This window comes from Asterias amurensis, chromosome 18, assembly GCF_032118995.1.
Source record: "Asterias amurensis chromosome 18, ASM3211899v1".
In the NCBI taxonomy this organism is placed as follows: domain Eukaryota; kingdom Metazoa; phylum Echinodermata; class Asteroidea; order Forcipulatida; family Asteriidae; genus Asterias; species Asterias amurensis.
In genome coordinates this window covers 789,281-848,321 of record NC_092665.1, presented here as the reverse complement: position 1 = coordinate 848,321, position 59,041 = coordinate 789,281, and the positions used below count along the sequence as shown (strand labels likewise).

Sequence of the window (59,041 nt, the reverse complement as noted above, 5' to 3'; positions counted from 1 at the left end):
CAGTGGACACTATTGGTTATTACTAGCATAAATCCCCAGTTGGTGACGAGTAATGGGGAGAGGTTGATGGTTTAAAACATTGTGAGAAACGGCTCCCTCTGAAGTGACATGGTTTTCGAGAAAGAAGTAATATTATATCCACGCACTTGATTTCGAGACCCGAGATTTATAATTTGAGATCTCGAAATCAACCATCTAAACGCACACAGGGTGTTTTTTCTTTCATTATTATCTCGCAACTTCGACGACCAATGAGCTCAAATTTTCACATGTTAGTTGAGAAGAAACGTTTTTCAGATTCTGTGTACCAACTACGGCTTTTTCTTCTGACTTATTCAATCCGGATTTTCGGCGATATCACGGGCCTATATCTGCGCCATATCGCATTGTTGTATAATTAATAACAATAAAATCACACACAAATACAGTTCCTCGACCAATCGATTTTTGTGCATTTATTGAGTCTAACTTTGGGTACAGTTACAAATGACATTCATATTTCATTGTATTTTACAGCATATATATGGACAGTTTTAATAATTTAATATTTTCATAATCACACATAAAAATGTTGACTGAAATGACAAGATGGATACAGTTTACGTGTAGTACCCATGGACACATTGGTTAACAAAAGCGGTTGCCGAACGGTCAAGTGCACGGACTCGTGTGAGTTCGGTCCCAGTTTGGCAGTTGTGAACTTATTTAATCAACTAAGTAAGCAAGTTGCCCCTAAATATTATCGCAAAAAACTCGGTACGTGCGCTGTAGGCATTGAATAAGGTGCATGCTGTTCTAGCTAGCGCTCAAGTTTGAACCCGGGCGCTAAACCAGCATGCACCTCATTTTAACAGTTAGCTCTTGCGCAATGGGTATTTCTTTCGATGTGGAAAAGCGTGTAAAAGAACCCAGTTTGTATCCTATGAGGTGGTTGTTGCCCTGGCATTTCTGGCATAGCTGGCAGCAAGTTGTGCCCAAATGGGCAGGTAGGGTGAAATACATGTACAATTCTGCAAAGTTCCGATTAAAACCAAGTAGCATCTTTACAATTTTATTAATACGATGTTACAGACAATTATAGTGTACAAATAACTTCATGAAAAAGGTCACATGGTAGCACGATTTTCCAATGAGGGAGAGCGTACGTTTACACAAACAAGATCAATGGATGTCCATGGAAAGTCTGCTGCCACCTAGAGCTTCCCATTGGAGTCAACATACTGCTCCAAAATAACCTATCTAGTACAATCCCCGCAACAGACGACTATAAATAGTTACAGCACTTGGTACACAAAACACAGAGCACATTTTATATTACAAGATTAAATAATAGAAAAACTAGACGTGTCTTTTAAATAGTGCTGACATTATAATTAGACCATAGAAACCTTAGATATATTTAACGTTTTCTTTATTTTTACAAGAATACATAGTTTTAGTACACATAATTGGTAATGCTAGGTCTCATCATGAAGTATTTACAATGAACATGATTTTCTTTATACAGAATAAACTTTGAATGAAAGCGAACAGCATGGGATCTGATCCAAATGAAAACAATGAAACTTCACAGAAATCATTCACATAAAAGTTATGCAAACTACACTTATTAACTGATGCCATTATAGTAATTTTGATCAGAATTACTTAATCATTTCAAAAAGTTTGCAGCAACTTAGTACATCAGATAAAGAGAAAGAAGTGTCTAATTACAACATTCTTACAAATTTGAACAGCAAAAAAAGACAGAAGAAAAAGAAACAAGGCAAAAGATGAATGTTGTTAAACTTTTCAATGGAGTCTTGTCATGTCCAAGACAGAGGCTACGGCTGCAACTTATGCTAACATTCTATATTTCAAGGCATGTTAAACCTGGTGATTCAGTTGCAGTTGTATTGTTATATTAGGAAACAGCATATGTCAAGTTTTATTTTTGTTAAAGTTCAATATTCTTTCCTTTCATTTAAATTCTTGGTGGTTTATATTGTTTCTTCCAATGAGCAAATTTCAATTATCAAAACTAGGGCTACTGCGGAGGAATTTGGCGAATGATTTGTACTTATTTAAAAACAACCAACGTAAAAATAATAGCACCTCTGGCAAAACAAACTTTTAAAAAAGTAAAAAGAGAGTGAGAGAGATAGTAGTACAAATGAAATAAAATCAAAATTAGAAAAATTAAGCCAGTTGGTAATTTTGAGATGTCCAGCAATCTGTATAATGACTTTCAAATGACTTTCTTCCTGATAAAATGTTCAGGCCTAAAAAACTTTTAACTTAATTGATCATAACTAATAACCCGTACTGTTTTGTTGATGAAAATTTTGTCAACTTTTTTTAATGGCAAGTCTTTGAGATTCTTAATAATTTATTTAATTATAATACTGTCTGATTGAACAATTTGGGTAAAATTTGAGCAAATCCTGTACATTTCAGCACACCTAGTAGGGTGTCGTCGCTGAGCAGTTCAGAACATCGACTTCAAGTTCTGGTGGTTTAGTCAATGGGGTTAGGGTTAGAATCCTGTTCATGACATTGTGTCCTTGAGCAAGGAGCAAGAAACTTTGGATGAATCCATTTAGCACTGATTAATGCATACAAATACAACTCTTTCGAAAGGTTATGTGGACCCATTTCATTTGGCATCGATTAGTCCACAATTGAGGTAATTTATTTGCCCTGAAGTACTGCTTATGAAACCATAAACAAAGCCAAACTGACATAATACTAACTTATATCACAGCTAGCAAATAGTTACACTTATTATTAATATTCATATTAACCAATGAATATTCATATTTACTGATGAATATTCATATCTACTGATGAATATTCATATTTACCCATGGATTTTCATGTTTACCAATGAATATTCATAATTCCCGATGAATGAGTACTGAAGTAAATTGTACTGAAACAAGGTCATAAACTTTAAATGTAATCAAGCAATGGCAAGAGACACCCAACACCAAATTAAAAATAATATGAGGTAATTAAAAAGATAAAATTAAGTTATTTAAAATCTGTTAACAGCCAATGAAAATATCCATACATCAGCTGCAAAGAAATCCACAATTAAATAACCAATCACGACTCAGTTACTGTACCTGGATTTCTTGTTGAACACAAACAGTTAGTGACTGGCACTGTAATACTTATTGAGGTTCAAATGTTTGGAAATCTGTTAACAGTGCAAAGATTGTGTAGTTACCAAACAGATTTTACTTGTTACTTCATATTGGCAAACTCTCCAAATAGATGAACAAAATCCCTAATGTTCTAAAAAATATCATTTTTAAAAACCAGCTGTATACCACTGTTGAAAGCACTACATCCTTTACCACTGTTTTACAGTCGGTGCTGTTTTTACGCCGTCAGAATGACAAGTCCCATCTCTCAGGAACATTTCTGAATAGTTTAAACTAAAAAACAATCACACTTGAAAAAAATTCATGACAAAAACATACAATACAGTAAAGTTTGCGGTAACACCATGTAATGAGTTGGGTTGGTAGTTAGAGATTATCATTACATTCTGTTGTGTGTTACCACAAACCTTACTATATCCTTTTTCCACCATGCAAAGTTTCAAATCCTACTTAAAAACATACAAGAAAAACAAAATAGACTATTAACTGTGAATAAATACAAATAATTTAAAAAGTAAAAATATTTCTCTGCTAATCTCGGATCATCTGCAGAGAAACGCCACCAGAATGTCATATACTTGTGGCAGAGATTAGGCTTTTCATCTCTAAATCCCCTCTGATCCCCTCACCATACTTCACACTTGTCCTTTGGGTTCATCAGGCTGCCAACTGGGCAGTTGAACTCCCTCGCAAAGTCCTCTGAATTGGACAGCGTTCCTATAACCCTGTTTATAAATAGAAAGCAACTGTTAAACTCCTGTGCCCAATTTCATAGAGCTGCTTTAAAAAGTAACTAACCACAACAACATAGTCACCTCAGTCGTCATAGTTTTAACATTTGCACTCGAAGCAGTCAAATTTTGTACTACAACGCTCTTGACTAGTGTCTGGGAACCAGACTTTTGACCAAAATTTAGCTCTGTACAGTGAATACACCTCTTTAGTCAGACAGTTTGAAGACCAGAGAATACTAATAATAAAATGAGACTTTGAAAACCTGTACTTGCCTGTATTTTGCAGGGCTGTGATTATCAGTAATCAAGTCAATCTGTGCCTCCTTTGGCGTCTTGGAGGAACACCAAACCTAAAAGATGAATAAGACAATACATAATAATAATAATAAGTAGTTTTTATTATTAAAGTGTATTTCACAATAATGTCTCAGTGCGCTTTACATTTGTGCCGTGCTCAATAAAATTCCTTCAATCTCTCTCAGCTTCAGCTCTAAGCTGCTGTGGCGTTCAGAAGGCTTTTCAAACACATTATCAACCTCTACCCTTGCAGGTACTCATTTATACCTATTGGTGTAAACAACAGATAAAAATGCCTTCGGTATAAAGTAGGATTGGAAAGTTGTTATGGTGAGAGTATAATTAGGTGAGGTTTGCAGTTCACCATGTGTAAATCTCTTTTGAGTGGTGTCAGTTCTGAAGAGCAGTTGACAACTCAACATTTCGATCAGTATGCTATGATCGTCATCAAGAGCCAAGCATCCTCCCGAAGACGATTAAAACAAAGAAGTAAACAAATAAATCAAACGTACCTGAGCAAACCCAACAAAGAAGAGTTGTTTATGGGAGAGGCCTAGGGCTGGGAGAGGCTTCTCAGGCCCATGTTCCTTGATCCAATCCTCGTACGCCTGCCAAATAAGTCAATGGTAGACCGTTACACAGGGCAGATTGAATTTGTGTACTGATCACGCCCACGGTTTGCGAAAGATTGACTGACACTGGTAGAAAAACGGCATCACGATCTTTGCCTTTTTTTATATGGTACATGTAGAAGCCAAAGCCAAACTGATTGAATTCCACCTGCATGATGCACTGGACACGTTTGGTAATTGTAAAAATCCGTAGACCAGTATTCTCACTTGGTGTATCGCAACATATGCATAAATTATCAAACCTGTGAACAGTTTGCCTCAGTTGGTCATTCGGTAGGATTTGAACCCACCACCTTACTACCATTTACATTTAAGAGTAGTTGTCTAACTACTTTTACAGCTACCAATTCTGTAAAAATGTTTTTGCGACATAGTCCATGCACGTTAATACAGCAATCTAGCCGCAGCTACAACGGATATATCTGAAAGAGGATATCTCTTCATTACACCGATGATTAAAATTTCCCCGGTAACTTCCAAAAGGCACTAATTGTAAAATGGAATCAATCAATCTCTTACCCTGTATGCTGACTTCAGACCTCCATTATCCGCTATATTCTCACCAAGTGTCATCTTGCCATCAATCTAATTAAAAAACAATATTTTGGAAGTAAAATGTTCAGCACTTTAGAGGTAACTGGTAAAACAGTTTGAAGGTTCAACAGTTCGAAGGCAACTGATTCAACTCTGACATTTTAAAGGTAACTGGTTCAAAACTATGACAGTAACTGGTTCAACTGTTGAATGTAATTGGTTCAACAGTTTGACATACTTAAAGGTATTCAGGAGAGGTTTGTGGTAGCATCATAACATCTAGAGTAGTGTTGAAACAGGTGCAACTGTGACAGTTTGAAGGTAACTGGTTCATTCAACAGTTTGCATGTGAATGTACTGTTTTCCAGTAGGTTTTGTTATTGCTTCTTAGGGTGGATGTAACTCACTTTAATTGTGCAAGTACACTTTTCCTTATCATTCTTTACTGTATCTTCTTGCAAATAAAGAAACCAAAATTAAACTTCAGCAAAATACGAAAACGATATAAAATAACCCTGTTGTACTTACATATGCCCCATTGACCTCATACTCAGAGTACTGATCCACCATGCATTTAATTTGGTTTTCAAAGCGCTCTATGGTGTCATTGTTCCACCACTGTTTCAAGTTGCCATATTTGTCGTACTTGCGGCCGGAGTCATCAAATCCATGGGTGATTTCATGCCCCATGATGACCCCCATACCACCAAAGTTCAAGGACCTAAGGGTTAAAATAAATAAAAGGAACTCAATGAAATCATTTTTGAACATGGCTTTCAGTGATGTAGTTGAGACAAACTGAGACCACCCTATCGAAACCAGGACTAGAGGCCTCATACAAATCAAAACAATAAAACCAGGGAAAGATTGTCCCAGTTTTTTTTGTGCAAATAAAACTGCTACATGTATGAACATTTTTTCTATTGCAAACTCATACCGTATCAAATCAGTCAATAAATTTTGCTTATCACATGTTATAAAACATTCTTTTAAAAATTGTGAAACCGGTTTATTTGATTTTGTTTCCATGCGGAATTTAGAGGTTTAGAATGCTCATTTAAGGATGCAACTAGCTGAGTGGGTGAGTGTTCATGAAAACAAAAGCCACATAAACTTTGACCTTACACATGTTTGGAAGAAAAAGGGCAGAGTGCCATTTTGTCAGAACACATACCTGGGATAATCCTTGTCGTAGAATGGCGCCTGTAAAACACCAGCCGGGAAAACTGTCAACAAAATTGGGAAAAAGAAAAACAAAACTTTGAAACAAATGGTGTGGTGTAATGAAGTTAAAGCAATCCAGGGATTCATCTTAATACCAGCTGTAGAAAGGGGGGAGTGGCAGAGAACAAACAATGAATTCAAGAAGTTTCAACAATGTTTGCATGGACTGACCGATCTCGTTTTTAGGCGGTGAGTAGTAAGCGTTGACCTGTGGTGGGGTCATCTCCCATTCTCCCCTATTGACCTTCTGTCTTAACTCCTGGAGCTCTTGACGTGTATGGAATTGGCTGATACGGATGTTGTTGCCAAAGTAGTCAGTTGAGTTTATCTCTAACTGGATCGGAAACAAGAAAGTTAAAGGGTTTTGATACCTTTTGTAGATCAAGTTTTTGTCCATGATATGAATCCCTACTCACTGTGAATGAAGACGTTGGCAATATAATTTACCTGCAGAGGTTTCAGCTTCATTCATCTCACAAGTTGTTAAGTTTTTGAGAAAAGTGTTGAAATTACAGAACAACGTTTTAAGGAGAGTCACATCAATCCGTTGTAAATGCTAAAATAATTTTTGTCTCTATTTTCGTGAAATTGTTTTACTAATTTCTCAAATATATTTTAAGAGAAGCTTTCTATCATCATTATCTTTAAACTTTTTTAAGTTTAATTGTAATTTAAGTCCGTGGACATTGAAAGTTGAGAGTGTATTTCCTTAGCTTCAAATTTGACTTTACCTCTTCATATGAGGCATCCAGCTTCTTATGAGCAAGAATGAAGTCTGGGAAGCCAATCAGATCTAGGATGGCATTAGCCTGTAAGAAAACATCAAAATAAAAAAGTATTACAATATCACTTGGTTGCATGATCCGCAGTGGCTAAAAGTGATATAAACTAAAACTGGAAGTGACCCAAATCCAAACTCAATGAATTTAAACCTGCAAAAAATAGTTAATGGCCTGACGTTTCGACCCTAGCATAGTCTTTCTCGAAGGCTAAATGACCTGTTGGTAAGTTGTTTGCAACAGCTAATTCTATTTTCTCATCTGAATTTAAACCTAATGGAGCTCTATGACTGCTGCCACCTACATGTACAATCCCGACCATATCTTGTTGGGCCCCCTGCTCCCTTTTAATGTTGGTTCTCATTGCACGGTCTTCTGCGCTCGAGTCAGTCTCATTGCACAGTCTTCTACGTTACAGTCAACATTGAGCAGGGGGGATGGGGGACGGGGAGAGAATGTTATTGACAGGGTGAAGTGGACAGGGAATGGTTTTATGTATTGTTAGGAATGGGTGGCCCAAACATTTTGGCCGGGATAGTAGCGTTCAAGAGTCTCAGATTCCAAGCCTGTTAGATGATTTTAGGAATGCTTAAGCCCAAAACGAACGGAGGCTAAGTAACAGGGGTCTTAAAGCACCTAATTATTGTTTTGATTCAGGTATTCGGTTCAGGACTCACCTTGTCCCTCGCAGCGTGGCGTGTTTCTTCGTCCATCCATTCCAGATCTGGCAGGTTGTTCTTGAATGCGCTTCGGATCTCCTCTACCATAGCACTAGCCTACAATCCAAGGAAAGACCAGGCAAAGTGATTAATATAAAAAGAATCATCATAGCTTTTCGACTGACATCATCCGGTAATAGATTTAAAATCCTCCTGGCATGCCTGGGTTGGTTCATAAAACCAGTTATCCCCAAACATTTCATTTAAAATTTTCTCAAAAACACAACACATTTACAACTAAAACTGTTTACTTCTTATCTTAAAAAACAGTTCTCTAACAATAGTGGGTAATAACTTAAAATATGAGCTATCATAAAGTATATCCTATCCATTGATCTACATTAAAATTGAGAAGATATGCTGGGCTGCGTTGCCATGCGTCAATGCGCGCGTTTTCATTAGGTAATTTCAAAATACATAACACCAACTCCTGTTTAATTGGTCGTCACACCATTCTGTATGTGACGCTCAATTCCGGCAGGCAGACACCATAATCTAGCCATAGATACAGCAATCAATTTTGCTTGGTGTATACCTTTTGCAAAACTAAAAGTCTCTTTTAAAACACAACACCCCTACTACAAAAAAACCAAACACAAAGTTACTACAGCCATATGAGTAAAGGCCGAGTCACACTGTCGCGATAATGAAAACAGTAACTATAATAACGCAAAGGGAATGCATTCTATTGGTTGAATTGCTCCGTGCAGAAAATGCCTATCCTTAATCAACCAATCGAGAAGTGCATTTTTAATGTTATCGTTTTTGTTCTCGTTATCGAGGCCTGTGTGACCGGGTTTTAGAGCCACAAAGTAATACCTACCCTCTCTTTGCTCTTTCCCTTGAACGTCTCCTTCACGAAGAGTGCCCCCAACGCAAAGCCAAGGTTCTCATCGGTCGCGCTGATGCAAGCCCGCCACTTGGGCATGTCTGAGGTCTGACCGTAGAGTTCCTTGTCGAGGTCATCCTCAGCTCGACGGAAGTCCTCACTCAGGTAGTTGGTGTGCGACGTGATTAATGACCAGATCATGTAGTTGTGAAGGGCTCTGAGTTGACACAAAGGAAACAATGAATGATGTATAATTATTTGACCATTTTATTGGCAAAATCAAATATCTCGTTGACCAAATTCTACCAAAGATTTAACGAACCCACTCTACTGATTATCAAAAACACCAGAACTTTGAATCCAATGCACTTGACCATACAGCCATGACGCACCAATCCTTGAACTATCCGAGTGGTTGAGTGCACTGAAGTCAAGCTCTGGTGTTTCTGATCAGCTGGGTGTGGGTTCGAATCCCGGTCTTGTGTGCTTGTGTACTTTCAGATGCCTTGAATTCAAGACCTCAGCTGAGGTCTCTTATTCATATTCAAATAATTTAGTGAGAAATTACTTCTTTCTCAAAAACTATGTTACCTCAGAGGAAGCCGTTTCTCACAATGTTTTATACCATAAACAGCTCTCAATTGCTCATTACCAAGTAAGTTTTTATAAATATAAACAATTTCAATCAACCTTTTTAATAACCTTTAAATGACTTACACTTGGTCAGTATTGAGAATGAACTCTGAGACAGCTGCAAGGTATTTAGGAGTGAAGACGATAACCTGCTCATTTTCGTCAATCTTAACATGGGTTTCTTTGAAGAGGTAGTTCAGATAGTCCAACCAATCAAACTGGAGACAGGAAAAGACATCAAACCATGTTAAGGTTTATAAAAAGATTTAAAGGTATTATACGGGACTGGTTAGGATGAAAAAAAAATCATTGTTAACTTGTAGTCTGAAAGCTTACTGATGATTAAGTTCATCAGGCATGCAACTGTAACTTCACCAAAAAAGCGGACACTACAAAATTGCAATGATTTTGTATCGTATTTTTCAGTTTTCAATGGCAAAACTGATATAAAAAAAGAGAGGAAATCAGCCGATCCGAGGAAAAGTTGCATGCCCAGTTCATACTTTTATATTAACTGGAAGCGCATATTTTCACAGTTTTATCACATCACATATGGGAAATACATTATTTTCATATAAAATGTTGAAACAAATCCGACAGTGGAATCTAGAGCTATAAAATACAACATTTATTGTGATGATGAGGGGTACGAGTGCAGTGGACTGAGGTCACCTTAAAATTCCGCAAATAATTAAAGGTTCTTACTGCAGGAAACAGAGTCTGCATCTCTTTAACTGACATGTAGTTGAAGAAGTCCTCATAATCCATATTCTCAAAGTCGTCTAAGACCATTGACAACTAAAGACATAAATGACAACAATATGAAAAAGATTCATTATTTTAACACAAAAACAAAATAGGCATCTTGAGCAAATGACATTTATGAAACAACTTGCATTGGTTTTGGAACAGACCTGTTTTGGAACAAACTTGCATTTTATCACATTTGCAATAGACTTAACCATCAAATTTGTTCCCAAATGTTTCTTGACTGGCCTCTGGCAGATGGTTTCTTACGACTGAAACACCTTTGGAGTGGGAAACTTTAAGACGGTCCTTTTTCACAGTAATGCGCGTGCTCAGACCTTCGCGCACAATTCTAAGTACACCGGTTGCTCACCTGGCAGCCTGGTCTTAAGACACCAGGTGGGATACCAGGGGGCGTTTTCTTTTAACGCGGAAGAAAATATCTCACACCTAAGAGGTACTGTATGTTAAATTGACGCTATAATTTGGCATCTCTTACATTGGCTATGCTGACTCCAACTTCCCAGATATTTCTTAGTTGTCTCTCAACTTCTTCCCCTTCTGCGCCAATCAGTTCTGTGACTCTGCGCATGTATTTAAAGTATGCTGCCACCACCTGAAAGAAAACGGAAAAGAAAAAAAAAAATTCATACATTTGGCCTTCTGCAATGATATGTCTTGTCAAACCTATCCTAGATGGAACAACAGCCTCGATAATTCATGGAGGCAATGAAGACAGAGCTATATACCACATAAATTTTAAATAATACATTTTCTGATTAGACAATAAGTTGTACTTACCGGGTCGTCTTCAGTCTTGTTGACCATGTATACCTCATCAGGTAGCAAAATGCTCCCTTCAGCAATCTACAAACACAACGACAAAGAAAATAAACCCAGATAGCATTACAATAGTCAGAAGAAAATGAGCTGTTTTGTTTTGGGCAGAAAGATTTCCTTTCAAACCGTTTTCAAGAAACAAATCACAAAACTTTGATGAACAGAAGCAATGATACAATTTTTTTCATTTAAATAAATGTGCAAACTGAATTTTCAAAAAGGCTAAAAGCCACTCACAGTAACAGGCTATAAGAGGAACAGATGAAAAAGAAGGTAGGAATTAATATTCCTCTTTAAACTGTCTAGATTTTTGGATGGATAGAAACATGCTACAAGGAGATCCAAAGAGGTGCAATGACAGCAATTGCCTCCATGCTTCTTGCCATTGCCTTGGTGCCCTTTGAAATATTCTCATACAAACTTACAGTGTCTTAAAAACTAGACCACCGAGATTGCCTGGTAGCTTGAAATATATGGTTAGAACTACCTCCAGCTACCTAGCAATCTCGGTGGTCTAGTTGGTAAAACACTGCTCTAGATATGCAAAGGTCATGGGTTTGAATCCCAGCCGAGTTATATTCCTGTTAATTTTTTAAAAGAACTCGGGAAAGTACTGAGTATACAGTGGTAACACACATCGGTGTATATGGGTTAAACCAAAATTATTCTTTTTTAACCATGATACAAATTTAACATCTCTTATATGACATACTTGCAAAATGTTCCTGCTGGAGTTTTTTTCGTCACCTCCGATTAACAAGGTGAAGAAAGGCTTTTCATCATACAAGGCTTCCATCTTCTGGAATACTTTGTTGAAATTGTAGTTTGTCCCATTGAAGGTACCAGTCACATTCCAGCCACCGAGCTAAACGAGGAACAACCCAGATCGGTTAGGTTTGTTAACAAAGATTTCAAAGCGTTATTGTGATGTGAGGTGATCTCTCATAAAAATTTGTTTTTAGACACTGGACATGATTGGTTTGTCAAAGACCAGTATTCTCACCAAGTTGGTTTATCTCAAAATATGTACAAAATAACAAACCTGTGAAAATTTGAGCTCAATCATTGTCAATGTTGGTTGTCGAAGTTGCGAGAGAACTATGACAGAAAAAAACACCCTTGTTGCACAAATTGGTGTTTTATCAGATGCCTAAAAAGTGCTTCAGGCTTGAAGTCTTTTCATATTGAGTGAGAAATTACCTCTTTCTTATAAACTACGTTACTTCAGAGAGAGCCGTTTCTCAGAATGTTGTTACACTATCAACAGCTCTCCATTGCTTGTTACCAACTAAGTTTGTATGCTAACAATTATTTTGAGTCATTACAAATAGTGTCAAGTGCTTTAAAACAAAATAAGGTGTAACCATTACACTTCTGCACAGTATCTTACCGAGTTGATGATATCAATAAGAGGTTGGGCACCAAGGCGGTCGATGTCGTTGTTCTTGTCAATACAGGACTGGTAGAAACTCTGCGCTTTCTTCTCTGCTGTGCTTGATGTGTTGAGTTCATGTTCTAAATCAACCAATCAAACAGAACATTGGTTAGGTAACCCTTAATAGTAAATAATAAAGGCTTGTATTGTGCACATCTCAACCCTGCTCGGAATTCAATTCGCTGTAAGCCAAAAACATACCTAAGTAAAACAGACACAACTAAACTAGTCCTTGAAAACCTGTGACATATGATCAGTTTTGAGAAGAGAATTCAATTTTGTGATACAACATGTACAAAGACAAGATCTAAGATTAAGTAGTAGAGAGTTCAAGATGTGCAGCTGAAGAAACAGACCTTAAGTGCCTGGCAACCCACAACATTTTAAAGAAAAGGAAGGTCTAATTTTGGTTAAGTTGGCCTCATTTAACCATAAAAGACCAACGGTAACAAGTGATCTTTTCTGAAATTGATTTAACTGTTTAACTATACTGTTTAAGACCTAGGGTAACAAATGATCTTTGCTGAAATTGATTTAACTGTTAAACTAATTAACTGTTTAACTCTTTAGACCTACGGTAACAAGTGATCTTTTCTGAAATTGGTTCAACTGTTTAAGTGTACTGTATAAGACCTACGGTAACAAATGATCTTTACTGCAATTGATTTAGAATGTTTTCAACCAAGAAGGAAATTGAGTTCACATGAGATAAAAGGCAAAGTATAAGTTTGGTTTTTGGAACGGTTCGATTGTTTTAAATCCTTTACTTGTAGTTGTCAAGCATGTGAAAACTTCTTTTCAAAGAGTGGGTGTGTTTTTGAGATATCACCGGAAATCCGGAGCGAAAATACTACACAAAAATCACCGTTGCTAGTCAATATTGACATTCAGCATGTTCAGTGTGCACAAAGTAAGTTCAGTTTTTATTTTTTCTGCTTTGCAAAATTGCTGGAAGAAATCGCTCCCTGCAATCGGCAAAATCGTTCCCTACAATCTTACCAAGAACCTGCTTCAGCACCACCTGATTCTCTCTCCAGATCATGCCGAATGTTGTCCATCTCGACTGGCCGTCCGGGATGGGATGCTCATTAATCCAGCTACCACATGAATACTTGTGGAAATCTTCGCAGGGGTCAATGGACTTGTCCATCGAGCTCAGAACACTCCCAGCTATTGTCACACATGGCCCCGTTAAGCAAAACTCTGAAAAGAGGAAGGGAAAGAAAGACTTGATTTGCAAAAATACTTTGGTGAGACTCCAATGAGCCGAATATGTAAAAAGATTGGAGTACAAGAACCCCGAGCTGCTGTGGCGCTCCAAATGCTTAAATTTTATTCAGTGTACATAATATCCACCTTGCAGGTACCCATTTACATGTATACCCATGGACAATGAGAAGAAGATTTGGTTTAAGTATCTTGCTAAAGTACACAAGTGTCATGACCGGGACTCAAACCCGCATCCTGATGCACCCTGGGAAGCAGGAGCCGTGGGATCAACCTAAAGGGATGCAACTTTTTATTTCAAATATCAAGTAATAAACCACAGGGGAACAGATTGGTAAATTTGTAATGATTTTCTCAAAACATAATAATTATAAAAGTGGCTTCTAGCACCCATCCTTCACTCCGTGACGCTCAACTTAAACACTCAGTATTTTCCTGCAAGAGTATTGTGGGTCTACTTTTTTGAAGTGTGTGACTATATATTATGTACACATGTAGCACCACGCAATGGTAAGCAAGGCCCTGTGGGGACAACATGCAAGTTTTGCTGCAGGCCGAATTACCACTTCATGAAAATATTATTTGATGTGGTCAAGCAAAATCTGATGAAACTTGAAGCAACACACTTAATGCATGCAGTTCATGTTTGAAAATATGTACTTTTTCCACTTTCTAAGAATGTTAACGTATTTTTTCAGGCAGCTCAACTCTGTTATATTCCCAGCCTACATGTCCAATGCACTTAAGATGTACATGTAGTGTTCCCCAACTGCCATGTAATTGGACAATTATTTCTTGGCGGGGGATTTTGCGAAACCTCTGGACACCCATGGCTCCCTGTCCATTGACACTACCAATGATTCAATCACCTCCCGCTTCATTCACAATCTGCTCTGTAAACTCGCTAATTCCAAGAAGTGCTTCATGTCAAGAAATGCCTAAATTCTCCTCCTGAGCTCCCTACTTCCAGCTAGTTTGTAATTGGCCAATTATCTCCCCAATAGAGTTTTAAATCTTCCATCCTCATCATATTCCTTCAGTCTATAAAACTCTCAAAGAAGACCGCCTCCCCTCCTCCCTTACCTCATCTTTAAAGACACTGTGGACACTGTGGGTAATTACTCAAAATAATTGTTAGCATAAAAACTTACTTGCTAACGAGAAATAGAGAACAGATGATAGTACTAAAAAACATTGTGAGAAATGGCTCCCTCTGAAGAACATAACATAGTCTTTAAGGAGGAGGTACAGTACATTGTACTCTCACGTACACGTGAAAAGACTTCGGGTCTGAAACCTTTTCATCATGCATCTGAAAGGAACAAGGGTGCTTTTTTTCTTTCATTCTTCTCTTGCAACTTCAATGACCAATCAAGCCCAACGGACTAGTTATTTTTACGCATTGTTGGGATACACCAAGTGAGAACACTGGGACAAAATTTCAATCATCTGAAAGTACACAACTTCGTGCGACAAGGTTGATTTGTTTCTTTCACTAATATATCGCAACTTTGAGACCGATTGAGCTCAAACTTTCACAGGTTTGTTATCTTATTCATATGTTGAGATACACCAAGTGGGAAGACTTGTCTTTGACAACTACCAAACATGTCCAGTGAATTTAACAATTTCCTGCTAAGCAGAAATGATCAGCCACTGGTAAGCATAATGTTGCTGTGCTTAAAGCTGTTTTTTTGTGGTAAGCAGTTCTATGAAATTGGGCCCTGGTTCTTGACAATTACTAAAATGTGTCCAGTGCCTTACCCCATGAACTTCCAGACGGTATTTATTAACTGTCAACCTCAATATCCAGTGACTAATGTCAACACAGCCAAACAGGTGTAGTGAAATCTTAACTCAAGATTGAGGAAGTCATCAGTTTCTTCATTTATTACCAGCAACTTCTTAATCAAGACTACATTCTGCGATTACAGTCGCGCTTCTTCAATAAAAAATTGTATGCACGTTATAGAGTAAACAATTCATGACATGTATTTGGACGAAATTTCCAAAGCAGAGAGATTTTCAAATTTGTTCATATAAGAACATGGACAAATTGGTCCATTTTAGCTCTAGGGGCTCTCACTGAAGGAGTACTGCATGTAATACATTGTAAGGACATCAAGACCATGACCACGGGCATGGAGGCAAGTCTCTGTTTCCTCCATCAAGTATCATACCTGCCTTTGGTCAGGGGTCCATATTTTGAAAATTGGCTTTTCCATTTCACTCGGCAGTATCACCTCATGAAATGGAATAATCCAGTTTTCACCTCCTGATAATATTCTGCGAAAATGCACTGACCAAGTCCAATAACTGTATATTGTAGCCAATCGAATTGAAACTGAATGGTTGATCCTCTCCTATTAAGGAGCTACATGTATCATACCTACAATGTATTCAGACAAAAGAGGAAGTCCTGATTATTCCAACCTATCATCTAGAAAGCGCCATATCAAACTTGAGCCAGCCCCAAGCTCACTTCTGAAAAGGACAACTTCCGCATTTTCTTTTGAGATGATTCCACATACATGGAACTGTAACGGGATATATGTTAGCAAACATGAAACCCAGGGTGTAAAAATAGTCCTCACTGAGGTTTGTTAAGAGTTTGTTTGCCTGCAGCGCATTGTAATATAAGATTTGTAGGGTGGGAAACAGTGTTGTGTAGATGTTGGCTACCTTCAAAAACTGGAGTGAACAACCTCAGGCAGAAAAAGAGGTTATTGAAAGCAATAATCATGTACAATGCATACATGTATATACAGTCTGACATAGTGTGAAATTCCTTCCAATGATAAACTACGCAGCGCAATGACTGGAGCAGTATTTACGGACATGTGTACAATGCAGGGTTGAGAGTCTCTCCTGACAAATAAGTCTCAAACTTGGATCCAACCCCCCTCTCACAAATTTCCAGTTTGGCCTACCCCCCCCCCCCCCCCCCCAAAAAAAAAAAAAAAATAAAATAAAATAAAATAAAATAAATAAAATAAAATAAAAAATAAATAAATAAAAAAAAAAGTAAAAAATAGTTTGTGAAAGTGCTTAAAAAAATTGAGAAAAAATAAAGAGAAAAGGGAGAAAAATGCATGTATGTGAAATCTCATGTCGTGAAGAATCAGAAGCTGAATCTCTACCAAGAACATGACAGCCCCTACAACATCCCCTTCAAAAATAAAAGCACGACCCCCAACCACTGACAAACTCATGCCCCAAACAAAAACAGGCGGTAGGCCTAATATGATTCTAAAAAAACAGTAATCATAAAAACACAGTATCGAAAAAAAGAAAAAAACTGAAGATTGATGTTGCACATTAACAATCAAGAGAAGGCAGGGGGTCGAGTCGTTAAATGATGTATGACATTTGAAATGACAGATCTAATGCTACTGAATAGTAACTATACTCTAGAGAAATCATCCGTATCCTTCGTCCATTTCTACTCTTTCATTTCCTTCTCCCATTTTTTGATTGATTATCCACGGACGGACCCAACAGATGTTGAAGTCATTTTTTAAAATATTACTTCTCAAAAACAACAGAACATTTGTCTCAAGGGACCAGGAATGGTTTGCTGATGCAGAGTTGTGAGATGTGTTGGCATTGAGATCATTGTAAAGCCATTTTGGTGCAAGTACAAAATTGTATCTTTATTTTGTAAATTTTGTGTTATCCCGCACGAAAGACGCTTTATGAAGAAAAAAAACTGTACATCTCAGCTCCTACTGGCTTTACACAGGACAGCTCTTTGCTTTGAGAAAGATGTGTTGGTGCTAGGGCAAACGTACTGCCGTTTTAGTGCAACAACATTATATCTGAATTTTTGTAATAATTTCAGAAAAAAAACTTCTTGTAAAATCAGCTTATCTCTGGACATGTGCATAGGAAAAAACACCTTTAATTCACAGGGGTTGATGTTCAGAATACGTTCAAACTGTTCAAAAGCTAGGCGACACAGAAAACCACCAAGTAAACTCATTCCAGAATATTCACATAAAATTACATTGAATAATCGCAGCGCCTCAACTGCCCCTAAAAATAACTCAGGGTCTGTCCAAACGTTTCCGTTTGCTCCCGATAGACAAACACACTTTGCAGGGGTTCACTGTTTGAGTAAGCTCCTCTCATGGAATGGTAATGGGGCACTAAACCCTTATAATACTCCCCTAAATTTAATAAATAACCTGTAATTTCTCGCTCCGCTCCATTTCTGCCATGTTTGCCCAGACTGCTGAAATGTGCGCACTTATGGTTAAAGACACCCGACACTATTGGTAATTGTCAACGATTAGCCTTCACAGTTGGTGTATCTCAACATATGCATAAAATAACAAACCTGTGAAAATTTGAGCTCAATCGGTCATCGAACTTGCGAGATAATAATGAAAGAAAAAAACACCCTTGTCACACGTAGTTGTGTGCGTTTAGATGGTTGATTTCAAGACCTCAAGTTCTAAATCTGAGGTCTCGAAATCAAATTCGTGGAAAATTACTTCTTTCTCAAAAACTATGGCACTTCAGAGGGAGCCGTTTCTTACAATGTTTTATACCATCAACCTCTCCCCATTACTCGTCACCAAGAAAGGTTTTATGCTTATAATTATTTTGAGTAATTACTAATAGTGTCCAGTGCCTTTAATGATAATATAGGTTACTGCGACGGTGTTCTAGGTTGCAGAAATGGGGAATATTAATGCGATATGAAAGCTGTTGCATAGTGTTGGCACATTTCTATGGCTGCTGCATGTGTCATGAGTACATGTACGTGTATATTTTCTGGTGGTAAATGCACATGGGCGCATTCCCATGGTCGCTGTGTGGCTATCTAAAAAAACAGTGGTTGTGTTCTTTATATAGTCTTACTCTAAACAGCACTCCGTTACCAAGTAATTTGATATGCTTATACATTGTATATATGCTGAGTAATTACCAAACGTGTCAAGTGCCTTTAAAGCCATTATACACTTTCGGTAAACAGTATTGTCCAAGTCCCACACTTCGTGTATCACAACTTATATATAAAAAAACAATCCTGTAGAAATTTAGGCTCAATCGGACATCGGAGTCGGGAGAAAATAACGGGAAAAACCCACTCCTGTTTTCGTGCGTTTCGCCGTGTCATGACATGTGTTTATAACAAATCCGTAATTCTCGTTAACGAGAATTTATATTGTTTTACCGTTTTCTCAAAAAGTAAAGCATTTCATGGACTAATATTTCAAGAGAAGTCTCTCACCATTACCTTCTGTAAACCCTGTAAACTATTTGTAAATCTGTGAACTTTTTTTTTTTTCTGTACCGAAAGGGTCCAATGGCTTTAAACAAGACCAGCCCCCGATTTCACGAAACTCATCGCAAGTAGCGACGCATCGTAGGGTTTGCGATGTGTCGCAGACCTATATAAGACACGTCGCGGCTGCGACGAGTTCGCAACTTACGACGTGTAACCGGTCGCAACTTGCACTTGCGGCGCGTCGCAGCGCTTCGTGAAATCGGGGGCAGAATCAATAACACAGAGACACGAAAGGCAAAATCAGTTTATCGATGCACGTTAACTCTTGCGACGATCGCGCTTCAGAACCGACATGTGCCCAAACCCTTCTGTTGACTTTCCTCCTGATGCATACGAACAAGAGCCAAGGATGAATTCTCATTGTTCTGAAGAAAATATTTGTTATAAGAATCGATCTTCATTTGCCCATTTCAAATTGATCTTGCCCACCTCAGACTGCGTGGTCAATGCACTTCCCGAGGACACGTTTTGCTATTAAGCCATCAACAAGAATTACATTCAACCCCAGAGCAGGTACATTTACACCTGTTACCTGATTGGTGGCAACGACCCTGTGAACAGTGTTGGCACACTCTCATTCTTGTTTTTCCAGGGGAATAACAATGAAGGTTTCATTTTGTAGTTTTTCAAAGATTACTTTGTTCAAGTGTGTTGTTTACCATGTTCAGGTTACATTGCCATGGTTTAGGGAGAGTGTAACTTTTTTTTTTCTTTTTTTTTTTTTTTGGGGGGGGGGGGGGGGCTACATCAAGAGATTAAAACAAACATAAACAGTTCTCAATGAAACTAGTGGAACAAGTGAGGGATACCGGTCCAGGCCATATAGTTTTAGGCAACGAAGGCAAATGCATGCACTGCACCCTGGTCACTGGTTAATGCTCCATCCATTGCCTTTACAACTAAACGAAGCCAGTCTTTGCTATCTCAGCACAGAATTCTGAGCTGACACTGCTCTCTAGAAAGCGTGTACTCTATGGGATCTGAGCGCAGAACTAAACAGTAAGAAGTGCCTTGAAGAGGCTAACAATGAAATGGCTTGCCCGGTGTTTACTGATTTCTCTGGGCTAATCATTACACTGATATCGGAGAGGTGTAACAATGCCAGGGCAAGTCAGTATCTGGTTCAGATATCGAGTTCGCACCATCTGGAAATAATCATCTTGAAAACAACTACATGAACATGTACAGTACATATATAATATGTATCAATTTTCATCCATGTCATGTTCCAGAGAAGTACAAAGGGTGTTAGCGGAGTGATTTAGAGCATGGAATTCAAGTTCTGGTGGTTAAGTCATCAAAATGTGGGTTCGAATCCCTGTCATTACACAAGGTGTCGGGGAAGTGATTTAGAGCATGGAATTCAAGTTCTGGTGGTTAAGTCATCAAATTGTGGGTTCGAATCCCTGTCATTACACAAGGTGTCGGGGAAGTGATTTAGAGCATGGAATTCAAGTTCTGGTGGTTAAGTCATCGCTATGTGGGTTCGAATCCCTGTCATTACACTTGTGTCCTTGAGTTAAATGCTTTACTATAATTGCTTCTCTTCACCCAGCGAGGGTAGTTTGATATTGCAGCAGAGGGGCTGTTTACTCCCCAGGGAGCTGAGAAAGATTACAGGAATGTAATTGGCCCAATAGCAAAGAGCATTGATACTTGTTGTAATGCGCTTAAAAGAAATAGTGTTATTCTTGTAAGAAAGGCAAAAGGGAATAATTATTTGAGGCAGATACCAGTGAAAAATGGTTGATCCAATTTATGAAATTGTTGGTTTTGTTTTAGTGTAGGTTTAGAACATTTCAAATAAGATTTTTAAAGTGTTTAGTGCACATACATGTATTGTATCTATAGGTAGATGAATTACTTTAAATTATAAACACAAGCTACACATTGCAGTATATTTTTGTGACCTCCAAGTATGAAAAACATTGAAATTTTGAAGCCTATTTTGGAACCAATGCATCAGTCCAAGTGTAGCATATAAAATATTATGTGGAAATGCTCCTGTGTATTTCAGTTTGTGTGCTGTGTCAAAGTTGGTTCAATATTGAATTTGTTCACCTCCTTCCAACGTTCTAATGGATGGAAAATATTCACACAAACATAATGTATTTAATGTAGGTCTAGGGGTGGATTTTAAAAAGAGTTAAGATCTTGAGTTTAGGATGAGTTACTTGCCCAACTTAGGACTAACTTAAACTTTTAATATATCCTAGGACCAGGAGATATTAAAAACTTAAAATTTAGGTTAACCTTCTCTCTGTGAAAGCGTCACACATGCCAACAAAGGCGATTGCATTCATGCCCCCTGGTGCATTGCCTTGGTGCCCTTGAAATGCTCAGGTAGAAATGTACAATTTCCTCATAGGGTGCCCTTTACCAAGGAGGAAATGCCTGGGTGCCCTTGGCCTTTCAATTTACAATTTCCTCATAGGGTGCCCTTTACTAAGGAGAAAATGCCTTGGTGCCCTATCCATTTGGAAAACAAAGCATCTGTAAGCATGTAGGTCAACATTTGAGACACCACAGTGGCCAGCATTTGCATCTTCGATCGGGGAGATTTTTATACAACAGTCTCAGGGATATCTTTAGATTTATAATAATTTAAAAAAGACAATAGCAGGGCTCAAATTCGTGGTAAAATTCCACAAGACTTGTAGGGCTTGTAGCTCACTACATTTACCAAAACAAACTTTATTTCAAGGTCTTTCTCATTTGTATTAATGATTAGAATTTGGTTCTCAAAAGAACTGTCGGGGGGGGGGGGACAACACAAACAAAGATTTCAAAAAAATTGAGAAACTGCATCCCTGCAAGTACAAAATCCAGTATGATCAAATCATTCTCCCCATTGGCAATGCAGCATTCACATGGCATTATAGAACCAATTCCTCAAATTGACTGTGCAGCTACTTTTATCAAATTATCAAACAATGAGTTGGAGTGGCCTTGAAGAAATTTCCATCATGAGTCTTTATTCAACTTTTTTCAGCCACAGTTCTGTTCAAATTAGAAGAATTTATTCAGTTCATTACAATACCACTTTGGTTGCCGGATGCTCCCTGGTTCTTCAGTTACAATGAATTTCTGATGACTAATGTACTACAGTGAATAAAAAAAGAAAAAGTGCATTTCCATAATCACATTCTTCTTCTTCATCCTTTTGAGTGCAGCCTTCAAATGACTGATAATACACGCACTGCCAGACACATCAGGCAAACCTTTTCTCTAAGCAATGTAAGTGTATTGGGGTCTTTTATATTAAATACCTTAGTTTTTACAACAACACACAGGAAAATGTATGTACGGTTTTACATCTGATCCAAAGGAAAAACGCTTTAATAAATTTCCCTGAAGCTTTTCTCAGATTAAAATTTTAGGGTAAAAAACTACCTCTTTCTATAAACTATGCATACAACTACATTACTTTAAAGGGGGTCATTTCTAACATTGTTGTATTATATCATCACTAATCAGCTCTCCAGTGTTCTTTACCAAGTATTTTTTGGGGTCATTAATTTTTTGAGTAATTTACCAAAGGGATACCCTCCCTTTAAGTGAAGTTTTCATCGAAGGGGATTATTTTGTAAGCGGAGTTTGACAAAGGCGATTATTTTGTAAGCGCAGTTTTCCCAAGCAGTAGCTTAAAGGCACTGGACACTATTGGCAGTTACTCAAAATAGTTGTTAGAATATATAATATAAAAAAATTATGTGTGCATGTTGAGATACACTAAGTTAGAAGACTGGTCTTTGACAATTACCAAAGGTGTTCAGTGTCTTTAATGGTCCTTGTGTAAAGAAGAGAATTAATGGAATTCTTCACAGAATAATTTTAGTCTTAAGGACCGACACTAGACTAATTAAGCAGGTACTTAAGATTTAATAAAATCGTTTTGCTTGTGGCATTCTTACAATGAATTAAACAAGCATACACAAATGCCTGTCAAAAGCGTAAGTGTGTACACTGGCATATTCAAAAGAAATAAAACACGACAATGAATTGAGAGACTTCACACAAATCTGTGCATAATTTGTTAAGCGAGGACTTTGTTTTATAGCAATAATAATAATTGACAGGCCTGATACTTCACAGAAGCAACGAAAGCAATTGCCTCCATGTTCCACTGTCATTGCCTTGGTTATTTCAAAAGAGCTTGAGAAAGTACAGAGTATACAGTACTAACACGAATCGGTGTATGGGTGAAACCAAAACTAGTATTCTTTACCCCAATGCAAATTTCCATCTATTAAAGGTTATAATGGTTTTAGAGTCTTGCTGAAGGACGTAAGTGTCAGGCCTCCTTGCCAAATGATGCCTAAGTCTTTTAGGATGACCAATTGATGACTAAGTTTTCTAGGAGGGTAGAAACACCAGACCTTGGGTCCAGTGTGCTGACCGCTCAGCCACACCGTTTTGTCAAACATTTGCATTTTAAAGTGATATTCTTCATATTTATCAACCACTTAACAACTGAAATCATCACAACTTAGTCTGTTATTCAGAGCGTCTTCAGCGCTATACTAAAGTAATTCTGTGTTTGTTCAAAGGCGTCAGTGGAGAAAATCCAAGGCTACTTAATTCCTTATAAATCTATGTGCAATAAGCATGCTGAGAATAAATTTGTCTGCGTTGATAAGTTTGATTTGCTTTTTTTTCAGCTAAGCAAAAAGGAGCAGGATACCACTCCAAGTGTGACACAGAATTTTGGTTGGTAACCTTATTCTGGTGAATGTAAATGTTTTTTATAAGTGCTACTCTTTGTGATTAAAGGCACTGGGACACCTTTCATAATTTGTCAAAGACCAGCATCCTCCTTTAGTGTATCCCACTGTATGCATAACACATCCGTGCAAATTATTACTCAATTGGTCAGGCCTGAAGTCTTTAAATATTTTAGTGAGAATTTTTGGTGAGAACTTTTTTTTTTCAAAAACTACATTACTTAAGAGGGACCAATTGCTCACAATGTTTTATAATACCAACAGCTCTAAATTGCTTGTTACAAAGTAAGTTTTTATGCTAACAATTGTTTTGAGTAATGCCCAAAAGTGTCACAAAAGTGTTAATTAGGGGTTTCAATTAGGCGCTCGTATCAAACAGATTAAAGTACTCAAGAAAGAAGACAAAGATAAAACTTGTTCAACTCACCTTCCCTCCTCTCGATCCCGTACAAAATGGCAAGAATAAGAACAATGAGTAAGAGCACCACGCAAAAGACGATCAGTATCTTCTCCAGTAAGGTCCGCACTATCCCGTTCCTTTCCATTCTGCTACTCTCCCCTGGTACATACTTGATATCATTCGATGTGGAGTTGGAGGAGTTTTTAAACTTGACGTCTGGTACCTGAAATGTTTAGAATCAGTTTAAAAACCTTTCAGATTGCGACGGTCAGGTTCCAGGACTTGCTGAAAGACTATTGAATGCTGAATCGCATTTGGGTTTGAGCAAAGAAGAAATTGACTTCAGACTTTAACCAAAGACCTCTGGATTAACAAACCGATAATCTTTAATATTTTTCATCTTGTAGCCCTTACCAGGAGCGGCTTTTAGCCTTGTTTTGGGCAAACTTGCATTTAAAAAAAAACTAAAATAAATGGGGTGTCTGAACATACATGTGTATAGCAATCGCCCTACATCATAACTCACAAAGTGCCAACAGTTAAGAATTATACTATCCAAATTGAGTCACATTCAATTCTCACCATGTACCCAGCTAAAAGTCGCCAAAAATTACTCAAAGCAAGCATGCCATGAGCTCCCATGAGGAAAAATGCATATGACCAAATAATAATATTAATATCAAAATTAAAAAATCCCAAGAAATTCCTACAGTCTACATTCAAAAAATCACTTCTTACACACCTTTATTTGTATTATATATATATATATTTTGTTAGTTCAAAGAATACAAGAAAGCTGCAAATGCCATGAATGCAGGGGAAAAATCCTTTCAATTTTAATAAATAAATGTATTCCAAAGTGTTAAGAAATAAATATAACTTTATCTCACAATAAATAAAAAGCTGCAAATATGCCCTACATCATAACTCACAAAGTGCCCCCCCCCCCCCACCAAAGGAAACATTTTCAACACAACCAAAAATAATCTGCAAGTCATCAAAATACTCCTTTTCAGCCAAATTGGCAAGAATATTAATAAACAGATCATTGCAGCCTATACGTCCATGCTCAGTTCATAGCCATCACAACGTCACACTAAATGCACTGATTCTAAACACAGCCTACAGGGCTTTCCTCACTGCACTGCATCAGAAGTCACATCCAGGCATGTGTATAAAAAAAAGAGCCTATGCTTACCTTAACGCAGTTATTTTCCCCCATTTTGTCATAAGCTCCACTCGCTACCGAGTTGCCTGGCTGACTGTTGGACTGATGAGTACCGGTGAGGCCGCCGGTACCCTGGTCATGATCTGAGAGTTCATCTGCACCACTCAAGGAAGAACGCTGGTACTTCACCATCTGTAAGCATACAGGGGAGGGAGGAAAATGAGGGACCGGTTAAGAATAACATCAGGGGCTGATTTTGCAAATGAGACAGGAATAGTCGGTTTGGGATGGGGGGTGGGGGATGGGGGGCAAGCGAGGGATGCATTTAAACTGCTCATTACCTTAAAGGGTTTGGGTACTCTCCTACACTTAACAAAGTGTCCACATATTTACATTAAATTTACAAGACTTGAAAATAATGATGGTATTACTTGCTATTACTTGCTGAGGTGCTGCAGTTTTTGAGAAATGAGTGAAACAAAATGCCACGAAAATCAATTTCCGTCTCAGGTGAGACAAACATTTTTTTTTTAGAATGAAATAAAATGACATTTTACCACATCTGGTTAGCTATATTTGTAATTGTTGCCCCACTTTCTGTATTTCAAAATGAGTAGTACTCATCAGTGCATCACAAAACTGAATTTGACCTTGGAGCCCCTCTTTGAGATCAAAGGTCTTGTAACGTCAAAATATGAAGTTTATTTTGACAATAAGAACATGATCTTTATGATTCCTACCACTAAAAATTGTAATAACACACTCCTTCAGTTTATGCTCTCTGCCAATTTGTTGTTACAGTGGTGTATGGATTTATTGTTTTAGGGGTAGTCCGGATTTTACAGAACTAGTTCAGAATTAAACAGAAAAACATTGTTCTGCACTTTTTCGTGGGGTCATGATTAAAGATTCAACAAGGGGTAACTACATGTACATATGAAGGGTACATGAACCTGTTGAGTGTTGTTTTCAAAGCATGACAGAACGTGTTTAACCGGGTTAAACCATCAGGAACAAATGGCACATCCAGATCCAAACTTTCGAAGGAATTTTGTATTTATTTTGATACTTGATACTCAATCATCCTTAGAAGAAAAGCAAACTGTCAAACAGTGCCGTAAGGTCTAAGTGCAAGTAAAGAAAAACCAAAACAAAAATAATGTGGCACATTTAACTTTGAGCTTTGTTCCCTTTTACAGAAAGTTTAGTGAAAACTTTTTTATTAAAATTCTTGGTTGAGGTTGGCCCAGTGGTTTATTCCCTGTCTATCTGGAGTAATTAAAGACAGTGGACACTATTGGCAGATTGGTAGTTGTCTTCTCACTGGGTATGTCTCAACATATGCATACAATAACAAACCTGTGAAAACTTGAGCTCAATTGGTCATCGAAGTTGCGAGATAATAATGAAAGAAAAAGAACCTTGTCACACAAAGTGTGTGATTTCAGATGCTTGATTTTGAGATCTCAAATTCTAAATCTGAGGTCTCGAAATCAAATTCGCAGAAAAATTACTTCAGATGGAGCTGTTTCTCACAATGTTTTATACTATCAACCTCTCCCCATTGCTCTTAATCAAGGAAGGTTTTATGATAATAACTATTTTGAGTAACTACCAATAGTGTCCACTGCCTTTAAATCTAAACAGGGAAGAATTATCCCCAATAGAAATACACAATCTGAGAATCATCTGCTGGTTCAAATTTGGGGCATAAAATTCTTTTTACACAACCACATTATTTTGAAGTGAAATGATTCTCAAAATAGTTTGTACTATCAAAAGCTGGTGTAGGCTTCTAACCAACAATCAACGGACCCTTCCCATGAAATATGCTAATTACCTTTACGCATGCGTACAGACCCTGTTGGTTGGCAAACGCCGTAGAGTTGTGCACTAAGCAGACACGCAATCGCGCCTGCGTCACGCAGCCATTAGCTGTGTACAAAACAGCGCAAAATTCCCTCATTTTGCCAACCAAAATGTTAGTGCGCACGCGCCATGTGCAATTTACATATTTCATGGGAAGGGTCAATTGTGTACATCCCTTTAATTAAGAAAATTTAGTTTTCCTTTTCAACTTTCATAAGGACTGTATATTTTGTAAAATGAGTGCATCACAAAACTGAATTAAACCTGAATTGAATTGAATTGAATTGTACACACAGCAACTGACTTCCGCTTTTCTTTTTCAACTTTCATAGGACATGTAAGAACTGTACTTAGTGGAAAATGATCGCGTCACTAAACTGAATTCAACCTGAAAGCCCACCTTCAATGAGAATGAGGCCAATTTTATGGAGTGCAATGGTCCCTACTAGATAAGTCAGAAATGCGTTTAAATGGGCTTCCCGCATGAACAAACATCCCCAGGGCTTTTCAGACAGATTCATGTACAATAAAGGAACCGACTTCCGATGCACTATATTCTTTACACTACTGGTCTGTAAAATTGCTCAACGATGCTTTTAAGGAACAAAAAAACGAAGAAGAATACAAATGAACTTGATTTATAGGGCTCGATAAACATGCAAATGTATGATACATTATTGTACAATGTGTGTACAACTGTACCATGTACATGTATGTTTATCAACAACGATCTATCCTCAGGGGCCGATTTTTTTTCAAGATCTGGGGAGGGGGGGTCCATAGCATTTTTAAGCTCCCAAGAGTGCAATGCCTTTAGAATTGATCCCTGGCGTGCTTCAAATAAATGTTTGCCTTTGAAGTCAAAAACCATCGTGTGCATTCCCAGAAGCATTTAAAATGGTTCTTAGGACTGGTTTTGCTATTCATGTATACTGATGACATGTCAGTTGCTTAGGATTAACCATAATCGATTCTACTGGAGAGCAACTAAGCAGACTTTTAGACCAGTTTATGTAAGATTTACCGTGTCAGAGGCAAACCAGTTTCTTTTACATGTACATTGTACTTGGGATCAACAATACAAATTCTTTCACACCGTAGGTCAGATAGCTATCTTAGAATGATGTTTTTCATCTTAATGTTTTTCACTCAAAGTTTGAATATGAGAATGAAACCTTTCTCAGGCATCTGAAAGCATTCAATGCTATAAAACACAATTTAACAAAAAAAAATCTTCTTTTTTTCACCATTTTCTTTCATCTTCGATAACCAATTGAGCCCAATTTCATACAGCTGTTTATTAAGCAGAGGGTTTCCCTGTTTCGTCTCTAAGTTCCCCCTTCCTGACACCCGAATAATCCACCTCTTCGTTCTCCCTTCTCCTTTCTCAGCACCTTCCCCTCACTACGTATCACCTCCAATGTTTCCTCAAATCACTCTATTTCTTAATCAAACACAACCCTGGATGACGACATAACACTTTAAGGGACACGTTACCTTGGAACCGGCGAGTTGGTCTATTCTAAGCGTTTGTATAAAACGTTTGCTTTGAAGAGCATATGGTTAGAAAGATGTTTTAAAAGCAGAATATACATAATGATCCAAACAAAATATGCCTCAAAGTCGCATGGTTTTCCTACGGATGTAAATTGTCCACTGCCGACTTGTCGAGTCAAATTTTTGACTCCACAAAAATTTGCGACCATGTTAGTTCATGAAGTTAAAGGGAAACAATGCAATTTTGAGCCACATATGTGTGGATGCTTAAAGGCCTATTCCTACTTTAAAAAAATCTGTCTAACCATCAGTTTATTTAAAGCCACGTGTCCCTTTAACATCCAACATCAATATTCATTCAAAGTAGTAAAAAAAAAAAAAAAAATTATAACCCTCGCCCGAGGCCATCCGACAATGAAATTAAGATTTTGGATGAGGGCATCTCTCCCTCCCCGTCAGACAGTCTTAGATTCAGGTCTCCGACCGATACTTGCGAGGTGCTGGAATGACTTCAGTGGCGTCAAGTCAATGGTAATAGTGTTTGGGGTGCGACAGTTTAATAAAATTCACAATTCATTCTCCAGGTCTCTCAGGGTACTCATTGTTTTTTTCTCTTTCTGTTTAAATGCTCAGATTGTGGTACCCTGGGCACAATGATTATAGTAGAATAGAATACATTCATTATGAGAATGTTAAGGAGGGCGGGGTGGAAGGGACCTTACCAGCTCAAATGCTTTAAAAGCAGGTCATAGATTAGTAAATACTCAAACAAGTGATGACCACAAATTTGGTTAGAAGCACTGCAGTTGATGTACATGTATGAACTCAATTTAGAAAAGATTTTGAAGTAATATGGTTTGGATAATTTCTCTTTTCTCAGATTAAGGAAGGGGTGGTGTTCCTTAACAAAATGATGTGGCCAGAAATGCAGTTGCAGTTCAACACTAACCCAAATTACAAGTAGCTTTGTATAAAATATATGTGTGAATCTTTTATCAGTGTAATAAATCAGTCTCGATACTCCTGAATTATTCACAAGGTTAATTATCAACACACTTTTTATGCAAGCCTGTGACTACAACGCCAAGGTCCCATGGGCCTTAACCAACTGACCAGCCAAAATGTGTAATATGTTTGAAATTAGACAAGCTTGTCCCACAACATGTGAAAATGATGTCAAAAGTAGTCAGAATCCCCAAAGCGCAACGATCCTCCGCTACTTCATCCCTTGAATAAGTAATTAGTTATAAAGGCAAAGCCTTCTCTTGAGCGTTGGATGCATACAGACACAGACTCCGCTCACAAACAGGGACCAATTTCATTGAGCTGCTTAAAGGCACTGGGGTGGATTTCACAAAGAGTTAGGACTAGTCTTATCTCGAGTTAGGACCAGTTACTCTTCCTAACTTAGGACTATCCATGCAATTTGTATATCTCCTAGGACTAGTCCTAATAACTCTTTGTGAAATCAACCCCTGGACACGTTTTATAATTGTCAAAGACCAGTACTCTCACTAGTGTATCCCAACATTGTGGGTTATCACAAAGTTGATTTTTGTGCACCAATTTCTGCTGTAGGCCTATTTAATCACCGACTATCACAATTTTTTTCGCATGGTACATTTTGTACCTTGTAACAGTAAATCTGGATGTAACACAATTCTTCAAGCCTTCAGCGTGAATTTTACTATAATTGTGCCTGCAGCAAACATATGCAGTTTTAACATGAGGTACAATGTAAGATGAGCACTCTGGCACCCTGCCATCATCATGATCACGATGAATATGTATGAAACAGGAGCACCAGACTAATGATGCAGTTTGCCTAGACCTTGGTCCTATGATGATGCATGAAAACCAGCAACCGATTTCATGAAATGCTACGCAAAACCTGCATTAAGTCCACTTGCACAAGAATCCTTGTGTTAAACTTCAGCAATAAGTTGCACAGGTGGATTTATGCAATTGCGTGAAGTTTCGTAAAATCGGCGGCTGGGAGGCATGAAACATGGTGATTTACATAATGTACACGTTGATGCAAGAACACTTTCCACAAATCAATCAAGCAACAACTACAGCCCAATCTATTTAGCCATTATTATGAAACCAAAAGTATGATATTATAATTATGCCCAAGGAGGAACAAAAATGCAACCCATACCTGCTGTTTCTGTGCCACATTTTGATGAGTCCAACCACTAGTGGTTATCAGAAAAACTTAAGAGGCCAGCGAAGGCACAAAATGGTGAACTACAGCTCTATGGGTGCCATTTCAGCAAGCAATGTTTTAGTTACCTCATTGATAGCAATGCTCTTTTTTGTTGCACCATAAGATTTGCTTCATGAAATGGCAATCGTTTCAGCCCGAGTTCTCAATCTTGTGCCTTTGGTAGTGTGCAATATTTGGTCAGCAGCTCATACAGAGCCTTGATGGGCCTACATGTACATGTACGTATGTATGCTTGCTTTGACAGCAAAATATATTGCTTTTAATACAACAATAAGAAGAATACCAGTGGCAGATGGTACTCATGTCATGGCATTTAGGCTGGTAACGTCATTCTGATTTAAGCATAAAAATATGCTGTGCTTAAGCATATTTAAGCACGCTGTAGATATTGGGCATTGAAAAAAGCCAAGCACAAAACAATTTTGATTAGAATAAATTTACCATGTTCACCAGCCAAAATACCATGTGACTTGCACCATCGAGTGTGATGGTATCCTGCTTATTTTTTTACTGGAGTGGCACTCAGCTTTAGAAAGCATTGAGCTCTGCGAAAGTGTGCCTTGCAGGCGAAAGCTTATTGTTGCTAATGCTAGGCAGTTACCAAGCAGGCTTAATAGATTGGTCTGCTTTTAATGGCTACAGGTACAGCAATGTGGTTACTGGAAACAAGCATGTGTAGATGACAAACAACTCAATGGCTAAGGAGTGCATGGGAAGTTAATGTTTATGTAAAACATATATGCAAATGAGCTACTTATGCAAATCAGCTGCTTTTATTTCAACCATCGCAAGAAGAAACAAAGCTCGAGCAGAAAAACTCTACATGATCATGGGTTGAGCAGGAATTTTGTTATTATCGGATGAGCTGAGGTGCACAGAAAGCAACAAAAACCTTTGATTTGTTTAGGCACACTTGGGGTTGTTGTTAACCAACCCCTTAAGATAGGCGGAGCTTCAGCAGCAGTATGCAAATGATTTTGAATAATTATGCCAAATTATGCTAACCTTGTAGCGTTTGAAATGTCCAAGAATTGAAACAGCCATCCCCATTGACGGTGGGCTTTGCTGTTATGAGATAAGGGATTAGATTAGAAGGGATCAGTACTGGGAAAACATGGGATTAAGGAGTTATTAATCGGAAAAGAAGGTTAAATGCATTGCAAACAATATTAAGGGAAAAGGATGGTTAGTAATGGGATTAAAGGATGGGATTAGAAGATGAAAACAAATGTATTGTTAGTAATGATAATGATATTGGGTAATTTGGCAAATTAGCAAATTTTCTTTTTAAAATACATTGCCATGTTAAAACAACAAACAAACAAACTCTTATTAAGCGCAATTCACAAAAACCGTCTTAATGCGCTTAAAATACAGTAGTGTCCTGGGATGGATTTCACAAAGAGTTAAGACTAGTCTTATCTCGAGTTAGGACGATTCGTCCTAACTTAGGACTAGCCATATGTTTTTAATATCTCCTAGGACTAGTCCTAACTCTTTGTGAAATCGACCCCTGGTCATTGGGCCAAAACAATCCTTTATTGTTTCCATACAGTATACATGATTATTCATTACTGGTATAGATGTGACTGGTATACAAAAATGTGCAGATGTTATAGAGTAGAGTGAAACCATACTCTATGGTGAAACCTATGGATTACACGAACACTCGTTTTTTACATCAACATAGGATTCATTGATCTTTTGGGATATTTTCTGAAGATCATGGGTCACCCAAACATGCATGTTGAATTAGATGTATTTTTCCCCACTTTTATATAATTGCTGTTAACATTTAGATATCGGCTTATCGACATGTAGTCTTACCATCACCTGTTCGCCTTTTGATAAACACAAAACGCCACCTGCAATTTTTTTTTTGCCTTTTTAAAGTTTCGTCTTCAGTCCTCGTGAACTAAACTTTTCCTGTCCAGACCACACAGTCTGTTTACTTCAGGGGAAACAGCTAGGTACACATTGGGATTGGATCAAATTGGAGTTGCAGTTGTTGAACTAAATCTTCCAATGGTTTAAAAGATTTAAAGATTTGCCGACCTTGGAAACTGAGAAATCAAAGATGTTACTAGTTTTTTTTTTTTTTTTTTTTTTTTTTTTTTGGGGGGGGGGGAGGGGGGTATCCAATGGAATAGTGTTATTGGATATCTTGTGGATTTGTTTTGATGGTAATCCCACAGAAAAACAACACCAGTATGTACATACATGTATGTTCCGTGCCCCCAGGGAAAACGGATCTTTGACAAGTGACATGACTGATGATCTAGTCTTTACAACAGCTCTATATTTATAACAGCTTTTTGCGTAAGCTCACCCACTTCAAACACCACACGTTCACAAATTGCATACATGTACATGGATACATGTACTTGTACAAAGTCTATCGTACAAAATTAGGGAGACTTTTCATTTTGGAAAAGAACTGACTGCTTTTTAACTACTACCTGGGTGGAAGTTAAAACATCTAATAGAACAACTACTTTAGCCTTAAGTGGATTGTTATTAACTTCACTACCGCTGAGAAAGTTTTTAATTGGTCTCAACGTTTCAACTAGCTTGCTCTACTTTAATCATCGTCAGTAGTCTGTGTTTGATGTCGGTCAAAAAGTACCCAAACTCTTTAAGCGTCTTCGTGCAGATCTATTCCAAAGATGAGTGCGCTAAGTGTCCCACCTGCCGTACAATGCATTTGAGTGAATGACAATTGGCTCCACTGAATAAACAGAGACATCCAGTGCTACCATAGAGCGGTGCTACTTTTAAAGCCATTCCCCACAAGAGCAATTTAGCAAGGGTCCCTTGCTAAAATGTAGCATGGCTGTACAATTTTACAAAATGTACCTCGTTTGAAAGGACAAAATGGTTCTACTGTCCAAATTCTCTTGTAAAATCTTGTCAAACATGGCTACATTTTACAACCATGCTAAAATTAAGCAAGCGATCTCAGTAAAATTGCTGTCGTGTGGTTTACCCAACCCTGTAAAAACTTTGAAGACCTACAGTCTAGTGAGTTTTGCTCCCAAAACTTCAAGCCTGATTATGCTTTAGTTGTACCCTACCTTTGCATTTCCTCTCATAGATTCATCTACTTCCTTCTTTCCCAGAACCATTTCAACTACAAATGAAGATTAAATCCAGCATGAAAATCAGCAGACCTCTACATCTGATTTACAGAGCAAGAACAAGCGACAAACACCCAACACTAGAGAAATCAACTATGTAGACTTATGTTGATCAATTCACACCACGCACTGAACCAAAAGTTGACAATCTACCGGAAATCGGAAAACCTACCTCAACTGCAATCCTACACTCAGGGACAGAGAACTTAACCTTATCGACCCTTTTAAGTCTACCAAAAACATACAGGTTGGTTGTCCATCTGGGGTTAAGCTTGATCAAGATGTTGAAAATCTCTTGACAAGTAAACAGGAGGTGGAGGGACCACCTCTAACACCTTGAATGGGATTGTTTTAGTTTCAGCATGAAGGTAGAAATAGCCTACCTCCATGGTTTCAGAGACCAAGAATTTTTACAAATATTTTAAAGAAAATGAGCTGAGGGTGAAATGTCAAATTTCTTCAAAGGGGAACAAGAATTTTTTGGGGCTTTTGACATGTTTGAAGAGGGATATATTGATGTAACAGGGCCGTTTGTTTTCCATGAAATTGCAGGTTTTAGAAGGTTTTCTGATGGTGTAGGCTTTGAAGGAGTGTGTAATGATACAATTGTATTGATCACCGATCATCGAACCACAAAAAAATGATTTTTTGCGCGAAAAGCCCCAAACTTAAACCAGTCACTTTCTGCCCAAACTCAGAACTGTGTATATTTGATGTATCCCTGAAGGTAATTACCAGGCTGTTACTGTGTCATATGTTGTTAAACAACTCCTAAAAGAATTGCACTTAACACATAATTAATTGATGTTTTCTTACTCATCAAAGTGGTGAAAAACAGACTAAATTAGTCACACCTGTGATACTGTAAACCTAAATGAGCCGAGCAATGTAGTCCAACATCTTAAAGGAACAAGTTGCCTTGGATCGGACGAGTTGGTCTAGATACATATACAAAGCGTTTGTAACGTTTTTTTTATAAAATGCATATGGTTGGAAAGATGTTTTAAAAGTAGAATACAATGAACCACACAAGTTTGCCTCGAAATTGCGTGGTTTGCCTTTTGTTGCGCGAACTAACACGGTCGGCCATTTATGGGAGTCAAACATAAATGGCCGACTGTGTTAGTCAACGAGGTAAAATTCTACTTTTAACCCATCTTTCTACCCATATCCTTTATAAAAAAAAACAGTTAAAAACGCTTTTCAAAGACCAACTCGACCGATCCAAGGCAACGTGTTCCTTTAACAAACCCCAATAAATGACTAACTACATGTATGAATGATGTATCCAATGCATGCTTCTTCTGTCCATCAACTGGTTCCAATTTCACACCAAGATGCACCCTAACACCTCTACTTGTCATCAGACAAACAACCGGTACCCTGGAAAAAACGGGTGCTCTGGAAAACGGGTGCTCTGGTTCGGCCAACACAATTTCAATGGCGACCTGGCTTTAAAATAATAGTACAGTGCACCTACATGTACGTATATCTAGCTACATATAATATGTACCTAAATGTAGATTATTCATTTGTTCATTAATTTTTGTTTAAAAAAACAACGGCAGCACAAAGCTTAAAGGAACACGTTGCCTTGGATCGGTCGAGTTGGTCTTTGAAAAGCGTTTGTAACCGTTTTTTATAAAATCCATATGGTTAGAAAGATGTTGTAAAAGTAGAATACAATGATCCACACAAACATGCCTCGAAATTGCGTGGTTTTCCTTTTACCTCGTCGGCTAACACGTCGGCCATTTATGGGGGTCAAAATTTTGACTCCCATAAATGGCCGACCATGTTAGTTCGCACAGTAACAGGAAAACCACGCAATTTCAAGGCAAACTTGTGTGGATCATTGTATTCTACTTTTAAAACATCTTTCCAACAATATGCATTTTATAAAAAACGGTTACAAACGCTTTTGTTTTGACCAACTCGTCCGATCCAAGGCAACGTGTTCCTTTAATAATGTGACATTACAAGGTTGAAAGATGAGTTAAAAATTGTACAGACAAATTATTTAAAATAGCAACACCGAAATACGGGGGGTACATTACGTTTGGGGTGCCAGTCAGAAGCCATGCAACAATTAACTGCCATGTAGCCAGAGATCACACCCAAGTTCGATACAACCTAGGAAGCGGCAGCCAGGGGATCACCAAATTCAACTTATTCTTTCAGATACCAAATAGTAAACCACTGGGTAAATTTTAAATGATTTGGAGTTTTAACATTAAGTTAAAAAGAAACTTTTACTTTGTTCCTGACTTTCATAAGTGCATCACAAAACTGAATTTGACGTTGAAGCACTCTTTAAAGCTCCTACTGAAGTAAATTTCCCACTTGTCAATACTGACTAGTGCCAACAAAATAAGTTAACTATTGAGTCTACAGTATTCTCTCGATCGAACTCATGTACAAGTGCCACAGTACAAATTCTAAATAAAACTCACTCACAAGTACCATGACAAATTCAAAATCGAAGTCTCCCACCATAACAGATTCAAAACCTTGATTCTATTTACAACATCCTTGACAGCTACCTCCTCAGGGCCCCCTTGGATTCTAGTATCATTCATTGAAATTTAATAATTTCACCACCATTTTTTTTCTTCTTTAAAGGCGATGGACATATGCTTGGTAATTGTCAAAGATCAGTATTCTCATTTGGTGTATCCCGACAGAGTGCTTAAGAATAAAATATGTGAAAATTTGTGCTCAGTTGGTCGCCAAATTTTCAAGAGTATTAAAGGAACACGTTGCCTTGGATCGGACGAGTTGGTCAAAACAAAAGCGTTTGTAACCGTTTTTTATAAAATGTATATGGTTGGAAAGATGTTTTAAAAGTAGAATACAATGATCCACACAAGTTTGCCTCGAAATTGCGTGGTTTTCCTTCTACTGTGCGAACTAACATGGTCGGCCATTTATGGGAGTCAAAATTTTGACCCCCATAAATGGCCGACGTGTTAGTCGACGAGGTAAAAGGAAAACCACGCAATTTCGAGGCATGTTTGTGTGGATCATTGTATTCTACTTTTACAACATCTATCTACCCATATGCATTTTATGAAAAAACGGTTACAAACGCTTTTCAAAGACCAACTCGACCGATCCAAGGCAACGTGTTCCTTTAATGAAAGATAAAACACCCTTGTTGCATTGCTTTGTGTGCTTTTAGATGCATAATAAAAGGTTTCAGTCTTTTATTATTTGAGTAGGAAATATCATGTTTCTGAAAAACTATGTTACTTCAGAGGGAGCCCTTTCTCACAATGTTTGATACTACACATGTACATATGTATCAACAGCTCCCCATTACTCGTTAGGGTTTGAATTTAGCGTTCAGCTATTGCTGAAAGACAAGGGGTCTCCTAATATGTAGGCTTTCCTGTACTGTCTGCTTCAATATGGTAATTTTTGTTTCTGACGCCTTTGCTGCGATTCTTTAATCTTTGATTATTAATCATAATTCTTGTCTGTATTTTAAAAAGTACTTCCATCTTCCAAATCACTACTGATTTATGTGCCTTAATGTGCAAATTTCAGCCAACGCTTAAAAAAAAACAATAATGAACCTTCATAAAAAAAACATCAAGAAAAAACAACATATAAAATAACGCATCCTCATTGCACTGGGGCATAATAAACACCAAGTACATTCAGAAGACCTCATTTCATGGTCTTTGCCAAACTTACACAAATTTTACCAAGTTCCTCTAAGTTTTTAAAAACCCTAGGAGAAACACGAATATTACAATAAGTAAAAACCTGTCTACAGAAGATTTATGATGTTTCATACAACAAGGCAAGTCCCAAGAGATAGACACAAGATCTGGGTCTTGATGCCTCAACTTGTCACGCAGATGTGAAACAGGTTACATGTAGCTGTCCCCCCCCTTCCTCCCTGGTGGCCCGTATGTGTATTACCAGTGACCCCACTCTGTCATCACTTAATCAGTCCCATTGGTCGCCAGCTAAGAAAGTATACTTCACTCATGGGCACCACTTAAAAAGACCCACCACATTGAGGACCCAGGGGTCCAGTGAACAAGTTAGTACTTTGAACTTCAAGCAACTAGGTCGTAGGTTTGCTAAAACATACTGTGCAATGATTTCCACTGGGACATCTTACTTATCTGGGGTAATATGGCAAATGTTGTTATATGAGTAAGATATATTTAATGTTGGATGCTCCATCTTTTCAGAATTACATGACATAAATGTTTAAAGGGAATGTCTACCTCTGTTTTTTTTTAACTGTTTGATTATTTTAACCCAGTTGAAGATTACCAATGAAACTAACCTGAACTTTTTGGGGATACAACATTACTTGGGATTCAATCTCAAAATATTCTCTTAACAGTATAAAGTCAAATGAAAATCATTTAACTTTTTTGTCGCGCTGTGCTTTAAATGGTGTTTTCATTGTGATGCAGGGGTCGGTTTCTCAAAGATTTTTCAAGACTAGTCTTATCTCGAGTTAGAACAAGTAACTCGTCTATTAGGACTATAGCCTCAAGTTTTTATTACTCCTAGCACGGGTCGTTGTGAAATCGACCCCTGGTCTTGTAAAAATAGTTGAGCTACAATAAAAGCCCTGTCATGTGGATTCCCTCAACCCCACCCCCCCAAAAAAAAAATAATAATAATAATAAAAAAAAAAATAAGTAATAAAAAAATAAAAAAATAAAAATAATTAAGTTGATTCCACATTATTTATTATTTACTTTTCATATGTTCAAAAAGCACCACCCCCTCCCCCAGGTCCTATTGGAAAACAATCTATTAGGTTCGGGTGGGACTGAACCCAAATCGGTGCAACTCTGTAGCACATTCATGCTATACTGTATGTATTTTAGACCACCGAGCATGTCCAGTAGTAGCTCTACATATGGGAGGGCAGTACACAGAGATACAAGCCATTTCTTGAATGCATTTAAGTCAACAAAGAGGGCAGCAGCTTCACAGAACAATCAGCCAAACATCTCTGCAGATAGAGGGCGCTATATAACTTTTTTGACTTAGGGTCTGTTTATGATTTTCCAAGGGAAGGAAACTGGGATTTCAGCTGGGATTTCATCTGTAAAAGACATACTGTTATAGGTTGTTAGTGCAGTATTCTGAGGTTAACAGAGACAAAAAGTTGATCCCTACTCTTTTATAAAAAGCAGTGAGTGTAAGAAATGACATGGGCACCAAAATGCAGTAAATGGGGAACTTTTTTTTTTTTTTTGATAGGCGTTATTTATTCCATGCCCATTTTGCTATTGCCAATCTCCTTTATTCTTATTTAATTTTTATGTGGGTTTAATGTTTTGTATATTTCCCTTTAATGTATGTAATCTTGATGATTTTTACCTTGTAAATTCAATTGTAATTTAGCCTTTGGCTACAAATATTTGAATAAAATACCTTGAAATGAATTGAATTGAACATTTTAATTTCTTATGGGGTATTTTAAATCTCTAAAATTACAAAAGTATGAAAGGCTGCATGAATGTTGCTCAGGGTTGCTTACATGGTGCCAGCTACTTAATCCCGATTGACAAGATGAAACTATGGTGTAAAACACCCACACTATTGAAATGTTATTCTTGGATGTCTACTGAGATGTTGGTAATCCGTTCCTCATGTCAGACATTTTAGCCATCAGGCTGTATGCATGACTGCACTGAAATTAATACCTGAGCAGGGTTTTCTATACAACAAGGTACTGGGCTGATCCACAAATTTTGGCTGATGCCTACATGTACATTGTGAGCAAATTTCAGCAGATACACAAATCAAGATAAAACTGGTACTAATGCCCCAGAATGCACATTAGGGCAAATTTTAAAACCAAGAAAAACGACACCAAGTAGAAGACATTCTGAAGACATCATTTCAATTCAACATCCTTTGGCCAAACTTCTTAAATTTGGGTCTCAGGTCTGTATGCTTTGTTTCTGAAAGGGCAAGGGGCACCAAGGCATTTACTCTTTGGAAAGGGCCCCCATGAGGAAATTGTAAACCAAGAAAAACACCACCAAGTAGAAAACACTCTGAAGACGTCATTTCAATTCAACATCCTTTGGCCAAACTTCTTAAATTTGGGTCCAGAATGCCCAGAACAATTTCTAAAAAACCTGGGGAGAACCCTTATACTTTTACAAATAAATGAACCTTGAACCTTGAACCTTAAACCCAATCCAGAGAACCATGATGTGTTCCGCAGACACACAAAATTTGAAATTGAGAACCTCCCAAACAGGAAGAAAGATTCCTGTGTGACGACTGCAGATCTCAGTGACGACCGCTTAATGATGATAAGTTTAGAGAGGGTGACATTATCCAGAGGCGTGATACACAGGTCACAATCTCAGGCCTGTATGCTTTGTTTTTGAAAGGGCAAGGGACACCAAGGCAATTTACTCTTTGGTCAAGGGCACCCTATGAGGAAATTGTAAATTTCTACTGGGGCATTTCAAGGGCACCAAGGCAATGACTAGAGGGCATAGAAGCAATCGCCTTTGTTGAAGTATTTGTTTTTGAAAGGGGAAGGGCACCAAGGCATTTTCTCCTTGGGGCACTCTGAGGAAATTGTAAATTTCTACTGAAGCATTTCAAGGGCACCAAGACAAAGTCTAAAGAGCATTGAGGCAACCACCTCCGTTGCCTCTGTGAAGTATCAGGCCTGTAACCTCAACCATGCAAACAACTACAATTATATATGAACAAAACAAAACCCAACAGCAGCCTAGTGACTCATTTCATTTAATTCCGTTTCATTTATTCTGGCTGTGAAACCCGAGGGATTCTAAGAAAAGCAAACTCAATAACTGAACTAGCCAAGAACCCAATACAATGGAGAAGACAAGGAAGGATGTTTTCAGTCTTTTTATTATTCTCTTGCATCTTTGATGACTTATTGAGCCCAAATTTTCACAGGTTTGTAAACTGTGCATCATTGAGATTACTGGTGCATATGCTGGTAAACCCTTTTTTCTGAGCTAAAAAATGTTTTCATTTTCAGATAAAGAACAACAAATTTTCGAAATGTGATATATTTTAGAATGAGTGCATTTCATTTGACGTATAAACTTATTGTGAGCGCTACATGTATCTTTTCAAATACAGAGAAAGATACAATTTTGAAAAATACCTGTTTGAATTAAATGTAATTTTTATGGTAATTTCAGTTGCATTTTCTATTTTCTGTACTGATAATTTTTAACTGAAAATTATCTCTGGACACTTTCGATATACAGTATTGTCCAAGGCCCACACTTTGTGTATCACAACTTATATTATAAAATAACAAACCTGTGAAAATTTAGGCCTGACATGTGTCATGACATGTGTCATGACATGTGTTTAAAATAAATCTGTAATTCTCGATATCGAGAATTGATATTGTTTTAATGTTTTCTCAAAAAGTAAAGCATTTCATGGAATAATATTTCAAGAGAAGTCTTTCACCATTCTGTAAACCCTGTAAGTTATTTGTAAATCTGTTAAATTTTAATTTTTGTTCTGTACCGAAAGTGTCCAATGGCTTTAAACTATATTTGTTGCATTGAAGCATGCTTAACACTAACCAGCTAAAGGACAAAATACATATATGAAATATTTTATTATAGTTCACAATGCAACACAAACAAAATGTTGAAATTTTTGAAAAATCAATCCAAATATTTGATGTACCCTTGTAACCAACAAGTCCATGTACACACATAACAATTACCCCTACAGGGTTTACGATTCACCACGGCACTCAAACACACACGCCACTGTTGATTTTGATTGGCTGCGAAACCCTCGTCCAAGCCCTGCAGCCATGTTTGTTCATCCACAATCTACCCACTGGAGGATAGAAGAAACCGCCTCATTCACTTCAACCATCAACACGGCGAATAACATCAGTGACATCACTGTTATTTTACAGCTCAATAGCTGCATATTTGACTAGCCCGTAGAATATAAATTTGCCCATATGGCGTAGTACATCCCTGCATGTATTGTTTACATGGTTTAAGTGCACACACAAAATATGCACACAGAGTTATGGGGACCTGGGCCATGGCCAAATTTCAGAGTTGCACAAAAAGATGCTAAGCAAAACAAAATTATGCTTACTAAAATAAGATTACCAGCCAATAACTACTACAATTGCACAAGTACCATAAATGTGATTGATATCCTGCTCATTTCTGCTTGGCAGGGAGTGTGAAGCAATATTTTCTGCTTTAAGCAGCTCTATGAAATTTGGCCAAGCTTATTGTTGTTCTATCATTCCCTTTCTGAAGAATTACATCGAGAGACACTATTACTTACAGCTGGGTTGCTTCATATTTTACTAATAGTATGAATTTACCATGTACATACATGTACCATTTAACATCACATTTTTTTCTCTCTCACAGTTTTACACAAATCAAATAAAGTGGACGTAATCAGGTTAGCAGGCCTTACACAGGCTCCATTTGATATCCGTGTCCCTACATATACAAGTACCTGTGATCCCGTCTTGTAACAGGTCAATTTCTAACCATCTCAGCGAACACATCGATGCCATTGCGATACCGTCCCGAATGAAATTAAAACGAACGCAGCAAGTGCACACATGTACATCCATTTCCCAATGGGTCCATGGTACACTTAAGGGATTTGATAGGCCTACCTTTTGCAGATCAAGTTTTTGGCCATGACATGAATCCCGACTCACTCTGAATGAAGATGTAAGCCTAAATATAATTTACCTAGAAGTTTCAGCTTCATTAGTCGTCAAGTTTTTGTGGGGGGGATTTTTTTTTTTTAATCATAGTGCAATGTTTTTAGGAGAGTCGCATAGTTTTGTTGTACTCTCTAAAATAAAATTTGTCTTCTGAGACAAAAACTATTCTTGCGACGTTGTTTCAATCATTTTTTAAAAACTACAGCACCTCAGCAAGTAGTTTTTTAAGGGAAGCTTTCAACCATCATCAATGTATCTGTGGACATTACAAGTGTTTTGTGTATACAAACAGTACCCAAACCCTTTAAACCTGTTAAATGCATCTGTGTGCGATTACATTAAACATGTTCATAATATCACAAGGGCAGGCAGTGAAGTCCAAGTGTTGGTTGAATATCTGTGGCAGGGGCCGACTCAACATGAGAGCATAGTGACACAGAGACAATTTATTACCGTTAAATTATTCATCGCAATCATATTTGATTCATGGTTTTCGCGGCAGCATCGGTACAAATGTACTTGTACATGTATGATATTTATAACCAGGTTCAATTGATAACATTGATCTGTGGCCACAGAGCAACATACACTGTTCTAAGCCTTAGGCAACTCCCTTTATGGTCACTGCCTTGGTGCCCTTTCAATGTTTAGTAGAAATCACTCAAAAAGAAATTGAAAATGCCTTGGTACATCATTTGAATACACCGATGGGACTAAAAATGCACACATCATATGCACACGTATTATATTATTGCGTGTACACTGTACGTACACATACCCATCTATCCATTATCACACCATACCATAGACCTACAGGTTTTCCTACTGAGCCATTGGATTATTACACAATCCCAAGTCGCCTCTGAGCAAACAGCCAGATGGTTTTGAGTTGCCATGGTTACGTCTTCATCTTTCATTAATTCATAGAATGCAGAGTTAGTCTGTATGCCCGCAAGCATGTCAAGCACCAAGGGCTGAGTCATGTGCAAGATTACATAAATTGAAGTAGGATTTTCTAAAGAACTGGAAAACAATGTGACAATCACGTCTAAAGGTCAACACTTAATTCTACAATTAGGTCCTCTGCACCGGAAAAAAAGAACTTTTAATTCATATGGTCACCATGGTCAGTGACAGAGTGATGGGATTTGAAAAATGTGGCAAGTCTTGGTGAATCGTTAGAAGGTCTCGGCCTGAAAGCATCTCTATGTAGAAAAGTGTGGAAAAAATACAACATCTTCCTTCATACACTTTTAAAGGGGGAGGGAGGGGTTTTGAAAAAGTAGGTTAAACGGTTAGATCGGGATAATGTATTTAAAGCGCATCGCGCATCACGCCAAGTTGCAATACAAAAAGTAGTTTCTCGTATTAAAAGAGACTTGGAGAAAATCCTGAAACCAGAAAAAAATAACACTAAATACCTGAACAAACACAACACATGATGCATTGCTATTTAGGGACTATTCATCAAATTTGTTTTGGTCGAACCAAGGTTTCGAAGGAAATGAATTTTCCTACTAAATTATGCATGCACGGAGCAAGGCGGCTCGTGGCAAAAAGGCTGAACGACATCAAACAAAAAGGAGCGTTCACTAAGCCAGGTACATGTATCTGATTAGTCAATACTTGTACGTAGAGACTTCATTGTCTTTTACAAAATATCCCTGGCATTAATTAAAGTGTTCCATGCTAAACCAGGGGATAAGTTTTGGGAATTGTGTAACAAGCCTTCTCATAAACTGTACTACAGGTTTTCTTTTTCTCTTTTGAGAAAATGTGGAATGTGTTTACCGTTGAACACTGAAGCTACAAATATGTATAAACCATGTACGTACAACTAACCTCCATACATGACCTTGTAAACAAAATAATGAGCTTTGAGGTGCCCTCGAATGTGATAAGTGCTAATAAGAAATGAGTGTTATTAAATATTGTTATTGTTATTATTATTATTACCAATCATGCAGTTACCAATCAGTCATGGACAAAATTTGAATAGAGGCAAGAGCCCCTGGGCCCAATTACACTTAGATGCTAAGCAGACAATATTGCTTGACACATTTCTGCTAAGCACAAATGAGCAGGATGCCATTAGCAAATATTTGGTTGTAGTTTGGCTGGTGGTTACCCTTTTTCTAGTGGGCATCATTTTGTTGTGCTTTTTGGTTAATTGGGGCTTAAAGGAACACGTTGCGTTGGATCGGTCGAATTGGTCTTTGAAAAGCGTTTGTAACCGTTTTTTATAAAATGCATATGGGTAGAAAGATGTTGTAAAAGTAGAATACAATGATCCACACAAACATGCCTCGAAATTGCGTGGTTTTCCTTTAACCTTGTCGACTAACACGTCGGCCATTTATGGGGGTCAAAATTTTGACTTCCATAAATGGCCGACCATGTTAGTTCGCACAGTAGAAGGAAAACCACGCAATTTCGAGGCAAACTTGTGTGGATCATTGTATTCTACTTTTAAAACATCTTTCCAACCATATGCATTTTATAAAAAACGGTTACAAACGCTTTTGTTTTGACCAACTCGTCCGATCCAAGGCAACGTGTTCCTTTAAGCAGCTCTTTGAAATAAGGCCATCTTTGCCTTGGTCATGCCTCTAGAAATTGTCTCGTACAAATTTAACATCAAGGTGTTTTTTCTAACAAAAGGTAGTTCTGTGATGTCTTTAATGATGGAACACAGTATCATGCCAGAATCATAATAAATGAAATAATCAGCAAAGCATCAATGCATTGCATGTAAGAGACTGTATGCATTCTATTGGGTTGCTTCTCGATTAATACGCCCACGCACAATATAATCAACAAAGCCAGGTCACATGAGAGCTATCCAGGAATCTACAATTTGAGGCATTGTGCACATGTGGGCTGATGTTGTTTTGCACTATGGAATAATAAATCATAAGTACGTACATGGCAATCATCACAGACAAATTGAGACATAATGTATAAATAATTTTCTTCAGATTGGCTCAATTTCATGGAGTCGGTCGGGCATGCAATGTTGCTTCCAAAATTTGTGTAAAACATTTATAACACTGGTCATACCATGGCGATTTATTCAGCATTGTCCAAGTATAATTTGTTTAGAGTTTGTTTTCTTTCTTTACAAGCACTCAGTAAAAAGTACTTTTTTAAAAGCTATAGAAGTTACAAAATTAGTTCTTTTTTAGCTAAAAAGCAGACTCTGTCAATGCATTCAGCCAAATTGACGTCAGAATATTCTCATAATGGTGAAATGGACCCCATTACAACACCCCCCCCCCCCTAAAAAACACAAAACAAGCAAACACTCCCAAACAACCAGCAAACAAACAAACATCACCACAACAACAACATGTATGCCAAACAGCCTCAAAAGGTTTGCTTTGGTACTATTATCCAATTAAATTGATCAAGAAAAATGTACCCATTACAAACAACTTCAATGTCAAGTACAATTACTCACTGTCTAGTTAGCTGTGATAAAAATGCTAATTAACCGCTTCATTGAAGAATCAAACTGATGAATTGAGTTTGAAAAATGAACGTTCAGTTTGTTTGCGGCGGGATGAAGTCTGATATTCCAGCGATTTGACACAAAGCAATTAAAATGTGGGTTGGATTTCAATTGAGGATATAAATTGGCTTGTACCAAGTATTTGTGTAATTAAAGGGGAACTGTCCGCATGGCCACAGCAAGTCTACGTGTTATAAGTTTTATTGCCATCAATATTAAGAGTGATTACAAAACATCCCTTTCATAATAATATAAATAAAAAAAATTATAGCGCCTTTTCAAAAAAAGATCAAAGCTCCTTAACAGAATAAGAATAAAAAAAGGGGGGTTAAGAAATAAAAAATGTTTTCAAGACGTTTCCTGAAAGTTTCCTGAAATTTCTGATGTTTCCCTTTAACATGGTTGGGACAAAAAACGCGTGTGATTTAAATGGTTGAAACAGATGGCTAGACAAAACAGTTAGCAGTCAATGTTTTTAATGGAATCGTGACCGGTGGACAAAGACTTAATCAAATCAGGACTGCAGATGAGACTATTGCCTTGAAGGATTTTAATGCAATATAAAAAACAAAAATAGAACAAGAGACATGCACTGCTTGTACGTTGATGGGGAGTTCTCCCCCTTCTGCACAAGATACAATAATCGAGCCGACATGCATATATGTATTGAGCCAACATGTAAAAATTGCAATCCGATATTAACGTAACTTGTGGCCGATACACAAAACAGCACAATTTATTTTTTACTTTTACTAGATCAAATTCTGGGGGCATTCATGACTCAAATTATGAATGTTAGTGGATGTTTGGTCGAAGCACACTTAATTGAACAAGGTCTTTGGAATGATTTTTACTTGTTGTTTATCTCGGTTTTTAAAAACACCTTTGTGCAATCAGAAACATTCTATCTTCCTCTAAATGATGTTAGTACATGTAAAATGTATCTGCAGTACATGTAGTATCTGCATTCAAACTACACCAGGGGCCCGATACGCTAGCTAAGCTTGTATATGGGGAGAACCCGGAGATAAGACTATTCAGAATGCCCCAAAATTGCAGAGTAAAACCAAAGATAAACACCAACTGAAAAATATTTGTTTTCAATTCATATACAATTTATGATCTTGTTTCAATTCAGCTTGCTTCAAAGGCCAAACCCCAAAATATTGGTCCCGAATGCCCCTCGGACACCCCAAGTTTAAACAAATCTTGGGGAGAAAACCTTGGTGTGAAGTGATGACAACTGCTAATAAGCTGTCAACATTTGTTATTTAACTCATGTTACAAATATAAAAACTTATCTCTGATCCAAGTCTGTTTTTGAATTCATCCTAGATTCAACAGCACAGTATTCAATGCAGGAAGCCAATGGTAACAGCTGTCTAGTCAATTAGCATTTTACTGACTACTACATGGTGTAAACCTCACCTTATAATTCCCAGCCAGCTTTCAAGATGGCCGCCCCAGCAGCCAGTGGTTTGCCCTGTGGAAGAAGTTGATTCTCAGCCTCCTTTAAGGCTCCTCACCGTGGCTCAGACGAAGATGTTGATCACACAAACTGCCCCTATTCTTAAGATCCCTCTCTGTCTGCCGTTAATCAATGACGCGGCTCAAAGATCGGACATGGAATAGGAGGAGGAAGCTACGACACAATCTTCCCATCTGCTTCGACTGACCGGCCGTCTGACTGAGGGACGCTGAGCTCTGCTCCCTACGGATCGGAGAAATCAAGATGACGACTGTGAGAGGAAAGAGCTTGTCACTTTAGAGAAGCATTGAGAAGAATTCCAATTTTCTTAATTACTTCATCTCTGCATTATGCTGTACTTTCAACTTACTGTTTTCTGCGTGTGTTTTTTTTCGCAGACAAGATACAATATCCCCTACTACAACTATACTTCCTAGTCACAGCTACATGTACATTATGCAGTAAATGGAGCATGAATGATGAACATAGTATGTGTTCGTACAAAGAGAGTGACAATTTTCATTTCCTACACAGATTCCTGTCTCTTGCATGTGAGATCAGATAAAATTTTCTTATCTTTACGTTGAAAATGTCTTGGGGAGGTGAGATTCCTATAATTGGGAAGAGGAGTCAGTGGGATGAATTCCTTTCAAGACTTAAAGATGTACAATCTCTGAGTCCACGTACCATGAAAACAAGATAATATTAATAATAATCAAATCAGGAACGCCTTTAAAAGCAGACAAGCGTTCAAAATACATTTGACAATAAAATATTTTAATAAGAACTAATAAAATCACAAGAGGGGAGAATTTACCAGCGCTAGGCATTGCACACTCCTACACTGGGGAAACAACAGCTAATCTCTCTCATACAAACGTTGATTATGAATTCCACAAATCAAGAAATTGTGATTCAGTAACTAGTATATTGGATTCTAGCCATTGTGAAATCAGCGGTAGGATTCAAACCCACAACCTTGTGATTGCAAGTCATTACCCTGAGCCAAGATGTTCAGCATTGATCATGCAGATATGCTGGCATCTGCGTTTATTTACCTATTACTGTACGTACATTGAAATGGTTTTTAAAATGGAACTTGATTTTGGGGGTATACTGTCCGCTTAGTTTATTCGATATAAAAAAACATTTTCTTTAAAATTAAAAGATCTGGCAGGATGATTAAATAAAGACCTCAGATTACAAAGCCTGTATTTTATTTCACTCCTTGAATTTCTCCCTGTACATGCTGTATGCTTCACTACATACATGACAGATCTGATATGCTCACATAATGAACAAAACGGCACACACAGTATGCACACATAATTAGATAGTAAGTAATACCTAGGCCTCATCATGTACATTGTCAGGTAGCTTGCAGTGCAAAATGTATTTTTTTAAAGACAAATTCATAACTGTTTTTCAGGAGTCTACATTCACCAGAGGAATTTTTTGAGCAAGTCAAAAATTTAAAATTCAAAGACGTTGTGATTCAATATCATCAACATTATTTTGGTAATCACACAGGAACATTATCCTTAAAAGAACGTTACAGAATTGGTAAGAAACAAAAATCGTGAAGATCACAGATTTACATAAAACTTACATAGTCTAATGATGATGATAGCAAACAAACATCCCTTGAAATATTTCTGTCTGAAATTTCATATTTGATGAGAAATAAATAATTTAATTTCGCGTTTGGAGTTTATCGCTCAGTGAGTGTTTTATTCATTTTTGTTTTGGCATCAATGCCATGCAAAATTTGTTATCTATTTTTAACTATTCTCGAGTGACCCAGATGGCCAATCGATCTCAAACTTCTACAGGTGTGTCAGTTTCTGTAATGGTGGATTTTTATAGGGCCTAATAACGTTCTTTTTATTGGATTAAGACATGATACACAATCTAAACCCACATTCCCTTCAAGTTTTTCAACATGCTATTCATTATTAATTAACAGCAGCTGAAGTGCTTCCATGTAAGTTCTTACATTGTACAGGTAGGGCCTAATGTGTTGTGAGATAGATGGCCATTTATTTGTAGAGTTATCACTAGATAATAATAACTTTATAATAATGATTTAACACATGGGTGTAGCAGGGCCCAAGTGATGTACAAGTCAGCTTTTAAGCCGCAATCTTTGGAGATTTATTTCCACCTACATTTCATTGATTTCTAATGAAATAAAGTGTTGTATCGGCCCTAATGGAAAAGTTTGCGGAAACACCATGTAATGACTATCTATAAATGAGTTGGTGTGGTTCAGACAAGAACCCTTGGTTTCAACTCAACGTTTCGATCATAAAGTTTTTTGTTTTTGTTTTCTGATAGAATGACCTCCCAAAAAAAGTCAAGTGGGAAAGTAAGAAATGTGTACAAACAAAAATTGTTGTCTCAGCGGAGCATCAGGCCTGGACTGCCGAACATAAGATTCTGAAAAGCTGCTCGGCACTAAAACTGTGTGCACTCAAGATAATGTATGATATTTTTTAAAAGAAATTTGAACTAGGTCTGCCTTCATATTCAGAAAGAATTTCTGCACCTGCACTGTAGTATAGATTGCAGCCGTTTCAAGTAAGTATGTTCTACATGCAAGATACATATTGATTCAACTTGCTCTTACAACACAGACCTGATCAGTTACAAGTGTCAATGCAAAACCAACCACTCAATTTTATTGCACTCGCAGTGTGATCCTGACCCCACAAATTAATCAAATGGCGTCAAAATATCGAGCAGGTTGGGGACCTAAGTAAACATTATTGCTACAGGTATGGGTGGGCATCTAATCTCAAGGGAAATGTTTGCTTGCTGAAATGACGCCTTCAACTGTTAAGAGAGTATATTTCGATCCCTCTTTGCCACTCGCTCGATACCATCTTCAGGAATACATCTCATAGAACTTGTTTATTATTACAATTTGGAGATTCATATCAAACCCTGACTCAGAACATGACTCAGACTCGAGTCAAAATGATCAATGAATTTTTTACCACAAGCGTCATGCACGACAGACCTGAGCGCTCTATGTTGAGAAGCCACTATTGTTATTGTTATGTAATTAAACATAGCCTTGTTCCTTAAGTACTTTAAAATCTCAGCTTAAAACTCATGCGTCTCAGGACTTTTCTCACTCATTGTAATAATTATGGTCATTGTTTTCCATGTACCTATAAATTTGTAAGTATGTAAGGCACCTTGGTTGGTCACTCTATCGGTGGATGTGTGCGTTATACTTGTAAAAGTTATTGCTATTTCTTAACAGTCATGACAGTACGAAGACTCGGAATCTGAATCAAATTACATTTTTAAGACTCAGAATTGGACTTGCATATTATTACTGTTACACTTACAGTGCTACTACTTATTTATAGTGTCACAAAATTAAAATTACATTTTTTGTACTTCTGTATCGTGTATCCTAAAAATAAGTCATTTTAAATGTTTAAAAAGTGTGACATATGACTGATGGATGGGAACAAGACAAGATCATTCATAGCATGGAGGAAGAAAATTAGATCATTCATAGATGCGTTGATTACCACACAAGGATAACTTTCCGTATGGCGCCACCACTTTTTCACTCATTTTTACAAAAAGGGATATATCAATCAGGTAATTTAGATACTATATTATTTTATTTCGAATGAAAAAGTGGTGGCGCCATACGGAAACTTTTCCCCACACAAATGCACAAACAATAAATGAAATGCAATATTTAAGCATACATTACAAAAATTAAATATTCATAAATGATGAATAATTAACTAGGCCCTAATTTTAAAATATTTTTGTTTATAATTTATATACTAATTAATAATTATGATATGGAGGCGCCGCCTACGTTCCGTTGTTTCTACCTCACTTGAACTTGTTCCTTTACATTAATGATTAATTAATTACGATTAATCAAATACACCAACCTTTTAATTAATTTGCCGATTATCCAAATTCAATGCCAGTCCGCAAAACGTATGCAGTTGAAAACCGTCCTTTGAATTGTTAGGCGACTCCTGCCTATCTCCACCTACAAAGTAAACGCAATGGCGGATGTTTACATTAAAACCCTTTAGGCTTTAGCAGATGATGTTCAGTGATGCGTTCTTGCAGCATCTTTTTTCTTGGCTCTAGATCCCAGGGATGTCACACATGTTTTACCGTCTTCATTGGCACTGATATCTAATAGCCCACATAAAATTACATACATAATGAGCCGGATACCAGCGCTGACCCCGTAACATAAACAAAGTTGGTCAGGATTCGACGCATGAGGGCGCGCTGCCCTTCTGGTGTAATTGTTTTGTATGCGTTATTGTCCCGGTCCTACTCCTTTTATTAGGTAGCAAAGTCTGAAGTCACGGAAAAAAATAACAATAATAATCACTTGGGATCGTCAATTTTTCTGAGTCTGCAAACAATTGTTGTTCGATTGATCTTTTAAGATAGGCCTATCCTTCAAAATGTATAATAAAATTGATAATATTATTCAGTGATTGGCAAGTTTTAATAGTGTACAAACTACAACATTATTGTTTTGATCAAAATCATTTCTAAAATCCTTTAGTCCTAATAATAAAAATAATAATAATATTTTTCAAACGGCCTCTTCCATTTTCCCACACATTTAATTTCCGGTTTTAAATCACCTATAATTATTGTCATGATCAATTATTTATTGTTATTTCCTTTTCAAAATGAATCATTTTGAAAAGAAAAGAGAAAACAAAATCAAACCGCCTCAATTATTATGCCTATGCTTTCCACTATAAACTAAGCCTGTAACTGTGATATAAAAATACCCTAGGCCTACTGGGAATAATTATTTAGAAAATCCAAAGGCTAAAGTTAGGCCTATAAGATAACTAAAACATTCGTGAAATTAATTACCTTGAATTTTATAAAGTACACTGTTCCTTGACCAATGACGCTGTTGTTTTCCCAAGCTGGTATTCCGGTATAGAGTAGGCCTACTGTACGCTGTGCGAATAGCCGGCCACATTCTCCAGGTGTTAGATTATTTTGTTTGTGCAATTTTATTTTATTTATTTTATTTTTTCATTTTATTTTATTTTATTTATTTTACCGCAATTAATTTTCAGTGACGCCGCTTTGTCCTCCCTCATAGATACTGTATTGAACGACAACTATTTTCCTTTCCTAGTTAAAATACAAATCACTTTTTTATTACTTTCACCCTTTTCACAATACATTATTATCCTTGCATTGCTTAATATTATAACTTTCCAATTAGTTAGCATTTCTCACATTATGTGGCATTTAAGTGTTAACAAACCTCTACCACACACATTTCGATATTCCATAGAGTAAGATCCTTCATAGTCCAATCACTTATCCACATTCATGCAAAGGACAGTGTCGTGAATTTCCATAGCGGGTGATGGTTATTCATGAGTTGAGGCTGAATCCCCTCAGTCGCGATCCTGATTGGTGCGCATCCATTGAGGCACACGCGATGACGTTATGTTTGTAAGTCCAGTTTCAAGAGCAGGTGATGGTTATTCATGAGTTGACTCTGAATCCTCTCAGTCGCGATCCTGATTGGTGCATCCATTGCGGCACGCGCGATGACGTAGTGTTTATTTCCAGTTTCAAGAGTGGGGGATGGTTATTCATGAGTTGACTCTGAATCCCCTCAGTAGCGATACTGATTGGTGCATCCAGGCACACGTGATGACGTAATGTTTTTAATTCCAGTTTCAAGAGTGGGTGATGGGTATTCATGAGCTGACTCTGAATCCTCTCAGTCGCAATCCTGATTGATCCATTGAGACTCCTGCGCAGTGCTCATGCGATGACGTAATGTTTTTGATTCTCGTTCGCAGTACGCAAACTCTTAGTGATGTCACGTGTTAACGCAATGACGTTGTTGTCTGTTTGACTGAATGAGTTATGTTTGATGTTTGTAAAGGTATTGTACATTTGATTGTTTACCTACCCCCCTCCCCGCCCAAATGTGTGCGTTGACTATTTCGATCACACTTTCACCTTCAACCATTCAAAATTCATTTTAGCTGATTCAGCCATTTCACCTGAATCACTCACTCACTCGTTTCGTATCAAGTTCTCACTCTCAGATTTATTACGTTTAAACTTGACCTAGTTATTTAATTGTACATTAAACCAAGAGGAAAGCCCAGACATTCCAGGTGACACTGTGCCACTATCAAAGATGACGTTTCCCTTTGCAAAATTGGTTCCTTTTTGTTCCAGAGGCATGTTTTGTCAGCCTTGATTACGTTGATGTTTTTCCAAGCTCGACAATGATGCAATGATGCAATGAGATGATCTGCAAGTAAAAGTTGTATCCCATATTGGTTAACCATTTAGCCACTGTATCGCCCAGCCGCTTCTATGCGGTACGAGGAAACCTCGTTAGCTTGTGTTTGTAGAAAAAACGGAACATCAAAATAAAACTCGATAGTCATTAGTAGGTCTACGCATTTGTTAATATATTTAGTTGTTATAGATCGTTGTTAATTCTCCCTTCACAGTTGACTTGTCGAAGCTAATGATGATGAAATAATTTAGCTCTTACGAAAAAAAAAAAACGCTCATTAGTAAACAGGAAAATGTTCATCATTTATGATGATATTGTCGAAAGATAACGCTTTCGCATTTAATCAGTATGAGCATTGAGCGAGATAAAAGCCTTGAAAAGCTATTGTGTCCATTTCATCCGTGCACAAAAATATTCGCCATAAAAATTACCGTAGCCGTTTAACGAGAGGCATTTATTGTTCCCATGAGAACTTGTACTTTTATACAAATATTACCGAAATGGTAAAAAATTGTGCATACATATTAAGCCATGGCTATCTTTTAAAATGCGAACTACGATTCCAGTAATTTACTGCAAGAATCTTGAGAAATTGGTTTTGCAGCAAACTCGGGCGGTGCAGGGACTAAAGGGTTAAGCTTACATCCCTGTTCATCTTGAAGGTGTCCTCTCCCTTCGACAAGACGAAAGAAACTTGAACACTTGTTCTCAAAGGAAGACGAAAGTATAAGAAAAGAGTTTAAGAACTGTGACATAGAAAGAGAAAGTTGTGAAGAAGTAGTCAGACTATCCATTCTTGAGGATGAGGAATACAATCCTTGTCAAGAGGAGATGATGTGATCGATGTTGACAACGAAGACAGGCATCCTTCTTTGATCGAGTCCGACCAATAACAACCTCAACCTACTCTGACCGAATTCTTAAGTTTACATTACTTATTATTTTACCTAAGTTTATTTATTTATTGTCTTGTTACACACTAGCACACGAAACCCATCTCTTTCCACTCATCTGATGTTTCGCATACGTTTTTATTGAACTTCTATTAAATTTATCAACGACAATAATTTTATATTATGTTGTTCATGTTTTTCTAAGCGTTTTCATGACTGTTTCAAATTTAAAGGTGTTGAATGTTCATATAAAATATGTTTTTTGTTATGCGCTTGATCGTCTAGCTTGTTCGGGGTGCGGAATACACTTTGAAAATTGTCCTTGCCACTGTCCTTAACGACTGGCATTTCTGTTACTTTATATAAAGTCAAAGTTCATTAAAAGAAACCACTCTTGCAATAGTGTCCTCGTGTGTTGTCAATTCCAGGTTCCCGTTTGAAGATTTGTTTGCCGTTTTTACTTCATTGTAGAAGGCTGAGGAACTGCTCACATCCAAATGTCCCGATTAGTTGTTCACTGTTTGTGGTTGCCATGGAAATAACTGTTCACTACGTAATTAAATTAAACTATAAAAACTACAGCATACCACATTTTTATGTTATACATCGTTATACTGTACAATAATTAATGTTCGTGATGTGCTGTTCTTTCTCAACGAAGACTTGGTGGTTTATACACAGACTGTGGGCGCTGTAGTACGGTACTTGCAGCGAGGTAGGCCCTTGGCCCAGTGAGGTATATCCAGTGAGGTATATCCAGTGAGGTATATCCAGTGAGGTATATCCAGTGAGGTATATCCAGTGAGGTATATCCAGTGAGGTATATCCGGTGAGGTATATCCAGTGAGGTATATCCAGTGAGGTATACCCAATGAGGTATACCCAGTTTAGTATATCCATTGAGGTATATCCAGTGAGGTATATCCAGTGAGGTATATCCAGTGGGGTTATCCGAGGTATATTATATCCAGTGAGGTATATCCATTGCCGGTATCCACAGAATTATTCAGTATAATTAAAATGTGTCAATGTCTTAAATCCGAAGCAAAGCAGTACAAGCTATGTCCATTGACACATTTTGGTGATTTTCCTGATGTATAAATCCATCGAGTATTTCCTCGTCGACAAAATGGTCCAAAAGACATAAAGTTAATCATTGATCTGCATTGTTCCTTTCCTCTGTAATTATTCGCTTGGCACGCGTGTTGACGATGAATTGTGTTTTTTATGAAATTATGTTTGACTGAATGATTTTAGTATTGGTTTAAAACAACTATTAATTAACAGTTTATTTAAATTAGTAAATGTTACCAATCAATCGAAACAACCAACCAACCAAACATTCACACTGCAAGCACCCTTGTGTTTTTATTTTACGTTAATACATAGGCCTAATTTTTGGAATTAGTTATTATTCGAAAATTGATATTTGCCTTTATTCTTTAATAAAAATACTATCTAAATACAAAAATAAACAGGCACAATGTAAACAGTTGAGCAGACAAAAGCACTTGTAGTTATCTCCATCAATATTCCTTATATAGACCTGTGATTCATTTCATTGTTTTCCCTTCTGATTTTGAAGCAAGGACTCTCAGAAAAAAAGTGAACTCAATCACTGTACTAGTCAAGAACCAAATGGAAAGAAGACAAGGAAAGAGGTTTCACTTTGTGGGAGGAAAACCCCAGAGAATGAAATCATGGCAAACCTAAGCAGTAGGGACTGTAAACCTAATCCACGTAGTGACCCTTGCGTGATTCGAACCAGGGTCCTAGAGGTGAAGGTCGATACAAAAGTCACCACTGCGCCAACCTGGCAGCCCTTCACACCTTCTTCCAAGAGCAAAGACGCTTTTGAAGATCTCTTACAAACCCCATGTTTTGGTACCACAGAGACCATTCTATAACCATTTTTTATTTGTTTACGAGATAATGAGTATTTTTACTGTTTTATTTATTATCGTATACTATGTACACTGCCACAGTCACATTCTCATCCTTCACTTCATACATGTTTGAGTTTATTTAAACAAAAATGAAGACCATTAATTTATAAACTGTTTTATCCGTGTAAATGTTTTTGGGTGTTGTACGAAGTGTTGTGATTGGATATGGTTGTCATAGCGAGATGATAGTCCTGCTGCCTTCATTGTTCAAAACGTTCTTTTTATTACGTCCAGCTGTTCACTATTTGTATGTATACATACAAATATTTTCTCTTTTGGAAGAAGCTGTTTCCATGTGACAAGTGCGCCCTCGACGTCACGGTCCGCGTCGATAACATTGCATTGCGACTGTGGTGACTCAATGGCTTTGAAGAGTTGTAAACATTACACATAATGTCATCTGTGCCGTAGCCAACACTAACACAATAGTTATTCACACATTTATAGTTGTGACCATATTGAAGTTAACAGTATGGCAAAATTACAAACCGATGTATGTAACACCATGGAGGAAGCTCCATGGTAACACCAACTAATACTATATTCAAAACTGTACATAATAAATGTGTCTGCTCTTATAGTTTTTGACACGCAAGCAACACTACTTTAGTCTAGCTTGTTTTACTCTGCTAAACAGCTACATAACCAATTGATAAAGTCAAATTAATGTCATCCTTTCTCTAGGGTGTGGTTGCATTCACACGCTCACTTCTGGGTGGGCAAAAGACACACTCTCATTGATGATTTCTTGGCCGTATTTGAGTGGCGTGCACGTCACGTCCAAGTTTATTGATTGTTTTTGGTGGGCGTGGTTAAATGTCACATTCTTCTTGATGGTTGACGCATCTCCACTGCTGATATATTGGTCCAATAGGCGTGGGACAGAACGACTGTCTTGGTCGGTGTAACGAAAAACCCATACATGGGCGTGGTCGACTCGACACTGATGTTGGCGATATCTTTGTTGGGCGTGGAGTCACAGGCTGAAGATTTCTGACTTTTGATCAATGGTCTGAGTCAATTAAAGTTTAGGGTATATCATCAGGAAATGAATGATAAACTCGTCTTGTTTTCCATCCAGTTAATAAGTAAAGGGCTCATATTTTTTGTCCAAAGCAGCGCTTTAGCGTTGGCAACGCGATGCGTTTGCTGTTGTAACGTGCGTGAATGTTTGATTTTGAGTTTTATGTTTGGTGGACATCTTTTTATTTACCTAGATTTTATTTGAGTACTATTTAGTCGAATAAATCAACCCAAGTTCCATTTTTTCCCAGCAAACTGTGCATCCATCTCCCATCCATTAAATTCACATCACATGCTTTTTAAATCACTCATCATTTATAAAGTTAATTAATTGTTAATCAACGAAATAATTACTTGCGAACTTATTTAATTAAAATATACAATAAATAATGTATGACTCTATTTAGCTTTTGAAAGAACAAAGTGTAAAGCAGGGCTCTCCAAAGTAGTGGTCCTGACAGAGTCTATCATGTCATTTTCCGTAGCCGTTTCTTTGTATCTCACTGGCTCACATTCAAGTATTGCTAATAATTCTTGTCTCTTTGTGGACACGAGCATGTCAAAAAAAATCACCAAATCCATTCGACAACAAAGAATGCAGTTTGCTGGCGTAGCAAAGAGGAACTCGCTGGGGCAGTTCTACTTCGCAAACCCACCCATGGCAGACAAACACCAAGACACCAAAAGAAGACCTATTGACCGATTAATGGGGGATACTGGATGCAGGTTCGAAGATCCACCAATTAAATGAACGGCAGAGAAAGATGGAAGAAACATGTCAAAGAAAGTCGAGCACGTTTTAACTGAAGATGATGATGATGTCTCAAACTGTTTACTAATTATCCTCTGATTCCTTTTCTAAAGCGCATCATCCAATAATATCCGTTATTCCTTATAAGCACACACTTACCTGATTCATGGCAAGACCAAGGATTCGGAAATGAATGTAAGAAAAAGGGTAGCAGAGAAAGAGAATCTGAATCGCGGAAGAAAATAGATTGTGCACCATCTATTTTCTTTCTTAATTCACATTCCTAAAGATGGGGTTTTGCAAGCACAGGGGATAGGATCTGTGCAATA

At 37.5% G+C, this 59,041-nt stretch overlaps 1 protein-coding gene across 3 annotated transcripts; it reads right to left on the bottom strand.

The window, feature by feature from the left end:
- Window positions 1-423: 423 nt before the first annotated feature.
- On the bottom strand, window positions 424-51,960 carry LOC139950683 (endothelin-converting enzyme 2-like). 3 transcript variants are annotated; one of them, XM_071949477.1, is made up of 22 exons: window positions 51,725-51,960; window positions 47,756-48,066; window positions 31,969-32,028; window positions 25,398-25,559; window positions 24,227-24,422; window positions 13,552-13,755; window positions 12,508-12,632; window positions 11,830-11,982; window positions 11,079-11,144; window positions 10,777-10,893; window positions 10,236-10,328; window positions 9,615-9,748; window positions 8,892-9,114; window positions 8,027-8,125; window positions 7,302-7,379; window positions 6,742-6,904; window positions 6,521-6,572; window positions 5,875-6,067; window positions 5,332-5,397; window positions 4,693-4,788; window positions 4,157-4,233; window positions 424-3,874 (listed from the first exon to the last, which is right to left on the bottom strand). In XM_071949477.1, the coding sequence occupies exons 3-22, from the start codon at window positions 32,011-32,013 to the stop codon at window positions 3,775-3,777; spliced, it is 2,442 nt and encodes an 813-aa protein (XP_071805578.1). In that variant the 5' UTR covers window positions 32,014-32,028; window positions 47,756-48,066; window positions 51,725-51,960; the 3' UTR covers window positions 424-3,774. The 3 variants fall into 3 exon arrangements, with proteins under 3 accessions (XP_071805578.1, XP_071805577.1, XP_071805579.1); XM_071949476.1 differs by having other exon boundaries at window positions 47,756-48,038; XM_071949478.1 differs by lacking the exon at window positions 31,969-32,028 and having other exon boundaries at window positions 47,756-48,038.
- Between the last annotated feature and the right edge of the window lie 7,081 nt (window positions 51,961-59,041).

Bases quoted from the DNA above. Each gene is read 5' to 3' on its own strand.
- LOC139950683 (XM_071949477.1), bottom strand. From the start codon at position 32,013: ATGGGGATGGCTGTTTCAATTCTTGGACATTTCAAACGCTACAAG. The intron at 10,329-10,776 runs GTAAGAGATGCC...TTATGTCTTTAG, and splicing joins TTGGAGTCAGCATAGCCAAT to TTGTCAATGGTCTTAGACGA. The intron at 4,789-5,331 runs GTAAGAGATTGA...CTTATTTGGCAG, and splicing joins GTCTGAAGTCAGCATACAGG to GCGTACGAGGATTGGATCAA.